The sequence below is a fragment of the Nicotiana tomentosiformis genome, chromosome 8 (assembly GCF_000390325.3).
Source record: "Nicotiana tomentosiformis chromosome 8, ASM39032v3, whole genome shotgun sequence".
NCBI lineage: Eukaryota > Viridiplantae > Streptophyta > Magnoliopsida > Solanales > Solanaceae > Nicotiana > Nicotiana tomentosiformis.
Genome location: NC_090819.1, coordinates 9,257,141 through 9,324,085, shown reverse-complemented (window position 1 = coordinate 9,324,085; position 66,945 = coordinate 9,257,141). Strand labels below are relative to the sequence as shown.

At 38.1% G+C, this 66,945-nt stretch overlaps 3 protein-coding genes across 7 annotated transcripts; 1 reads left to right on the top strand and 2 right to left on the bottom strand.

Annotated features, from left to right (window-relative positions):
• Positions 1-6,541: 6,541 nt before the first annotated feature.
• On the top strand, positions 6,542-11,046 carry LOC104089832 (tRNA (mnm(5)s(2)U34)-methyltransferase, chloroplastic). 5 transcript variants are annotated; one of them, XM_070182037.1, is made up of 7 exons: positions 6,542-6,860; positions 6,937-7,003; positions 7,712-7,904; positions 8,796-8,869; positions 9,090-9,188; positions 9,473-9,601; positions 10,699-11,046. In XM_070182037.1, exons 1-6 carry the CDS (start codon positions 6,638-6,640, stop codon positions 9,594-9,596), a joined length of 780 nt encoding a protein of 259 aa, XP_070038138.1. In that variant the 5' UTR covers positions 6,542-6,637; the 3' UTR covers positions 9,597-9,601; positions 10,699-11,046. The 5 variants fall into 5 exon arrangements, with proteins under 5 accessions (XP_070038138.1, XP_018624192.1, XP_009593122.1 ...); XM_009594827.4 differs by having other exon boundaries at positions 6,544-6,860; positions 9,033-9,188; XM_009594825.4 differs by having other exon boundaries at positions 6,544-6,860; positions 9,033-9,188; positions 10,689-11,046.
• Positions 10,328-12,809, bottom strand: LOC104089831 (transcription factor MYB58). Its single transcript, XM_009594824.4, has 3 exons — positions 12,579-12,809; positions 11,591-11,720; positions 10,328-11,137 (listed from the first exon to the last, which is right to left on the bottom strand). Exons 1-3 carry the CDS (start codon positions 12,715-12,717, stop codon positions 10,501-10,503), a joined length of 906 nt encoding a protein of 301 aa, XP_009593119.1. The 5' UTR covers positions 12,718-12,809; the 3' UTR covers positions 10,328-10,500.
• A 5,950-nt stretch (positions 12,810-18,759) lies between these two features.
• Positions 18,760-23,599, bottom strand: LOC104089834 (ubiquitin-NEDD8-like protein RUB2). The gene is made up of 3 exons (XM_009594831.4): positions 23,288-23,599; positions 20,388-20,647; positions 18,760-19,048 (listed from the first exon to the last, which is right to left on the bottom strand). Exons 1-3 carry the CDS (start codon positions 23,378-23,380, stop codon positions 18,937-18,939), a joined length of 465 nt encoding a protein of 154 aa, XP_009593126.1. The 5' UTR covers positions 23,381-23,599; the 3' UTR covers positions 18,760-18,936.
• Between the last annotated feature and the right edge of the window lie 43,346 nt (positions 23,600-66,945).

Here is a 66,945-nt window from a genome sequence, read left to right as displayed (position 1 = left end):
ATGGTGTTGGCATAAACCTGTATTAGGGTTCTACATTGCTACTGGATTGACTTGCTTGACTCAATTGACTGAGTTGGGGTGCTGTTAAGTGCAGTTCTTCTTCAACGGTTAGCCTTGCATAAGGTATAGATCTGGTCATGCTCCCATCATTGTCTTCATCAATCAATAATATTGGCCTCTTCATTGTCTTACCACCGCCTTTTGGTTGTTTTCCTTTAACAGACTAAAAAAAAAAAAAAAGTACAAGCAATGAATACAGTAAAAAGCAATTAGGTTAAAGTACGATTGTAGTAGAATTAGATTACCTTTTGACATCCCCTTAAACTGTGGCCAGGTTGTTCACATGTAGAACAAGTCACCATCCTTCCTTTTCTATATTGAGACCACTCCCCTTACCTATTAGTTGCCTCATTCTTTTCTCTAGTTCTCTTAATTTTAGACCTACCAGCCATATTCACCATCACTGGTGGCTCCATTGCATGAGCTGGATCTATATTCCAAAACTTCTCTCATCTAATTGGTTGTAACTTATGTGAATAAGTTAATAGAAAAAGCCTCCTTATTGTACTACCAATGAATCTCACTCAAAGGATCTAATTTCTTATAACAGTGCCCTAATAGCATAAGGACATGAGATTCCATTTAGGTCCCATGTCCTGCAAGTGCACCTTTTCAACTCTAGGATCACTCTGTGCTTTTCAGGTCCTTCATCACCTCATAACCAAATTTTCCATTGAAGTTAACAGTACATTTTTGTGCAATCTATAAGAACTGGTTATACAACTTCATTCTTTGAGGACTAAACTCTCCTGCCGATGTCATCACATCACTTTCATGTTCTCTCAACATATTCATCACTGTAACCCTTATGTCTTCAAGCATATATGTAATAGGCTTGTGCCTAGCATTCAATATCTAAGAATTGAAGGACTTTGTTAAGTTATTGTCAACTTGTTGGTTCTTGCATACTGTTTCAAAGTATGATCTACACCGTGACTTGGGAGGATAACTCAACAAGTCTCCAATGACTTTTTTATTCAACTCCCCTAAGTTCTTCAATTGGTCCTTAAAATCTTCATTATAACTGCTCCATGAACACCGCCAAAAGTACTTTTTCAACTCCCAACATCCCATCTTTTGCACTAGTTAGCCTTTATGTACCACACACAGTATCTATGGTATGCATCTGGAAGGATATCTTACATTGCCTCAACCAAGTCCTAGATATTAGTTGATAAAAATAACATTTAAGATATATTTAAAACTGAAAGTAATAATTAACAACAAAATTTATAATTTTGGAAAAAGAAAAATGCAGTACCTTCTGCATGTCTGACTTAAATATGAATCCTTCTCCCAACTTGAGGTCTAAAAAATGCTTCAGTAAGGTCAAGAACCAATCCATGTAACTTTTGTTTCTTTTTTCATAATAGCCCAAGCTATAGGATAAAAATGCTTCATTGAGTCAAGAGCAACAACAACTAAGAGTTGGCCTTTTACTTTTACTTTTACTTTCAACAACAAATTTATAATTCTGAAAAAAAAAATGCAGTACCTTTTGTAGTGAAAGTGTCTCTAAGTCTTCAGAATCATAATCTCACTGGCAACTATCATCTTCACTTTCATTTGAACTACAATCAGTGGCAGCCTGATTATCTACTGTGGATGATTTAGTGTGATCAACAATATTAGGAACATTAACACCAATTTCACTATCTTCAACAACAAACAGATTAATGATGTTGAATTGGTCTGAAACAAAATACTGTAAAGTCCTAATACCCATATCCCCATCCACTTCATAATATTTATCAGAAGGACAACATACTATTAGTTGTTGAACACTAGCATATCCTAACTTGGAAGTATACTCATCTACTATATATATAAAAGACAGGAGGTCAAAATCATATTGTTTCCTTTCAGTTGTGTACCAATTTTCTTGAATATACCACTTTTGGCACCCAAATCTAGTCACATACGTAATGGAATAAAAGGTATACATTAACCATCTCTGGACTTTGCAGAACAAATAATAGAAAATGATAAGGAACAAAAAATAAAAAAAGTACATAAACATAATTAAATAACATTATGGCTGTCAATAAGAGGGGCCACATAATTAAATAACAAATTAAATAGAAAAAGAAAATCATACAACACTCCTTCCAACTAGAAACCAATAGAAAATGATAAGGGCAGACACATGATTCAGACAAAGTAAAATATAAATAAATTAAAAATATTTGTGAAGTCCCACACATTGAAGGAGATAGTTGTCTGATCCTCAATAAAAAAAAAATATGGGGGACCATATTATAAAATTAAGAAATCAGTAATGTCCCACCTTCTTAAAGACACATGCATGCCAAATTAGGGACTATATGCCCTCGTTTCTGCTACAAACAACAATAATAATTAGTGAAATACCATTTTCCCAAAAGATATATAACAAACAACCACTCAAAATCATAAAGTAAGATACTTAAGCTCTAGGACTCGTGAAACCCTAAACCTAAACTAGAAATAATAATCCCACAAACAAGCCCTAACCCACAAACCAGAAACAACAAAAGCTAAAAAACCGATGAGAAGTGGAATGAAGACAAACATGCAAACAAAAAGAATAACAACTGTACTGAACAAAATAACTGGTAGCACCAAAATCAACACAAATATTTACATTCTTAAGACCTAACCAGATAATTGTCAAGATACAAACAAAAACACCTAACAATAGTAACACAAACCCTAGAACATAAATCAAAATAAATACAAGAAATGAATAAAAAATAGAAGAAGAAAACGAAATCAAAGTTTAATAGCAGTAGAAAAGTTGTACCTTTGAAGAATGTTACAGCCAAGTCGGTACTAGAACTTCACGCCCTAAATTGCCTATCCATTTTGCCCTCAAAACAATCGAGAATTATGACAATCTTTCTATAATAATCAAGTTGAGGGTTTATATATAAATGAAGAAAACGGGTATGGGTAACGGGTCACGAGTTATTTAGTAATGGATTGGGTTAATAATTTTTACCGTGTCATTTTAAATAAAGCCTAATTGACACGGTGGGCAGCCGTCCAAAAAAGGGATCATTTAATCAGGTTTGTAAACGGTAGGCCTTTAAGTGGGCTCAGAGAATGACAGGGGACACTTTTAAACTATTAATTGAAGTAGAGGGGTATATCAATACCTTTTCCCTAAAATATTTGAATTTTAAGATACGGAGAATGGTCAAAAATATCCTTCTACTATTAAAAACTATTTATAATTACCCTTTATTATACTATTTGGCTAATTTAGTCCCCACCGTCTTACTGTTAGCCATATATACCCCTCATTTAACAGAAGAGACATGTGGCTAGCTTATATGCCATTTGGAGCATCTGGATCACCCGACCCAATACTCGACCCTAAGAATATATCCTTATTCTACATCCCCTCATCTAAATTTATTTTTCTGTCATGTCACCGGTGAAGTTCACTTGTTAGCATATAATGGAACAATGTATGGTCAGATTGAAAGTAGCTATGTTCAACGCCAACCTTGGATAGTCTGCTCGTGAGATTCCTTTAGATCCTATATCAAACCCAACTAGTGATGCCGATGTTCTTCCCATTCTAACTAGAAAAGCTAGCTTTTTGGGGGGTAGGGGTGATTGGATTTTGCTTAGATGGAGTATTAGAGTCTAGACGTGACCTAGGTAGCTAATACTGCTCATGATACATAGAAAAAAATTGCATGTTACAGAAAATATTGTTATATAGTAGTATTTGATGGGTGGGAAAACTATTTATTTCAATAGGTGCGCCTTCTTCTCCACCATCACCTCCCTTGCCCCTTCGACTCACCTCCATAGCCACCGCAGTGAGAAAGAAACTCACATTTTTCACTCATTACCACTCTAAAAATTTGCCAATAACAATTAGATTTAATCCTTTGCTCTATTGCTCCCTTCTATCATCCCCACTTTTGCTCAGAACCCTTTTATCAAGAACCTACCGAATTTCAAATCAAACTCAGATGTTCATAACTCTACATTTATACTTTTGGTTTAGTAAATGTTGATAGAACAGTGAAAGTATGGATCTTGAAGTGAATGGGCTTAATAGTCGTATTGATTTCTCATTAGAAAATGACAATCGTATTGTTAATTCATCTTCCTTTCTCTCTTCTTGGAGTCTTGAAGATTACCATTCTTCAGGTTCTTGTTTTTTTTTCCTTTTCATTTTTTGTATTTTTTATTGTGATGTTCTTTATTTAGTCTTGAAATTGTGGAATAAAAAATTATTTATTTTTGACAACAATTGACAGAGAGGTGTAGGGGATACAACAATTGAGGGTTTCTTATTTATGGATAGGGTTTCTAATTCGGATATTAAGGGGTTGGGTACGGGGGAAGGGCCGAGTTTAAGTTAAAATAAGGATTGAGTATTTAAATGGCTTCTAAGCTTGCCACATGTCTCCTCTGTTAACTGGGTACATATGGCCGATAGTATGACGATGGGGGCTAAATTAGCCAAATAGTATAACGAAGGGTAATTGTAAACTACATTCAATGGTAGAGGGGTATTTTTGGCCCTTTACCGTTTAAGATATTGTAATTTTTACTATACTCATGTTTTATGTCATTTTCTTAATCATTAAAACTTAATATCTTTCTCATATATCCATGTGATATCTCCCGAGGAAAAATTCTGAAAAAATATTTTTTTTTTGTGAAAATGATATTTAAAAATTAGAGTTGTGTTTGGAAATGAATACAATATGTAGTTTTTTTTTAAAATTTTTGTGAGTAATTTGAAGTGAAATTTTTTATAAAATAGTATTTTGGAGTTTTTTAAAATTTTTGAAAAATTCGGAAATTCAACTTCAAGTGAATTTGAAATTTTCATGGACAAATACTGATTCCGAAAAAAGTAATTTTTTTTTTGAAAAAAGCGAAAAAATTCTTATGGCCAGACGGCCCCTAAAATTTTCAAAGATAATTTATTCGGAACAATATCTTACACCTTATTTCCCTCATCCATGAATTAAATTCTACCTACATATCCGGTAGTTCTTTTAATTTTTTATTATTGTTATTATTTTCTGTTTATATGAATTCTTCTTTTTATATGCTTTTCTTGAGCCGAGAGTCTATCGAAAATAATATTTCTACCTTCACAAGGTATGGGTAAGGTCTGTGTATACACTACTCTTCCTAAATCCCACTTATGTGATCATACCAGATTTTTTATTGTTGTTGTTGTTGTTGTTGTTGTTGTATATCTAGTAATTTTAAATCTCCTATATTTGATTTCTTCACTTACTCAAAACATCCAACATTCGGAAAATAATCCACTCCTAGAAGTGCTAATTCCATCAAATTTAACTTTGAAATAGTATTTAACTTAGTGAAGATGAAAATTTCATTTCTAATAAATTTAGAGGACTAAAAGTGCTTAACAATATATTTAAAGGATGTTTTAAACTTGGGTTTTTAGCCAAAATTGTCTCTTATCTTTGGGAGTCTAACTTTATCCTTTATTTATTGTCCTAAGCACTTATTGTCCTTTAAATTTGCTAAACTTGAGCAGGTTTAGTCCATTTAACAAAAGACCCAAAGGGAGACCTAAAAACTAACAATGATTTCACCGAGTCAACTGTGTAAAGAAACTTTCAGTACTCAAATTTTGTAGAACCGATGCAGTGAACCTAAACCTGTTTAACGGGCCGGGTTGACCCGGTTCCGGACCGGCCTAGACCAGTAGTAAACCGGACCAGCCCGGACTGGTGGAAGGGGGCTGGGTAGGGCTGGGTTTAGGGGGTTGGTCAGTATATATTTTTTTACCGGTCAAACACGGTCAATGAAAATTACTGTTGAACCGGTTAACTGGCCCGATCCAGTTGAGAAAAATAGTGACCGGGCGGTCACCAATCCTGGCCGATTACCGAGTTTTTAAAATCGGGCTTAACGGGTCCGGGCCCATCCGGTGAAAAATTGAACCGGAACGGTTCCGGACCTAAGGGCCCGGCCCGGCCTACCCCTTTGTCACCTTTAAGATTGCAGAAACAAGTGTGACAATTTTAAAAATAAAAAATAAAAAAATAGTCGTTAAACCGGGTCGGTTAATCGGTTCAACAGTAATTTTTATTGACCGGTAAAAAAATATATACGGACCAACCCCAAACCCCCCAAAACCAGCCCTACCTGGCCCACTTCCACCAGTCCAGGCTGGTCCGGTTTACTACTGATCTAGGCTGGTCCGGAACTGAGTCAACCCGGCCTGTTAAGCAGGTTTAGGTTCACTACATCAATTCTACAAAATTTGAGTAGTAAAAGTTTCTTTACCCATTTGACTCAGTGAAATCATTGTTAGGTTTTAGGTCTCCCTTTGAGACAAAATTTGAGTCTTTTGTCTCTCTTTGAGTCTTTTGTTAAGTGCTTAGGGCAATAGATAAACAAAGTTAAACTTAACCCCAAAGATACCCAAAGATAAGGGACAATTTTGGCTAAAAACGCTTTTAAACCTACTCAAAACATAATGGACAATTGTTGTCATAAATGTTGAATGCCAAACGCTGCCTTACCAAGCATGATTTTGAGTTTATCCTTAACGTGACCGGCAACTGCTGTCGATTCGCTGCAAATGAATCTCTTCTACTCATATTCTTCGCTCTTAGGTCGGAGAATGGTGAAATGCGAATGGAACCTAAAACACTATATTTGTCCCTCATTATCTCCATTGAAGACAAATTGTAGAAATATAACAGTATTTGCGAAGTCGTCGGAGTCCAATGGTGCTTCCATTTCAGTAGCTGGAGCTGACGGTTCTTGGTCGAGCTCTGTTTCCCGCGAATCCCCCATTTCAGGTTTTCTTTTTTCTTTTCTTTTCACTGTTGCAGAAATCAAGTAATTTATTTGTGACTTGTGGTTTGATTTTCTCAGGGTCTATGGAGCAAGTAATGGTGGAATATGTATTTGGGAGAAAAAAAGCTACTGAAGTTGCTCACTAGTAGGTACTCCAATCCCTTTTTGATTCAGCTATTTTAGAGCCTACGTTTGTGGTTCAACATTAATTGGGTACATTTTCCTCCTTTCAACGTGCAAAAGAGTTCCTTTTTCTAAGGGGAACTTTATGTCGTTTGATATTCTTGCAGAAAATTTTCTACTTGCAAATTTGGTTGGTCGCAAGTATAATGGAATAATTTGTTTTATGCTGTGAGAAACTGCTCTGCGGGATTAACCCCTTTGTTTTATGCTGTGAGAAACTGCTCTGCGGGATTAACCCTTTGTCATTTGAATAGATTCGAATGAAGTGCCATCAATAATAAGGTTGATAAATTACTTGTAATTGGTTTTTTGATGAGTGTTTCTCTTATATTTTTCAGCTATCAACTTGAATTTTGAACTCTTAAGTTCTGTTTCGGAAGTTCCTTATTCTGTATATTAAACTTTTGACTACTTTAATGTCTCGGTAAGATACATACGGCCAATCTCAACTTTCTAGAGATTGATGCTTAGTTGTTGTTGTTGTTGTAATGTCTCAGTAATTGCTTTGTCTTTGCACTTTTAGAAGTTAAAGAAGTTAAAGTCTGCATTGTCTTGTTTTGAGTTTAATAGCTGTATGACTATAGTAGACCATAAATGGTGGCTTACCTCTTTCTATAATTGGTAATGTCAAGGGTATTATATTATTTAATCAGCGCATAACCCCTGGCAGTGTTTGGAAGCAAGTTGTGCAAAAAGGGGATGCAGTTGTTGATGCCACCTGTGGAAATGGGTACGATACTTTGGCACTATTGAGAATGGTTGCTGATAACGCAGGGAGAGGTCGAGTTTATGGCATGGATGTCCAGAAAATTGCTCTAGAAAGCACTTCATCCCTACTGGACCAGTTTGCTAGTCAAGATGAGGTCGCGTTTATTGCTTCTGCTTATTTTGTATCTCCGGCCCTAATTAATGTTGACATTTTACCGAATGATCCAATAAGTAGATCATCCTGACTATGTAGAAGGAAGCTAGAGAGAATGGTGGTTTGGATACATATTCCCATAAAGCTGAAACTCCATTTGGTTTAAAGCTATCTATACCTTATGATCTAAGCATATAGTTAGCCAAACAGTTGCTTGCTTTATATTGTATAATCTTACTTTACGATATAATGCCAGCCTAAAAGAGTGAAGTTGTCTGTCTCAGGCTCTCAGCCCTCACTTCCACTTTTCCCACCTACAAGAGGCCAGTTGTGGTGTCTTGCCTGGTAACTTACATCCATCTCCAGAATTACTAGAACCAGCCAAAATCACTAATGAAGTAATGTTAGTCTTTTATACTGCAGGGACCACTCCCTCTGCCACCCAAACTCAAGGCTTCCCGTAGCCTTTTTTCAGTCCAAATACAACTGATATAAGATGTAGTATAATTTTTCTCATAAGTGTGCTTATGAACAGCGAAGCTCACATAAGACTTCAATTGGAGAAGTTTGCAAGCTCAATCTCGTTAGTGCTTACCCATGGGTGAATGGATTTAACCATATTAACCAATGTCTTGTGGGGTAGATAAATATTACAATTTCATTCTAGTTCATGAAAATGTGATGAAATGGATTTAGCATCCAGGAGGAGTCAAATGGCAGCTCCTGTTTTCTTTTCTTGACATTCAACTGTTTCTACCTACAAATTGTTATCACATGATCATGCCTCTGACTTTTCTGTAATCATGCTCCTCTCTTCCGAAAATGATAGTTTTTCTTCCACGTCATGAGTTATACATACATTTGAAGCACATCTGTTGTCCTTGTCATGCAGAAAGAACTTGTTGAGCTATTTGTTATGTGTCATAGTCAAATGGAGGACATCGTGCCGAATGATGTAGCTGTAAGGTATTCTTGCTTCTCAAAAGGATTTTAATGGCATACACACTGAGTGTATACATCATCTAGTTTCTGTGAAGTGATCTTAGTGACAGAGCTGCACCTATTCTGTCGTGATCTAAGCATTGCAATGATCACCTGCAGTTCTTTTTTGGCCCAATGCTTGTGTCAGGTTAGTTGCTTTCAACTTGGGTTACCTCCCTGGCGGTGACAAAAAGCTCATTACCAGGTCTGAAACAACTGTGCTTGCATTAGAGGCTGCTAAGAGACTCTTGGCACCTGGCGGACTCATCAGCATTGTAACTTATGTGGGCCATCCCGGTGGAAGGTGAATTCTTGAACCTTATGTTCGTTTTTCAGCTGAAAGTATTCCCATTTCTATTGTTTGAGAGTCTTTGTGTAGCCGCTTGCTGACTATATGTTCAAGCATCTTGACTATGTCAGTTCGATAGCTTTGAGTCAATGGCCTTTCTCATCATCCAAATGATGACCTCTGTATAAGCAACGTAGCTGTATGATTATCATTTGTTTATCATTGCACGTGTAATGGTCTTCTATTTCCAATGGTTCTATACTATGTTACAAAAATACTTACATTTGTTTATCATGTAGGGAGGAGTTTGAGAAGATTGAAGGTTTTGCTTCCGGATTACCGGTTGAGAGTTGGAACTGCTGCAAACTACAACTGTTGAATCGCCCACTAGCTCCCATACTGATATTTTTGTTCAAAAGATAGGACAGGTATTATGTGTTACCGTAATGAGACTTGGTATCATGTTTCTGAGGTTACATGCCTAGTAAGTTGTAAAGGTATATCAGAATGCTCTTTTCATGCATTATCGTAGTAGATAGTGCTGCCTCTGTCGTAGCCTCGTAGGAGTACTACCTATACATCAAACAGCAGCTGTATAAATACTTGTCCTCATTTTTGGCAGTAATGCCGATCTCAATTCTCATTTTAGGGAATGCAGTGAAGTCCCAAAGACCCAACCGTAGAGTTGGTGATATATTATTTTCAATTTTTTTTTGGAAATAGATTTTTTATTTCCAATTCCCATTGTTGTATAAACTTTAGGGAATGCACGCAAAACTATTTTGGGCAGTTAAGGGAACATTCACACTAGTCAATATATTACTGCTAGTTTTTGCATATATATGCTTCATAGATTATCACAAGTTAAATATAATACAAGAGGTAGAGAAATCAACTCTCAAGTCTAAGCGCTTAAATCTCAAAGTATTACACTTAGAAGACCATGAGTGGTGTGATGAGCCTAATTGAACTACTCGATCGTGTCGCTCATGCACCATATGTACCACTATATGTTAAAATCCTCCCTGAACTATATTCGAAGTTGCTACGACATCAAAGGTAAGGTGTGTCGTAGCAATTTCGGGTATAGTTCAGGAGGATTTTATGCATTATCCCCTTTAAATAACAACAAGATGACTGAACTGAGCTGCCAGTAACTAGTGTCCCTTTATTTCTAGGTAAGAAGACAAGCGAGTTTTAGTTCTAGATGCAAAATATTACTACTACTATACAGTCTTTTTATTACTTGGGCTAGCTAATTAGTATAGTAGGAGTAATAGATACTATTGATGTATAAATGGAGGTGAAAAAGGCCTAGCTGTAAAGACTATACTTGCATGGTGTTATTTTGGTCTTGTGAGGTAAAACCGTCGCAACATTCATAATAATTAGCTCCAGTATACGTAGTAGTAGTAGTAGTACTAGTTTGAGTTAGTCCGAGTTCAATTTCCAAGTATCTCAACCACTTTTGGCATTCATCATATTTATCTGACGAGCTTTCATGTGTATAATGAGGCGCCTGCAGCTGAGACTGATCAGAGTGCAGATTGATGTCCAGTACTTTGGAGTAGTCTAAATCAGGACTCAAATCAGTATCCAACATGTCCCAAAAATCAATATCTGCCCCTGCGGAATCTGATGGTATTTCATTAATCACCTGATCTTGGTTGTCGCGAGCCTCTGCTGCGCGAACGTGTTCAGTACTCAAGTTGCAGAGGTTTAATGAGCCATAGGAAGAAGTTGGAGAGCAAGAACCTGCTGCAGATGCTGTGGCTTCCTCAGTTAAACTAGTAGCAACATCTATGTATTGGCCCTTATTGTTGGTTTCAAATGCTTCTTGAGTAGTAGTAGTGATCTTGATTTCTTTCTTCAATATCCCTACTCTTTTCTTTAAATGAGTATTCCATACATTTTTAATCTCGTTATCAGTTCTTCCAGGCAAATAAGATGCAATCTTTGACCACCTGCAGTTATTAATGCATGTGATTAGTGGTGGCAAAATTGATTAAAAAAAGACCGTTATCCATCCATATTATCCACTAAAAAATAGGTTGGATAATGAGTTTTTTAGAAACGGATCAAATATGGATAAAAATCATATTATTCACTTAGAAAATAGATTATCAATAGATAACTATGGGTTTAACTTTTACATTTGTAAAAATTCAAATAGGGGATTACTCAAGCTTAGACGAGGAATTCTTCCAAAAGTGATCATATTTAAAAAGCTATGGATAATATGATTACCTATATTATCCGCCGATTAATTCATTTTCTATTCGTATTAAATATGGATCGGGTTAAATAATTTATTCGTTTTTACATTACCCGTTTTCAATCCGACTCACATGTTTGTAACCCTAGATGTGATAGAATAATTTCAGACCAAAGCAAAGACAAAATTTATTTGTATATACCTGTTCCCCAAAGAGTCATGTAGTTTAATTATGGTGTCTTCTTCTTCTGGAGTGAAATTCCCTCGTTTTACGTCAGGTCTCAAGTAGTTAATCCACCTCAACCGGCAACTCTTTCCACACCTCAGTAACCCTATATTGTGAATCAACAATATTGACATTAATAAAATGAGTTTACCTTCCTAAAAGAATTTTTACACTATCCGGTCACTAAAGATACTTTATGTACACGTCCATAAAAAACGAGAGTAATTATATGATGTTACCTACTACAAGCCTACAACAGGTTAAAAGTACATTGAATGTTATAAACATTCTTTATATTACCGTGTATATAAGTTAAATTCTTTAATTTTGAGATACTATTGGAGGATAATTGGAGGATAATGGACATGCTATGTACGGAACTACTTTCTAGCCCGGTGCACTAAACTCCAGCTATGTGCGGGGTCCGAGTAAGGGTCGGACCACAATGGTCTATTGTACGCAGCCTTACTCTGCATTTCTGCAAGAGGCTATTTTCACGGCTCGAAAGTCGAACCTATGACCTCCTGATTATATGGCAACAACTTTACTAGTCACGCCAAGGCTACGTACGTAGGGGAACTATTCTCTAGACCGGTACACTAAGCTCCCGCTATGCGCGGGTCCGGGGAAGGGCCGGACCACACGAGTCTATTATACACTGTGTCTTACCCTGCATTTTTGCAAGAGGCCGTTTTCACGGCTCGAACCCTTGACCTCCTGATCACATGACAACAACTTTACTAGTCACGCCAAAGCTACGTACGTAGGAGAACTATTTTCTAGCCCGGTACACTAAGCTCCCGCTATGCGCGGGATCCGGGGAAAGGCCGGACCACATATGTCTATTATACACAGTCTTACCCTACATTTTTGCAAGAGGTTATTTTCACGGCTCAAACCCGTAATCACTTAGTCACATGGTACCAACTTTACCGGCCACTCCTAGGGGAACTACAAATCTTACCAGCTTGTTTGGGGAGGGATCGCCAGTTGCCATGGCCATTTTTTTGAATGAATGAAATAAGCTTCAAATCTTCAGCAGGAGTCCATGGCCCTTTCTTCACCTTACTTTTATCACAACAAGGTGCTCTTCCTTTACCCATCGATAATCTTTTTCAGTAGTGTTGCTCTTATAATTAGTCCTAAATTCTCCCGTCTATATATATAACTTGCAATTCACAAATGTTGGTTTTGTTTCTCACCTCTCCTTTCCTTTATATATCTTTTACATATGTCTATATCTCCACGTAGGGGGATAAATGCCAGATATATATAGTCATAAAGATGTCTTAATCTATGACAAAATTATGGAAAATGAAGTGGGGCCCTCTTAAGAATTTCCAGTGTGATAAGTGGACCGGAATATTCACTACTTTTAATTTACTAGTATTTGCAAATTCAAAAATCGAATTTACTAGTATTCCCTTTGTTTTCTAATAAATCGATTCGACTTAAACATTTGTTTTTCAACGTACTACTGTAGTGAGATGGTTAGATAGAATCTATTAGTGCATCCTTAATTCGTTCTAGTGTAATAGACAAGTCTCGTGAGACGAGCTCGAGGCAGAAAGTATGCACGGGGTTTTGAACTTACAACCTTCAATTTGGAAGATCTCCGGCTCAACCAGCTCGACTACAGTTGCTAGCATATCCATCTACTATTAGTAATATCAATTTCAGGGTTCCTTTTGTTTAAATCCATTTTCTTTATTGAAGTAATATTACTTCTTACTATAAGCTAATTAAAACCTGTTAAATTTTACATCATAAAAAACAAAATTGTGCGGCACGAGCAGTTCATTTCCATCCTAACAAAACTCAAAATACATACTGCAACATCATATATAAATGATACTAGTATTATTGCTCTGCCATGGAAAAGTACTTCCACAATTATCGATATAACTTTGATTAAAATTAATTCTTGCGTTAATTAATTGAAGAGAAACGGTCATTAACTGAGGTAGCTCTGTGCTAAACTCGGTTTTACATTAATTTGGTTCAACTAGAATTAATATTTTGTAAATAATGGATGCAACTGATTTCCAAGAACAAAGTTAAAATCTAAAAAGTCGGCGAATATATAATATTTACTTCATTCATATATAATAGTATATATTTAACCACGAATAATCAGTATATAATATATTTATACCAGCTAGGAAAAATACAAGTTTTTTGTGTAAAAATTCCAAAGAAAAACGAGATATTGCAATCCACAAACTCATAAGGATCTCTCCAAATAGGTTAAATTATTTCCTCCTTAATTACAAGTAACAAAAAAACAACACGTCTTATTCTGTTGAGTCGTACTTTTCAAAGATTAGTCTTAGATTATCTTACCTACATTAGACCAAGAGAGGACATCAAATTCTTGAGAAATTATTTGTGTTTCACACAGTGATTGTCACAGTTAGGTTGGTAGGATTTTCTAAAGCGTTGAACGTTTGTACATCAACATATTCCTACTTTTTGTCCTATTTTTAGTGCTCTGCTTAACTTAGGAGATCATGCATCCTGCTCAGTTGCGGAGCTACCGCTTTGGTTACGGGTTTAGTCGAACCCAATTTTGTCTACATACATTTGATATTTGTCTTAAGAAATTCATTGTATATATACAAATTGTTAATTTAGAATTCACTAACTTTAAAAAGATTAAAATCTCCAACTCATAAGCTTCAAATTCTGGTTCTACCTCTGATGCTGCTTTCATATACAAACTGCTTTTGTCTTAATTCCCTGTATTAGTATAAACACTTTTAAATATTCCAAACTTGTTTAGAATTAAAGCATAATAATTATTATTATAAACGGGCCTGGAATAAAAGTTTCTGTCTAATTGAGATTTCACTTTTCATTGGCAAGCGGGCACGAAATTTGCAAGATTTCCAAGTGTTGTGTAGAAATATTTGTATATGCCAAATAATGGTCAAGCTGTATTGTTCTTCTTTTTTCCTATTTTTTTTTTTTAAAATAACTACCGTCAGGTTGGAAGCATATGTAACAAATTGAAGCATATATATATATATATATATATATATATATATCTGTTTAACAGAAAAAAACAAAGATAGGTTAACGAACATTTGAAAAGTTTAGGTGATCCACTATTGGTCATTATATTATACACACTTTAATAATAATAATAATAATAATAATAATAATAATAATAATAATAATAATAATAATAATAATAATAATATAAAGAAGATGCATGGGCCACGCAGTTGCACAATTTTTAAATGATAGAATTAATAAAAACGGATGAGGAAGAAGCAGCATTAATTAATTTAGCTTTGCCTCACTAGTAGCTGAACTATTGCATGCCATTATTTTCAGGTGGTATTTGTACGTCATAACCATGGTAATTACTAATTATTTACTCAAATTATATTCTTATAAGCCGTCTTTTCTTTCCCTAAATGTGGTTTTGAGAATGTAGTTTAGGGTTTAGACTGTAGGAAGCAAAAAGACAAGCGTCCGGACATGGTCATAACTTAACTAGCGCATATATACGTTCGTCATTTCGCATATACTAGTTATCAAATCAAGCAACAAGTAGCAAATAGATTGCCTATGAGGAGAATTCCCTCTTACAAGGGTAGACAAGAGACTTAACTCTTTTCGGGAACACCTTCAACCTTCTAAAACTATTTTTCCTTTCAAATCCACCACCAAACGACTCAAATCTAATCAAACAGTACTCAATAAGGTCAAATAAAATTATATAAATAAATCTCAAATAATAAAGTTTTAATCTTTAATCAAATTTTTACAACCCAAACCCACATAGTCTAACACTCGAATCTAAGGGTAGATCTCGTTGACCGATGAATCCACAAGTCTAGAGCAGCTCCCAAATATGGGTCCGGACTACCAAAGAGAGAAAAAAAACAACTCTTGGTTTTAGAGTCCTTGTTTTTCATAGCCAATTTAGCTGTTAATTAATTGTTTTAATGACGGCATTTTTTGCTTAATTAGATTATGACCACTTGAGGATGTTGTTTAAGGTCTACGTACTTTCTATAATCTCTATGACCACTTGAGGATGTTGTTTAAGGTCTACGTACTTTCTATAATCTCTTCTTTTTTCGTCTTTTATATGAACCTTGGGATTTTAATTCCTATAGAGCTGGATTTGCTACTTTGTACTAGACAAAAAGAAAAGAACAAACATATCATAGGAATTAGCCACTTGTACCAACACTAAAAATGCCACTTTTTAGTATCATCATCATTAATTAGATATTCACTAAATATCTTGTTTAGCTGAGCTGACACGTTTCAGAATGGTTTTCCGTGACCGCAAAACCAACGGCATGATCAGTCTAAACTAGAGGTGGCAGACAGATGGGTGGGGCGAATTCGATCCGTTAATATTTGATACGGATAAAAAATAAGTTAATCGGTGGATAATATATATAAATAGTACAGACTAGATAATTTTCGGATTGATAATTAAAAAATAACCGACGTTTGCAAAGTCATTGAAAAATAATCACTATTTTGCTGAAACACGAAAAGTTTCAGCATAATATGCTGAATTATGGAGCTCATGCATATAAACTTTCAACATATTATGTTGGAACTCTAGCACACAGAAAGTTCCAGCATAATATGCTAGATTATGGAGCTCCTACATATAAACATCCAGCATATTATATATGTTGGAATTCCAACATGTTATTAAATGTGTTTTTGTTCAAATTTTATCTTTACATGAAAAAGTGACTAAATTTCGATTAATTTTAAAACTGTGGCTATTTTCAATTACCAATTGTAAATATGATTATGTGACTATTTCTGATTTTCCCCCGAAGAAATAGAAAGTCATGGGTACCAATTGTAAACCATGGGTACATATTATCCATGGCTTATTGAATGTGATAATTTTTTTTAGAGAATTTCTAGTTTTACAAATTTGAAGAACTTACAATTCGAGTATTTGCTAATGTAAAAATGAAACCTATTGATTATCCATTAAGTATTCATTTTTTAAAAGTTTATTATCTAACCCATTATTCACTGAATAAAATGGATGAATAATTTTTTTTTATAATTTATTTTTTCTTCACTACTCTAAACATATCGGAATTGAGAAATTAAGAATGAACGAAAAGTCATCACTTGGAAACCATCACATTAAATGCCATATCCACCTTGTTGGAAAAAACAAACACTTGGCACGTACTAATAATCTTGAAAAATACTTTTTATCGCTGATTTGCTGTGGTGTTAGTAAACATAAACATACCATTTGACTTCTTTTCCTCTTTTTTTTTCTTCCTAAAAAGAAAGAACGATTATGCATTGCGTGAGCACTATATATTTGGGAGTTAAGTTAATGCGTGGATTTGGTTAGGAGGGTGACCAGTTAAGTGTCTGAAAAAAATGTACGTAAACTTTGACACGCATCAAACTTGTGTTAGTCACATGGATATTGAAACTATTGTACGTAGTTTTATTAAAAATATACTTAAAAACAATGCCAAACTTTCATAAATCTATGTCACTAATGTCTGATTCCGACGCTCATCAACAAAACATATTTTTAATCAATGACTTAAATTTGGTTTCTACTGCCATTCTTCTGCTCGATTTTCCTCACAGTAAAATTTTCTGTCGCAATTAACACCTCTTGGGTGAGGCAAAGAGATTATTTCCAATAGACGTCGGCACGAAAAAATATTTTCTAATAGGTTTGAAAAATAGTCACCATAAACGAATTAAAATTAAACATCCGATCTATCATGCATTGATCTTTGTTAACAAAACAAAGTATAATTAGGCAATTTTGAATTTTGAATTGATGATAACACACTTTTTCTCACTTTGTCAATGGTTCCTTTTTAATAGTTATGACCTTGTTAGCCAGTTTGTTAACACATTTGATCTTTTTATCATACAATAAATATTATTCAAAAGAGCATTGACGAAAATGTGTATTACTCATCCTAATAAATGAGAAACATCGTTTCGTCATATACTTTCCGAAAGTAAAGTTTGAAAACTGTTATATGCAGTAATAAAATAGAAGAATTAACCCAAATAGCTGTCCACCCAATTACTTAAACTAAAAATAGTTACGGATATGCAATATATGTATAATCGAGTATAATTAGTATATAATCTACGTATACGAGCTAAAAAAAAGGTAAACACTAAAATGGACAGGCTATTTGGGTAAAAATTCCAATAAAATATGTCAAACGTATTACCTACATTTGTGGGTTATAAAACTAATGAATGAATTTTCTATGTGATTTTGCAGCTAGTCTTTGAATTTAGAAAGACATCTTTCTTAAAATATTCTAACCCATAACGCTTTAACATCAAGTGAATTTAGTTGTTTGAACTTTTTAAGCACATGAATATTTCTAAGTATTCACACATTGGCAGGTAAAAGAATCCGTGCAGTATTAGGATTACTGTACTTTGATTTGGGTAGTTGGGAGGGGACGGTGAGAAGGGGTTTTTCTACCATTTCTTGGAGAGAGTCAAGTTTTATAATTTATGTTGGTAGGTAGAATCCAAATAGGTGAAAGGACGGCAGAAAAAAATGAGACCATTTTTGACAATTCTTGTTCCAGGATACTGCCCCCAATTCTTTTTGGATGCAGCATTTTTTGACAAGCTAAAGAGTAGTCCATTCCAAATTTCCAATATAATACCAACTATGACAATGATTGGGTAAGGGTAAGGGATGAGGGTTTGCTTACTTGGTCAGCTCCTTTCACAGTTGAAGTGACGAGTTCAAACGTATGAGTAGGTATTGTATCCCCTTCTCCTTCCCCCCCCCCCCCCCCAAACCACCACCACCAACAACATAATACTTTGTGTATTCCCACAAGTAGGGTCTAGGGAGGGTCGTAGCCTTACCCCTACCTGAAGGAGGTAGAGATGTTGTTTCCCGTAGACCCTCAGGCTCCTGGGCACACATAATCAAAGCAGGAAAGAAAAATTGGGCAGTGGTGATGACTCATTGGGTAAAACTTAATAATCTTGTAGCAGCTTCTCCAAGCGAAAGGGAAGAAGGGAGATCAATCTGTCGGTATACATTGTTTCTCTAGGGTGACATGGTTTGCAGCAGAGCGATTATGTGCATATTTAAAAGGGAGTAAACCGCTATCGGTTGCAGCAAGAAATGAAAAAGAACTATAAATAGCAAATTAAGAACGAGTCCAACACAAATAAGGGCAAGTCAATCACAACATATTCAACCACAAGTTTTCAGGTTTATTCCAATAGTAAATCAGCAAAAGATATCCCAAATTCATGGAATAAAGACAGGACATATATGTTTCCACCAAGTTAATTGCTACCTAGAGTCTGCCACCCCTTAGTGCAAGAACAAGGTGAAGAACTGAACCACCTTCGATGTTGTAATCTTTAGCCGTCTTGTCATCTGCCAACTGTTTTCCAGCATAAATAAGCCTGCAATAAAACAGGGGAACAAAAAGTAAAACCACTGTCGTAAACTGCCGAACAGAAATAAAACAACAAATATGAAGAAGGTACTTGTATAACGCGCTGAACGTATAGGTAAAATGACTTGTTCACAAAAATATTGACTTAGGAACAAGTTAGATATCTCTTAGCCACTATTTACTTTCTGCCTATAAGACCAACCGAAATGAAAGTGAAATCAAAGAACAACTCAATCAGGACCATGGAATTCTGCGAACTAAGAAAGTGTATTTCAGTAAAAGCCTACCTAATGTACTAAATAATGACCATTAAAGAATGGAATTATGATTTTTCATATTTTCCGTTATCTCGAACACATAAGATACGAACACACTGACTGAGGGCTTACTCATAAGTTGTCTTTTGACATTCACCGTCCCTTCTAAGAAAGGGAAGAAGCTAAGCAGTCCAAATTACTATAACAAAGTGCATTTTAGTTATACTGTCAATTTGCAAGAAAACCATTTTAAGAAACCAAGACTGTAAGCAATCTTTTTCTCCACAGAAGAGAGATAAGATTGAAATTTAACCAAAAAAGGAAAGAAAAATACATTTGGATGCCCACCATTATTCCGAGGCATGCCAGCAAGAAACTATGAAATTTGGCTAATGAGAGCAAATGCAGACAAAAGATCTATAAGCTTCATCAGACCTGCTGAATTTTCTAGACCATGTCTTAACCAGTGCAGAATGGCAGATGCAAGAGCTGTTAGACCCGTTGAATATTCACAATGCTCTTAAAATATGCCAGCATTGCCAGTTTTATAGAACTTGCATTTTTTACTTATTTTTCAAGTCATTAAGTCTTTAATTGTATGCTTGTCAACTGAACCACACAAAAGTTTAATCGTATTCTCCAAAGAGTGTGGTATGCCTCAAAAACATTTATTACAATATGGACCTAAGGGCTTCACATTCCCTTTATCCTTGAATACACTGCATCTAAGCAACTCATATGTGACATTCAATTGACACAACTATGAATTGTTATAATTATGAAAATGGGCAAAGTAGAAAATTACAATAAATCAAGTCTAGGAGGAGCATTTAATAGTGGTAGTTATTACAGGGAATGACAGAAATACCAGGCAACAGAAACATGACAACCTGCAGAGATTTAAAAGATAAGTCCAAAAAAGATTCATAGGCCAGGCACACAACATCACTCATACAACATTGCCACTCTTTTGGTCACATGGTGAGGGTGAGAGGAGGCAGTATGGTGTGGGGAAACAGGAGCAAAAAAAAGCACTGGAGACCACAAATCTGTGGTATTCAAATTGATCGAAATAAAAGAAATACAAACCTTTGCTGCACAGGAGGTATTCCTTCTTTCTCCTCAACACGTTCCTTAATCCGATCAATGGTATCGTTGGGTTCAATGTCGATCTCAATTTCCTTTCCAGTGAGAGTCTTCACCTTGATCATAGTTCCTCCCCTGAGCCTCAAAACAAGGTGAAGAGTTGATTCTTTCTGAATGTTGTAATCAGCCAGGGTCCGCCCATCTTCCAACTGTTTCCCAGCAAAAATCAGTCTCTGCTGATCAGGAGGTATGCCTTCTTTATCCTGGTAAGCAACACATACAGTATCTTGTCAGCTCTAAGTAAAAAGAAAAGAGCAAATGACTAACTAATGCATGTTAGCATGAATGCCAGCATTTAACAAATACTACAAAAGATAAGTGGACAAAACCAAGGCAGTGCAAGGCAGTGCAGGGCAGACAGGGATAGCAGGAGAAGGGAAATATGAAACAACACCTCACTATCCAACATGCAGCAAATCACATATTACGGCAATTAAAAGTCGATATATGCACAATTGTAATTCAAGGACCTTCATTTAGCTTTGATAGGGAGTCAATGGTTATGAGCTTTTCCTTATGGGTTATGGTGGGCTCTTACATTTTGTGGGTCTTCTTAGAGGTCATATTTTGGGACTGCACGTATTTGATAGTATTAAGGTTGATTTCAAATTCAAATAAACTGGTTACCAAATCAAAGACTAAGTATAATCTTTACCCATATTTGATCAGGTTTCTCGTAGCCCTAAAATAGAAAAATGCCCATGGTTGAGTGAGCAGAGTTCTAGCACCAGCGAAACAACATATCTCTATGCCTACACAAAAAATGGCTACACCTAAGCCAAAAGAACGGAAAGAGCAACTTCAAGGCCTACTTGACAAGGGATTCATTAAACCGAGTGGCTAAACAAGATAAAGGGCTTCAAAACAAGCTCCAAAATAGTGAATATCTGGAAACATCATCCTAAGGTAGTAAGGGATATCATCAAGAGCATGGTAGCACCAATTCCCATGAGGGAACAAGTAGATAAATGAATTAAAAATATCCCATCAAGGTCACCTAAACATACAAGCACATAATGGAGATTTCAGGTGATCCCAATACTATAAAACAACGGTTAAATATCATCTAGTAACGACACCGGTGCCCAGAGGCATTATCTCAAATTTTTATGTTTACGCATCCAAACACAAAGCTGATATTCATATCCACACTGCATAAGCCCTAGAAAACACACATGACAAGTCAGTCATCTTCACGTTGGGCTAACATGGTCCATGCCAGCTACTACTGTTGAGTTATTAAAATCTTGGAACAACAATGGAGGCCCGGTGAGACAGAAGACATGGTGGAGATTGATACATGCTTGCATATGGTGGACAATATGGAAGGAGAGAAACTCAAGAGTGTTTGAAGACATTCAATTCCATTCAGGATGTCAAGATGAACTGTATTTTCTATTTCATTTTTGGTGTAAAGAAAGTCTTGTAGAGGATACAGATTCTTTGACAGACATGATAGGCTCTTTGTAGCTAATATAGATCAAGAATGATCTACTACCCCCTGTACATATTGCGTCGCACTGCTTTAGTGTTTTTCTCAATTAATACAAATCTTACCATTCCCAAGAAAAAAGTCAGTCGTCTTCACGTAATGCACATTCACTCCAACAACATCTTGAGGAGGATTTCAAAAGAGAAACAGGGAGAAAAGAAAACCTTGAAAAGTGCAACAGGGACTTTATTTGTACAGGCAAGGTGATAAATACTCCAGAATGAATATTTATCAAAAAATAAAAATAAAAAGATGATCCGGATAAATAGCAACACATGATTAGTGGGCATGAAACTATTAAGTCTTACTACCAAAAAGAAAAGAACAAATAATAAGATATCTTAACTCCGCAGCCATCAATAACACAAATGACAACTACAACATCCACAATCTACATTCTGGTGTCTTTGTGTCATTGCAGGTTTATCTGTCTGTTTTCTATCCAATTTGGTGAACGTATGCATTTACAATCTTGTACAATTACATCCAGTACATTCAATATATTTAACCACTTGTAGGGATGCAATAGTCAAGTTTTCTTTTTTTGATTAAAAAAATGAGTTGAAAGTGACGTAGGTAACCTAAAAGAGGTTATCACTCATAACTTGGACATCAACTTGAAGTACATATCCCCTTTTTGCACAGTTATGACAATCCACAAGAAGCCATAGGCACATTATGTGTGCCCATAAGCCTGTATCAATTGAGGTTCCAAAACCAGTGCTTTCTGGTACAGTATTTGACATCATATAAGGAATTGACAGGATATAGCATAGGAGGAAAAAATTACAATTTTCATCCGCGGCAATTGAAAGATCAATTGATTTAAACTAAACACAACGGTATGTTAAGAATTAGCAGGGAAGAAAAGAGTTCCCTTTCAACTTCGAATTACCATGTATGCATGACCACCAATTAGATTGTAAGCAGTGCATCTATTAGCAGAATATATAGTCCAAAAGAAACTTAAATCGCAACATAAATTCCCAGAAAACGTTGAGCTATTATAGCACCCAAGGGTGTGGCCTAGTCCAAGCCTTGGTTGAGAGTATTACCCAGTATCTGCGCTGGTGGAAGGTAACAGCCTAACAGGTACCCGTGAAATTAGTTGAGGTGATCGTGAGCCGGCCCAGACACCACGATTATTTTTTTTAAAACGTTGAGCTATTATATGTATCAATCTCCACACAAATTATATACGCAAACAAAAAAGATTGCGCCTTTGATCAGACAAAGAGAAAAACTAAAAACCAGCAATCTTACTATCCAAAACGCCAAAACCCTAATTCATGAAAACAAAACGAAATCCTGAACAATAAAAAGGGGCATAAATTGAAGGGCGGGAATATACCTGAATTTTAGCCTTGACATTGTCAATGGTATCGCTGCTCTCAACTTCGAGAGTTATGGTTTTTCCGGTTAGGGTTTTCACAAAGATCTGCATGATTGATAAATCGATCCTTTTGCTTGCTTTGCTACAGAAACAAAGAAGTCGAAGCTCGTCCCTTTTACGCTAACTTCGGATGAAATAAGAATAAGAAAAAGAATACCGAGCGCTATTTATAGGGTTCCGTTTTGTGGTGTAGTGTACGGTGTACTCCGTCTGTATTCCGAATCTGGCTTTACTTTTTCCATTGGCCCTAAACCAAAGAGATTTCTGAATAATGGACCCCTCAACTATATTCCTTTTCTTTTCTTTTGCTTTGTTTTCTCTCTTTTTTTTCCCCTCCTTATGCTACTAGGACTCGGTTTGTTTATTAATTGCCCGTTTGGACAAAAGATTTTTTTCACATTTTTTTGATAAATTTTTATTTTTTTTTGAAATTAATATTATTTTTAATTTTTACTTGAAGATAAATTTTGAAATTTTTCAAAAATTTAAAAAAAATTCAAAATGCCGTTTTTCAAAATTTTCACTTAGATAATTCACAAAATTTCAAAAACAACCCCAAATTATATTCATGTTCAAATACAACTCTAATTTTCAAATATTATTTTTACTTGAAAAATATTTCACTTTTTTTTTGGAATTTTACAATTCTTATGTCCAAACGCCCACTAAATTGCTTTTGGGTTTGAATTTGGTTTTGATTTTGTTATTGACTTTTGTTTTCCAGAGGTTTTTAGAAGAACGAGTTTTTGGAGGTATCGGGATTAGTTTTTTTTCTTCAATAAAAATAGATATTAGCATATTTGCATAACTGAGATATATGATACTTTATAATTAGGTCTCAAAAGAGTTTATTTGTAAACGCAATTTTGTGGATTATTCTTTTTAAAGTTATCCTTGTAAAGTGCATCACATCCGACTCTTGCTCGGTGTTTCCTTTACAAATTGTCCAAACTCATGTTGTCAATTTTGGCCCTTAAATTGGATTAGAAAGGCAAATTGGGGTTTTACCTTTGGGGTTTCATCGTTACATTTGGGCCGGTATTCAATATTGAAACCAAATCAAGAGATTCATGAGAAATTTTCATAAACCACTATAATTTAGAGTCTAGTAACTATAATTTGTTTAATTATTATCCGTAACTACTATTTTATTGCTACTAATTTATATCACTTATATTCAAACACGCAACGAATATAACAACTGATCAACTATATGTATCAACTGTATAACCAAGGCGAAATACACGGGTGTATACAAAGGATATAATTTGTATCGACTGTATACATGAGTATATAAAACTGTATTTATTCACGCAACGAATACAACTAAGGCGAAATACAGAAAAATAAAATGTTCTTGTTGAGAGTCAAACACAGGACATCTACTGACTAAGCATGCGCTCTAATCAACTGAGATATGAGAGCTTATTGCTCTCATATTTTAGTTCAAAAATAATTAATCTTTTATTTTATGGATTTACTATAAAATTTAACTATAGCTATGAATGGTAAAATTTGCTGAAAGTATAGCTATAAGTGATAAATACACTGTAAATGCTTGATGTGTCGCGTAATTTTTTCGAAATTCATCGGTATTCTCCTTAAGGAAAATGACACTATATAGCCGCTCTCAAAATAATAGTCGAAAAATATATATATATATATATACACACACACATATTTTTCTATGTTATATATAAAAATTATATAAATTATACACATTTTTCGGCTACCGAATGTAAATAATTTTTGGCGCGGTTAAAAATGGTATTTGCCCTCCTCCTTACGTGCTGGTGTTTAATTTTTGGCCATGTTAAAAAAAGTTTATCAAATATAGACATCCATCATAACTTGTACTCCTTCTCCTCCTTCTTCTCCATCTTTTATGGTGTGACCTCGATAGGTTACAAGTTCGAGTCATGTACGCAACTACTAATATTTGTATTAGGGTAGGCTGTTTACATCATACATTTTGAGATATGACCCTTCCCCTACTATGTGTGAATGTGGGATGTTTTATGCACCGCACTCCCCTTTCTTTAAAAAAAATCAATCAATATTCATTTTAACTAGAAAAGAAATCCACAAAGATATTGTTCTACACTTATAGTTATACGTCAAATAGTAAATCCATTGCATCTTTCAAAATTGAAGAATTAACCCAAATAACCGCTCATCCAATAATTTAAACTAAAAATAATCGATTAATGTATAATATATGCATAATTTATGTATTATATGTATAATCGATGTAAAATTTATGTATATGACTAAAAAAAAATAAACAATGAATATAACTGATTATTTGTGTAAAGATCCCTACAAAATTCTTCTACTTCCTATACCCACAGCCACACTTTTGATTAATGACGAAAAGATCTCATTCATTACAGTAGTATACTTGTGGGTGGTCATTAAAATGATTGTTTTTTCGCTCAAAAGTAGAGAGGTATATGTATACAATTGAATATACAAAGTGGGAGAGGTTTCAATTTTTTTTTCTTTTTTTTTCTTTTGACACTAGAAAATTCAAATCCTTTCACTAGGAAACATTAAATGTAGCATTCAAAGAGTTATGACACCAAAGGAAAAGTCGCAGTTTTATGGGAAGTTAATTTAATTTTGAATCATTAATGCCGAAAGTCTTAAGACCCGTTTATTCATACAATTTGTTTTTTTTTTTTTTTTTTTCGAAAGTTATCTTCAGAACATTGTTTGATTAGATATTTAACTGAATTTTTGATTATGAGGTTCAGCAAATTTTGAAAATGAGTTTCAAATTTGAAAAATGGGTTTTATATCTTTTTCAAGTAAATAATATTTTTTTCTCATAAAATTATAATATTTATTCAAATAAATATATGTTCAAACACAATTTCAATTTTTAAATAACTTTTTTCAATTTGACTTCAAAAACTATTTTTTTTTCAAATCTCATATTGTTTATGTCCAAACGCATACTTAAGGACTCTTTTTCTCTTGGAGCTTGAGCCAGAGGGGAATTAGGCACCGTACACCCTATTCATGTCTTTAGCTTTACCTAGCATTTAATTTCTTAATTAATTGAAACAGCAAAAGTGAGGTGAAGTTAATTCCTCACCTGCTGGTGTATTTTTTTGGTTTTCGCCCGATGTCCGGTATTCATATTGGGGCTCGATTAAATTTGGATTCGCGTCGGAAAGTCCACATTGGAGGGTAAAGCGTTTCCTAACAAATGCGACTTAATACCCAGGAACTCGAACGCAAAACCTCTGATAAACATGAAGGAGTACTTACCAATTTACCACAACCCTTGTTGGTTGCTCACGTATTCATGTTAATCCATATCCACACACAAACACATCTAACGTTCTGCCTTTACCCTCATTCCCCTGCCAAAAAGTACAAAAACTTCACTCTTTTCCTCACTGCAATTCTGAACAATGCGAACTCCTAACTTTCTAGCTCGACTTTATAACGATGAAATTATAATATGTCAAGATAATAATAGGATTATTTTGTGAATATATTTTTATTGGTATGTGTTCGGTTCATTAAACTAAATATGAGATATACGAGGTATAATATAAATATGTGTTTGGTGTATCCTAAATAAGTTGAATAAACTTTCATTTTTAATTTCAACCGTTTAATGACTTTGGGGAAAGAGCTTTGGAGAAAGGCATCTATGTTATTTTAGTGTATTTAGAAGACTAACTTTAAAGTATGTGCGTTGCACGTGTTAATAAACTAAAAATTACATACAAAAAGAATAAATTATGTAAAATTAAAATGGGCATTAAAATTGATGTGATACTCATTTAAATGACAACAATAATGTTGTTATATTGACTCATTTATTGAATTTAAAATAATTAAATATATTTTAAACTTGCAACAATGAACAATTTAATTAAGTTAATTATATTAATAATTATAGCTATTTTCTTTATGAGAATGTTGTGTTGATGTTAATAATTATAGATATTTTATTTTAAGATTTGAGAATAAATAGATTGGTCCTATAATTATTTTTTAAAAAGCGAACAGTGACAATATAAAGTCATATATATATATATATATATAAAGAGAGAGAGAGAGAGAGAGAGAGAGAGAGAGAGAGAGAGAGGGGGGGGGGGGGGAGTGAAAATAGAAAGAAAACAAAATTATCACAAACTATTTAAAATACATATCGTCTTCTACTGTTGCATTATATAGTAACTCTTTCAAGGCTGTGTTTCAACGAATTTAACTTGCAATGCTGTATTATAACTTATTTTACTCTATTTTTTGGATATCCTTTACCAGCAGCATTGTGCTTATGGAAATAAATTTATGAACCCTAAGAATCTATGATGAATTTGAAAAAAAAACTAAATTGATTTTTTTGCTAATTATATAAATCAAAGATTTAATTATCTGTTCTAAATAATTTAGTTCTTGTCGATTCAAATTCTTAATATTAGCTCGTATCAATTTTTAATATTTAACTGTAATTATAATTATATCTAATAAAAGTTTAATTATTTTCAAACGATAAAACATAGCACATAAATATTTTCTAAAATACGACAACAAAAATAAAGAGAAGAAGTAATTTTATATATTATGGTAACCCTTTATTGTACTAGTGGTATTTGAAGTCGATCAACATATCCGTTTTTTTTTTAAAAAGAAGTCATATTAACAAAATAAAAAAAAAATATTTGTAACTATTGGATTTGTACAATATGTCAAGCACATAGTATAAATAATTAGTAAAAGCAACTAATGTTAATTCAGTAGTCGAAGAAAATTCAACATCGAGAAACTCGACTCATCACCCAATCAGTCGTTCAATCAAACGAATCAAAAAATTACAATAAATAACTTGTATAAGAATATAAAGACTTCCTCTATTCAATTTAACATGCAGATCTTACAAATAAAAGTTCAAAAGAAGAGGCATGCATGCTAACATAGTTGAAGTACTTATTCTTCTTATATCGAAAGTTAAACATAACCTAGAAAATAATACTACTCTCTCCACATATTTTTCGTGTGCAGATCCAGGTGCACCTTATCAACCGCACTATCAGGGAGTCAGGACAGCTTAGGAGACTTCAAGGTATATCTGCCGCGTCCGCAGACCTCGGAATCCCCTTCTACTCTTTCTCATGTCCATTATCTTATGTATGTTTCCTTGTTAGACTCTGATGTATAGAGACACTAGATTTTTCCTTCTGTAGTTTGTGATTCACGATGTTTCGGGTTTTGGGATTTGTTGTGTATTTTTGAATAGTTGGTTAAATTTATATTTTTATTTTATTATTTCATCAAATATTAGGCTTACCTAGTTGTAGGGACTATGTGTCGTCACGACGTCACACGGGAGGGGAAATTGGGTCGTGATAAAGGCATCTGAGGATTTATGTAGAGAAGGATTTCTTCCTTTATTAAGATAGCTAAATAGATCAATATTTACTAATTTTAAGATCTCACACTTAGAAACTTATATATTCATTGATATGGGATACACACGTGAAACACGTACTATCACGACCCCAAATTCCCTCCGTGGGAGGTCGTGATGGCACCTAGTCCCTAAGACTAGGTAAGCCTATCAATGCGGAATAATAATAGATATCTGAAATAAATAAACTACAATTCAAATAATTACAACTCCCAAAATCCGGTAGAAATAAGTCACAAGCTTCTAAGAATTTATTCTCTATGTCTTTATACATCAGAGTCTAAAGCAAATAAGGAAGACAACATAGTAAGATAGAAGGGGACTCCGGAGTCTGCGGACGCTGGCAGATATACCTCGAAGTCTCCTCGTACAGCTAGTTTACTGATGCCTGGTTTGATAAGATGTACTTGGATCTGCACAAAAATGATATGCAGAAGCATAGTATGAGTACACCACATCGGTAACCAGTAAGTGCCAAGCCTAACCTCGGTAGAGTAGGGACGAGGTCAGGTCAGACCCTACTGAAAAAAATAAATAATGACATGGTAAAATGTTTAACAATATAATAAGAAACAATGACAAGGAAAATGAATCAAGTAGTATGTCACCATTTAATTACACCAAATAATGGCAGTTAATACCTCGTGGAAACAAAAGAGAATTCTTTTCAACTTTAAGAAAATCACAACAATAATCAAAGGCAAATGCGGCCATAAATCAATGTCAACAAGGACACTCCCGAGGTACTACCTCGTAGTCCCAAATCATCAATAAATTCACAATATCTCATTTTCTTATACCACCGCGGGAGCCTTTACAATTAATTTTAAAGAAAATATTTTTTCCAAAATAGCATCTTGCGTTTTAGCCACCCTTATCACACCGCATGACTTCTAGTAGTTTTCCCTACTAGCCACGCGTATCAAGGCACCCTTATCTCACCGCATGTGTTTCAACACCCAAACCTTATACCACCGCATGCGTATCAATATCACAATATATCACAATTTGCACCTCAAGTGGCCAAATATTTCAACTTGCCAAAATAAATTAACAACAATATTTTTTCACAATAAAGAGCTCACTGCTCCATCACAATGAGCACGAAAATCTCACAAAATATTCGGGAATAAATAAGTCAACAAAATAATATTTCAAAATTTTAATACGTTACTTCAATACCAAATATAAAATGTCAAATAATTTATATCAGAAATATTTAATTTAAAGAAAATCACCCTTCAAATAATGTACACAATAAAATAAACCAAGTTTTAACTAAACAAGTAAAACAATTAGCAGGAAAAGGTCAAGCAAATTTAAGTATAAACATTTAAATCAACAATAAAGAATATAACAAGGTAAAATTATTTAATTAATATGCAACAACGATCTACACAATTTAAAGACATAATCTTTCACATTTAGCCCGTGTACACACTCATCACCTCGTGTACATGAGTTTCAATACATTTTAATTTATCACTTCAATACCAATCCTAGAGGAAATTTCTCCCACACAAGGTTAGACAAGTCACTTACCTCGACTTGCTCCAATTTAACCAAGTAGTATGCCTTTCCCTTGACTTTCCGACTCTGATCGACTTGTATCTAGTCATAATTAATTCGATACAGTCAACAAAAATTATAGAATCAAATTCCATAAGAAAATACTATATTTTTCAATAAAATCCGAAATTAACTCAAAAAATGCACGTGGGGCCCATGTCACGGAATTCGATGAAAGTTATAAAATATGAACGCCCATTTAATCACGAGTCTAATCATACCAAAATGAATAAATTCCAATAACAATTCGACCCTCAAATCCTCAAATCTATCCAAGAGGGTTTTCAAAATATTTCCAACTTAAATCACCAACTAACTGATACAAATAGTGATGGATTTGGGTAATCTAACCAAAATTGAGGTAAGAATACTTACCCCGATGTTTTCTCTGAAAATATCCCAAAACTCGCCTCAATCCGAGATCCAAATCGTTAAAAATAAAAAATGGGACGTAGTCCCATTTTCATAACTTAAACTCTCTGCTCAGGCTTTTACTCTTCGCGATCGCGAACATCCACACGTGATCGCGAAGAACAAATTTCCACTGCCCAGATTTAACTCTACGCTATCGTGGATATCCCCACGCGATAGCAAAGCACAGAATTCTCAGCTCTACGCGATCGCAGCCCTCTTCACGCGATCGCACAGAGCAAACGCGTGACCTCCACTCCTGCTCCGTTACTCTACGTAAACGCGACCTTCTTCACGCGTTCGCGAGTCACAAAATATCAAAGCTATGCGATCGCATACCTTCTCACGCGATTGCGTAGAAGGAAACCAGAACCTGCAGAAACAAGAACTTCAGCTATCAAGCCAAGTCCAAAAATGATCCGTTAAGCATCCGAAACTCACCCGAGCCCCTCGGGACCTCAACCAAATATACCAACAAGTCCTAATACATCATACGAACTTAGTCGAGTCCTCAAATCACATCCAACACTAAAAATATGAATCACACATAGATTCAAGCCTAATGAACTTTGAAACTTTCAATTTCTACAAACGACGCCGAAACCTATCAAATCAAGTCCGATTGATCTCAAATTTTGCGCGCAAGTCACAAATGAAATAACGGAGCTATGAAAATTTTCGGAACTGGATTCCGACTCCGGTATCAAAAAGTCAATTCCCCGGTCAAACTTCCAAACTTAAATTTCTATTTTAGCCATTTCAAGCCTAATTTAACTACGGACTTCCAAATAAAATTCCGAACACGCTCCCAAGTCCAAAATCACCATACGGAGCTATTGGAATCATCAAAATTCTATTCTAGGGTCGTTTTCTCAAAATATTGACCGAAGTCAAACTTAGCATTTTTAAGGCCAACTAGAGGAACCAAGTGTTCCGATTTCAACCCGAACACTTCCAAATCCCGAACCAACCATTCCCGCAAGTCATAAATTAATAAAAGCACATACGAGGAGTTTTATTTAGGGGAACGGGGTTCTAAAAGTCAAAATGATCGGTTGGGTCATTACATTCTCCACCTCTTAAACAAATGTTCGTCCTCGAACGGGTTTAGAATTATACCTGGAGTGGTGAAAAGATGAGGATAACAGCTGCGCATATCATGCTCGATCTCCCAAGTCGCCTCCTCGACCGGATGACCCATCCACTGAACCTTCACTGAAGTAATGTTCTTTGACCTTAGCTTTCGAACCTGCCTGTCCAAAATAGCCATTGGTTCCTCAACATAAGATAGATCCTTGTCCAATTGAATTGAACTGAAGTCTAACATATGAGACGGATCGCTGTGATATTTCCGAAGCATAGAAACATGGAATACCGGATAAAACTGCAGAGAGACTTGGTGGTAGTGCAAGTCTGTAAGCCCTCTCTCCAACTCTTTCAAGAATCTCAAAAAGCCCAATATACCTAGGGATCAACTTGCCCTTCTTCCCGAACCTCATCACACCCTTCATAGGCGAAACCCGGAGCAAGACCCGCTCACCAACCATGAATACAACATCACGAACCTTCCGATCCGCATATCTCTTCTGTCTAGATTGGGCTGTACGAAGTCGATCCTGAATCAATTTAACCTTTCCAAGGCATCCTGAACCAAGTCTGTACAAAATAGCCTAGCCTTGCCCAGTTCGAACCAACCTACTGGAGCCTGGCACCGCCTATCATACAAGGCCTCATACGGAGCCATCTGAAAACTCGACTGATAACTGTTGTTGTAAGCAAACTCCGCATGTGGTAAGAACTGATCCCAAGCACCGCCAAAATCTATCACACACGCACGCAACATATCCTCCAATATCTGAATAGTGCGTTCGGACTGTCCGTCTGTCTCAGGGTGAAATGTTGTACTCAACTCCACACGAGTACCCAACTCTCGCTGTACAACCCTCCAAAACCGTGATGTAAACTGTGTACCCTAGTTAGATATAATAGATACTGGTACGCCATAAAGTCTGACAATCTCGCGAATATAGACTTGAGCCAACTGCTCAGAAGAATTGGTAGCCATCACAGGAATGAAATGAGCTGACTTAGTCAGCCTATCCACAATCACCCAAACTACATTAAACTTCCGTTGAGTCCGTGGAAGCCCAAAAACGAAATCCATAGTGATCCGCTCCCATTTCCACTCAGGAATTTCTAACTTCTGAAGACGTCCACCTGGCCGTTGATGCTCATATTTTACCTGCTGACAATTTCGACACCGAGCTACATATTACACTATGTCTTCGTTCATCCGCCTCCACCAATAGTACTGTCTCAAGTCCTGATACATCTTTGCAGCACCCGGATGAATGGAGTACCGCGAATTGTGAGCCTCCTGGAGAATCAACTCACGCAAACCATCTACATTAGGCATACATAGCCTGCCCTGCATCCTTTATACATCGACATCTCCAATAGTGATTTCCTTGGCATCACCGTGCTGACGCTCTCTGATACGATCATAAAGCAAATACTGATAAACCACACAAGCCAAAACTCAGCTCGGTTCGGAAATATCCAACCTGACAAACTGGTTGGCCAAGGCCTGAACATCCAAGGCTAAAGGCCTTTCTGCTACCGGTAAATATGCTAAGCTGCCCAAACTCTCCGCCTTACGACTCAAGGCATTGGCCACTACATTGGCCTTCCCGGGATGATAGAGAATGGTGATATCATAATCCTTAAGCAAATCCAACCATCTTCGCTGTCACGACTCACGACCCAATTTCACTTATAGGTTGTGATGACGCCCAACACTACAACTAGGCAAGTCAACTAATAAATTAAACATATATCGATAACATTTAAATCCAAGAAAAATAATAAGACACCAAATTCTACCAATGTGTGTGCCAAGACCTGGTGTCACAAGTGTATGAGCATCTAGTAGATTATACAAAACTCCAAATACTGTCTGCAATTCAATTTCAATAAATTTTTAATTTATCAAATAGCTTTACAAGCTGCAATAAACTGCCCAAGTATCGTATAATAATTATTATTAAGCACGATTTCTGTCGAGGTCGTACGGCCCGATCCAAAGTGTCGTGTACACTGCGGAGGGACGTGTGACATAATCCATAGATGCATCTATCCTGCCGAGGTATTCGGCCCGCTCCACAAGAAAGGAGGATATTTTCTTATGTACCTCCGGAAGGAGAGTATATTTATTATAAGATAAATTCAGGAGGAAGAACAATTTCTCTTAACAATTAATTAATTTAAATAGAAAATGAAGTATATGAGATTTTCATCCTTTAATATTTTTATCTATATATATATATATATATATATATATATATATATATATTAATTAAACAAAGAATACAATTTACACAAATAATTCATACTTTGAGTGCTAAACTACCCGGAATTTAGCATTAATAGTAGCTACGCACGGACTCTCGTTACCTCGTGCGTACATAGCCCCCATAATTAGCAACAATTATTACTTTAATTACCTATGAGGTAATTTCTCCCTCACAAGATTAGACAAGAGACTTACCTCGTCTTGCTCCAATTTAATCCACTAGTAGACCCTTTCCTCGATTATCCAACTCTGTCTGGCTCGAATCTAGCCAAAATAATTTGATACAATCACTAAAAATTATAGGAATCAATTCCATAAGAAAATACTACATTTTCAATAAAATCCCAAAATTAATTAAAAATTCGTCCGTAGGGCCCACGTCTCGAAATCCGGCAAAAGTTACGAAATCCGATAACCCATTCAATAACGAGTTCAACCATGCCTGTTTCACTCAAATCAGACTCCGAATCGATACCGAAATCTCGAAAATTCGTTTCTATGAGATTTCAAAAAAATTCTAAATTTCAATCTCAAAACACTAATTAAATGGTGAAAACAATAATATATTTGTGTATATAGAGCAAATCCGAGTTAGAATCACTTACCCCAATGTCTTTCCTTGAAAATCTATCAAAAATCGCCTCTGCTCAAGCTCCAATTTGTTAAAAATGGCGAATGAGATGAATGCCCTCTTTTATAAATCTGCCCAGGCAGCCTTTGGAACTGGGCCTCGAACTAGGCCTCGATCGTGGCTTCGATCGTGGCCCTCGAGCCTAGACCTCGATCGTGACTTCGATCACAGGCTCGAGCCTGTACCTCGGTCATGGCCTCGATTATGGCATTGAGCCTGGTCCTTCGATCATGGCATCGAGGCTGGGATTTCGATTAGGGCATCGAGCATGGGCCTTCGATCATGGCCTCAATCATGGCATCGAGCCTGAGCCTTCGATCATGGCCCTCGAGCTGGGCTTGATCCTGAGCCTCATCCCTGGCTTTGACCCTGGCAGTCGACCTTGGACTCAATATCTGGGCTCGATCTTGGGCTCGATCACAGCCTAGAATATTCAGCAGAAGAGAAAAAATTGCAGCAACTTTTTAAGTCCAATTTTTGATCTGTTAACCATACGAAACTCACCCGAGGCCCTCGGGACCTCAACCAAATATACCAACAACTCCTAAAACATCATACGAACTTATTTGAAACCTCAAATCACATAAAACTACGCTAAAATCACGAATCATGTTCCAATTCAAGCTTAATAAAACTTAGAATTTCCAACTTCTACATTCGATGTCGAAACCTATCAAATCAAGTCCGATTGACCTCAAATTTTGCACACAAGTCATAAATGTCATAACGGAGCTATGAAAATTTCAGAACTGGATTCCGACCCCGATATCAAAAAGTCAACTCCCCGGTCAAACTTCCAAACTTAAATTCCTATTTTAGCCATTTCAAGCCTAATTTAACTACGGACTTCCAAATAAAATTCCGAACACAATCCTAAGTCCAAAATCACCATACAGAGCTGTTGGAATCGTCAAAATTCTATTCCGGGGTCATTTTCTCAAAAATGTTGACCAAAGTCAAACTTGACCTTTTAAAGCCAACTTAAGGAACCAAGTGTTCCGATTTCAACCCAAACACTTTCAAATCCCGAACCAACCATCCCCGCAAGTCATAAATCATTAAAAGCACATACGAGAAATTTTATTTTAAGGAACGGGGTTCTAAAAATTAAAATGACCGGTTGGGTCATTACATTCTCCACCTCTTAAACAAATGTTCGTCCTTGAACGGGTTTAGAATAAGACCTGGAGTGCCGAATAAGTGTGGATATTTGCTCTGCATGTTTTCCTCGGCCTCCCAAGTCGCTTCCTCGACTGGTTGGCCCCTCCACTGGACTTTTACTGTAGAAATCTTCTTGGACCTCAACTGGCGAACCTGTTTATCAACAATGGCAACTGGCTCCTCTTCATAATCCAAGCTATTATCTAGCTGAACTGTGCTGAAGTCTAACACATATGATTGGTAAGCATGATACTTCCGGAGCATAGATACATGGAAAATCGGATGAACTCCCGATAGACTGGGTGGCAATGCAAGCTCATAAGCAACCTCCCGAATCTCATGATTCCCTTCATCGGAGAAACCTTCAAGAGAACTTTTTCACCCATCATAAAGGATAAATCACGCGCTTTCTGATTTGCGTAACTCTTCTATCTGGACTACAATGTACAAAGTCGCTCCTGAATTAACTTTACCTTTCCCAAGGCATCCTTCACCAAATCAGTACCATATAACTTAGCCTCACCGGGCTCAAACCACCCGATGGGTGAATGACATCGCCGACCATATAAAGCCTCAAATGGAGCCATCTCGATGCTGGATTGGTAACTGTTATTATAAGCGAACTCGTCCAAACGCAAGAAACGATCCCACTGACCTCCAAAGTCAATCACACATGCCCTGAGCATATCCTCCAAAATCTGAATTGTTCGCTCTGACTGCCCGCCGATCTACGGATTAAAAGTCGTGCTGAGATCTACACGGGTCCCCAATTCACTATGTACTCCTCTCCAGAAATGTGAAGTAAACTGAGGGCCTCTATCTGATATGATAAAAATTGGCACACTGTGCAACCGAACTATCTCCTGGATATATATCTGGGCCAACCTCTCTACATAGTCATAACAGGAATAAAGTGTGCCGACTTAGTCAACCTGTTGACAATGACCCAAACTGCATCAAACTTCCGCAAGGTTCGCGGCAACCCAACTACAAAGTCCATAGTGATACGTTCCCATTTCCACTCTAGTATAGTCATCTGCTAAAGTAGGTCACCTGGCCTTTGGTGCTCATATTTAACTTCCTGACAATTTAGACACCTAGCTACATGCTCAACAATGTCCTTTTTCTTTCGTCGCCACCAATAATGCTGCCTCAGGTCACGATACATCTTCGTAGCACCTGGATGAATAGAATACCGAGAACTGTGTGCCTCCTCTAGGATATTTTTCCTTAGTCCATCCACATTAAGGACACATAGATGATCCTGGAGTCGTAGAACGCCATCCGCTCCAATAGTAACTTCCTTGGCACCACCCCGTAGTACCGTTTCTCGAAGAACCATTAAGTGTGGATCATCATACTGGCAAGCCTTGATCTGTTCAAATAGTAAAGATTGAGCTACAACACATGCAAGAACTTGGCTGGGCTCTGAAATATCCAGCCGCACAAGTCTGTTGGCCAAGGACTGAATATCTTAAGCCAATGGCCTCTCCTTTATTGAAATGAAATTCAAACTACCCATACTCTCCGCCTTTCTACTCAAGGCGTCAACAACCACATTTTCTTTGCCCGGATGATACAGGATAGTAATATCATAATCTTTTAGTAACTCAAACCTTCTGCGTTGTCTCAGATTTAGGTCCCTTTGCTTGAATAAATGTTTCAAACTGCGATGATCAGTGTAAACTTCACAAGACATCCCATAAAGATAATGCCTCCAAATCTTAAGAACGTGAACAATCGCATCTAACTCCAAATCATGTACTGGATAATTCTTCTCGTGGGGCATCAATTGACATGAAGCATATGCAATAAATCGCCCTTCCTGCATCAATACACAACCCAAGCCAACGTGTGAAGCGTCGCAATACACTGTATACATCCCCGAACAGGAAGGCAACACTAACACTGGTGTTGTAGTCAATGCTTTCTTGAGCTTCTGAAAGCTCACCTCACAATCATCGGACCATCGGAACGGATCACCCTTCTGGGTTAATTTGGTCAAAGGTGCTGCAATAGACGAAAAACCCTCCACGAACCGACGATAATAACCTGCTAAACCAAGAAAATTCCTGATCTCAGTCGCCAAAGTAGGACGATGCCAATTTTGAACTACCTCAATCTTTTTGGGATCAACTTTAATGCCCTCGACCGATACAATATGCCCTAAAAATGCTACAGACTCAAGCCAGAACTCACATTTAGAGAACTTAGTATATATTTTTTGTTCCCGCAGTGTATTGAAGCACTATTCTCATATGTTGCTCATGCTCCTCCTTACTGCGCAAGTAGATCAAGATGTCATCAATGAAGACAATGACAAACGAATCAATATATGGCCTGAATACCATGTTCATCAGATCCATAAACGTTGTCGGGGTGTTAGTTAAACCGAAGGACATCACCAGAAACTCATAATGACCATATCTAGTCTGAAAAGCAGTTTTCGGAACATCCGAATCCCGAATCTTCAACTGATGGTACCCCGACCACAAGTCGATCTTAGAGAACACCCTAGCACCCTGCAACTAGTCAAATAGATCATCAATACACGGCAACGGGTACTTGTTCTTAATAGTGACTTTGTTCAATTGGCGATAATAAATACACATCTGCATTGTTCCATCCTTCTTTTTCACAAATAATACCGGTGCACCCCAAGGCGATACACTCGGTCTGACGAACCCTTTGGCTAGTAACTCTTCAAGCTGTTCTTTCAATTCTTTCGGAGCCATGCGATACGGTGGGATAGATATAGGCTGAGTATCTGGAGCCAAGTCAATACAGAAATCAATATCGCGATCAGGTGGCATACCTGGAAGATCTAAAGGGAATACATTGGAGAACTCCCGAACTACAGGCACTGAATCAATAACCGGAGTCTCTGCAATAGTATCCCGAACATAGGCTAGATAAGCCAAACAACTCTTCTCAACTATGTGTTGAGCCTTTATAAAAGAAATAACTCGATTAAATGAACTAACAGACGAACCCTTCCACTCCAGCTTAGGCAATGCTGGAATAGCCAAGGTAACAGTCTTGGCATGACAATCTAGAATAGCATGATATGGAGATAACCAGTACATGCCCAGAATAATTTCAAAATCGGTCATCTCAAGAAATAGGAGATCTGCTCTAGTTTCATAACCACAGAATGTAATAATACAGGACCGGTAGATCCGGTTCACAACAACAAAATTGCCCACGGGAGTGGACATATAAACAGAAGTACTCAAGGACTCACGAGAAACACCCAGGAATAGAGCAAATAGAGATGAAACATATGAATACGTAGATCCTGGATCAAATAATACTGAGGCATCATTGCCGCAAACAGAAATAATACCTGTAATCACGGCATCTGAGGCCTCTGTATCTGGTCTGACCGGAAAAGCATAGAACCGAGCTGGAGCGCTAACTGGCTGACCTCCACCTCTAGGACGACCCCTACCCACCTGTCCTCCACCTTTTGGTGGTCGGACAACTGGTGGAGCAACTGGTCCAATAATCATAGGTTGCTGACCCTGTTACACTAACTTACCCCGAAGCCTGAGGCAAAATCTCCGTATATGACTAGGTTCCCCGCACTCATAACAACTCTTCGGTGCGATGGGCTGCTGACTAAGAGTCTAGCCCTGGGGACTGGATACCCACTGGAAGGACCCTGAATAGCTGGTGGGCGATAAGAACATTCTGGTATAGCAGTGAGATAAGGTCGCACTAGAGCACCTCGAGGAGGCGGTGGTGCTGGATATGGGGGCCTGTTGGACTGCCCTCTCACGAACTGACCTCTGCCCCCAGACGGAGCACCTCTGAACTCTCCAGAATACCTAAACCGCTTATCTCTCATAACCTGCTCTCGGCTCCACGACTAGCTCATAAGAAGTATCCATCTCAACCTCTCGAGCCATAGTGGCCTGAATGCCAGTATGTAAACCCGCAACAAACCTCTGCACTCTCTCTGCCTCAATAGGGAGTATCATAAGTGCATGGCGAGATAACTCAGAAAACCTCGCCTCATAATCGGTCACTGACATCTGACCCTGCTGGAGCTGCTCAAACTGAAACCTCAACTCTTCCCTCTAGGAGGGTGGAATATACATGTCTAGGAAGATACGGGTGAACCTGTCCCAAATTATGGGAGGAGAATCGGCTGGTCTACCAAGAACATAAGACTGCCACCATCTACGGGCTCTGCCCTCTAGCTGAAAAGTAGCAAGGTCTACCCCATAAGACTCCAATATCCTCATGTTGTACAGTCTATCCTTGCACCGATCAATGAAATCCTGGGGATCCTCATGTCGCTCACCCCTAAAGACAGGAGGATGTAGTCTAGTCCATCTGTCCAATAGTCTCTGAGGATCAGCGGCTACAGCTGGTCTGGGCTCTAGTGTAGTTGCTTCCACTGGCTGGGCTCCACCCATGGGTAGTACACCCTGGGTCTGATATACAACAGCTGCCTATCCATGAGCATGTGCAGTTAGAGTCTATGCTCCCCTGCCCTCCTGAGATGTGGCTGGGTCTGCCGAAAATAAATCGGCCTGAGTCATATTGTCCATGAACCGCAGCATACGACCCATGACATCCTGAAATCCTGGTGCAGATGTGAAATCCACCGGAGCTGGCTCTGCCACAGGCACCTCATCATGTTCCTCAACAATGGGGTTCTCTGCTGGACCCATTAGCGTTATAACTGGAACAGTCCTAGGATGTCCTCGCCCTCTACCACGGGCTGGAGCCCTCCCTCGGCCTCTGCCTCGGCCTCTAGCAACTGGGGGAGTAGCTCTTCCCTGGTCTGGAACCTCATTAGAGCGTGTTCTCACCATCTGAGAGAGAATAAGAGAAGGATATTTAGAACTACATCAATTGCACGATGGAATATGAAGAAAGGTAATTTCCTAACACCCTATAGCCTCTCGAAGATAAGTACAGACGTCTCTGTACCGATCCGTAAGACTCTATTAGGTCTGCTCATAACTTGTGAGACCTACGTGAACCTAGTTCTCTAATACCATGTTGTCACGACCCAATTTCACCTATAGGTCGTGATGGCGCCCAATACTATAGCTAGACAAGCCAACTAATAAATTAAACATATATCGATAAAATTTAAATCCAAGAAAAATAATAAGACACCAAATTCTATCAATGTGTATGCCAAGACCTGGTGTCACAAGTGTATGAGCATCTAGTAGATTATACAAAACTCCAAATACTGTCTGAAATGAAAATAGACAGAATTAAAAATACAAAAAGAGGCACTGGTAGCTGCAGGACGACTCAGAAAGACAGCTCACCACTACGCCCCTAGATAACGAGGATGTACGATGATAGGTCAGCCACTAGTACTCGCCTCAGGTCCTGCACCAAAAAGTGTAGCAAGTGTAGTATGAGTACGTAAACAACGTGTAGCCAGTAAGTATCAAGCCTAATCTCGAAATGGTAGAGACGAGATGGCCGACTTTGACACTCACTATGGGTAAATAATAATAATTGAAATAAAACTATAATATTTAAATCATCATAATTCAAAGAATTTATAATAATTTATTGAACCAGTAGAAATAATTAAATTCCTTCAAATGCAACAATTCTCAATATATTAATTAAATTCCTTCAATTCCAATAAAATTTCCAATTTATCAAATAGCTTTACAAGTTGCAATTAAATTTCAATAAATTTCTAATTTATCAAATAGCTTTACAAGCTGCAATAAACTGCCCAAGTATCGTGTAATTATTATTATTATTAAGCACGATTTCTGTCGAGGTCTACGGCCCGATCCAGAGTGTCGTATACACTACCGAGGGACGTGCGACACGATCCATAGATGCATCTATCCTGCCGAGGCGTTCGGCCCACTCCACAAGAAAGGAGGACATTTTCTTATATACCTCCGAAAGGAGAGTATATTTATTACAAGATAAATTCAGGAGGAAGAACAATTTCTCTTAACAATTAATTAATTTAAACAGAAAATCAAGTATATAAGATTTTCATCCTTTAATATTTTTATCTAATAATTCACAATATATATATATATATATATATATATATATATTAAACAAAGAATATAATTTACACAAGTAATTCATGCTTTGAGTCCTAAACTACCCGGACTTTAGCATTAATAGTAGATACGCATGGACTCTCGTCACCTCGTGCGTACGTAGGCCCCACAATTAGCAATAATTATTACTTTAATTACCTATGGGGTAATTTTCTCCTCACAAGATTAGACAAGAGACTTACCTCGTCTTGCTCCAATTTAATCCACTAGTAGACCCTTTCCTCGATTATCCAATATTGTCTGGCTCGAATCTAGCCTAAATAATTCGATACAATTACTAAAAATTATAAGAATCAATTCCATAAGAAAATACTACATTTTCAATAAAATCCCGAAATTAATTAATGATATATTTGTGTATATAGACCAAATCCAAGTTAGAATCACTTACCCCAATGTCTTTCCTTGAAAATCTATCCAAAATCGCGTCTGCTCAAACTCCAATTTGTTAAAAATGGCGAATGGGACGAATGCCCTCTTTTATAAATCTACCGAGGCAGCCTTCGGAACTAGGCCTCGAACTGGGCCTCGATCGTGGCTTCGATCGTGGCCCTCGAGCCTAGACCTCAATCGTGGCTTCGATCACAGGCTCGATCCTGGACCTCGGTCTTTGCCTCGATTATGGCATCGAGCCTGGTCCTTCGATCATGGCATCGAGGCTGGGCCTTCGATTAGGGCATCGAGCCTGGGCCTTCGATCATGGCATCGAGCCTGAGCCTTCAATCATGGCCCTCGAGCTAGGCTCGATCCTGAGTCTCGTCCCTGGCTTCGACCCTGGCAGTCGACCCTGGGCTCGATATCTGGGCTCGATCTTGGGCTCGATCACATCCCAGAATATTCAGCAGAAGAGAAAAAATTGCAGCAGCTTTTTAAGTCTAATTTTTGATCCGTTAACCATCCGAAACTCACCCGAGGCTCTCTGGACCTCAATCAAATATACCAACAAGTCCTAAAATATCATACAAACTTATTTGAAACCTCAAATCACATAAAACGACACTAAAATCACGAATGATGTTCCACGTCAAGCTTAATGAAACTTAGAATTTCTAACTTCTACATTTGATGTTGAAACCTATCAAATCAAGTCTGATTGACCTCAAATTTTGCACACAAGTCATAAATGACATGATGGAGCTATGAAAATTTTCAGAACTGGATTCTGACCTCGATATCAAAAAGTCAACTCCCCGGTCAAACTTCCAAACTTAAATTCTCTGTTTTATCCATTTCAAGTCTAATTTTAACTACGGACTTTCAAATAAAATTCCGAACACGCTCTTAAGTCCAAAATCACCATACGGAGCTGTTGGAATCGTCAAAATTCTATTCTGAGGTCTTTTTCTCAAAAATATTGACCGATGTCAAACTTGGCCTTTTAAAGCCAACTTAAGGAACCAAGTGTTCTGATTTTAACACAAACACTTCCAAATCCCGAACGAACCATCCTCGCAAGTCTTAAATCATTAAAAGCACATACGAAAAATTTTATTTTAAGAAACGGGGTTCTAAAAGTTAAAATGACTGGTTGGGTCATTACATCCGCTGCCGCAAATTAAGATCCTTATGTATAAAATGATGTTGTAGACTCCGGTGATCGGTGTAGACCTCAAAATGGACACCGTACAAATAATGCCGCCAAATATTCAAGGCATGAACAATAACTGCTAACTCAAGGTCATGGACCGGATAATTCTTCTCATATACCTTTAACTGTCTGGACGCGTAGGCAATCACCCTACCGTCTTGCATCAACACTCCGCCGAGACCAATAAGCGACGCATGACAATACACAGTATAAGACCCTGAACCTATAGGTAACACCAATATTGGGGTTGTAGTCAAAGTTGTCTTGAGCTTTTGGAAGGTCTCCTCACATTCCTCTGTCCACATGAACGGAGCACCCTTCTGGGTCAATTTGGTCATAGGTGCAGCAATAGAAGAGAAACCCTCTACAAATCGGCGATAATACCCTGCCAAACTAAGGAAACTCTGGATCTTCGTAGTTGAGGATGGTTTGGACCAACTCTGCATTGCCTCAATCTTCTTCGGATCTACCTTGATCCCCTCGCACGAAACTATATGGCCCAAAAATCCCATTGAATCAAGCCATAATTCACACTTTGAAAATTTTGCATATAACTTCCTTTCTCTCAAAGTCTGAAGCACAGTCCTCAGGTGTTGTTCATGATCTTCCCGACTCTGAGAATACACTAGAATGTCGTCAATAAACACAATGACAAAAGAATCAAGATAGGGCTGAAATACACTATTTATTAAGTACATAAATATTGTTGGGGCGTTGGTTAGCCCGAATGATATTACAAGGAACTCATAATGACCATACCGAGTCCTAAAAGCAGTCTTCGGGATATCTGGCTCCCGAATCTTCAACTGATGATAGCCTGAATGCAAATCGATCTTAGAAAATACTCTGGCACCCTGAAGCTGATCAAATAGGTCATCAATACGTGGTAATGGATACTTGTTCTTCACTGTAACTTTGTTCAGCTGGCAATAATCAATACACATCCGCACATAACCATCCTTCTTCTGAACAAATAAGACAGGAGCACCCCAAGGCGATACACTGGGCCGAATGAAGCCCTTATCAAGCAATTCCTGTAATTGTTCTTTTAATTCTTTCAACTCTGTTGGGGCCATATGATATGGTGGAATAGAAATGGGCTGAGTGCCCGATAACAAATCAATACCAAAATCAATATCTCTGTCGAGTGGCATACCCGGGAGATCCGCTGGAAATACATCAGGAAAATCCCTTACTATAGGAACTGACTCCATGGTAGGAGTATCAACATTAGCATCTCTCATATAGGCGAGATACGCATCATACCCCTTCTCAACCATTCGTTGAGCTTTAAGAAATGAAACAACCCTGCTAGGAACATGATCTGAGGTACCTTTCCACTCTAGCCGCGATAGACCTAGCTTAGCCAACGTCACCGTTTTAGCGTAACAATCAAGAATAATGTGATAGGTCGACAACCAGTCCCTGCCCAAAATAATATCAAAATCCACCATACTGAGAATTAATAAATCAGCTCTGGTCTCAAAACCACTGATAACAATTAAACACGACCAATACATACGGTCCACAATAATAGATTCACCCACGGGTGTAGATACATAAATAGAAGAACTTAAGGAATTACGTGATACGCTCAAATACGAGGCAAAATAAGATGACACATAAGAATAAGTGGAGCCTAGATCAAATAAGACTGATTCATCTCTATGACATACCGGAATAATACCTGTGATAACAGAATCAGATGCAACAACCTCTATCCTAGCAAGAAGGGCATAATATCTGGCTTGGCCTCCCCCTCTAGGGCGACCTCTACCTGTCCGACCTCCACCTCTAGCTGGCTGTGCAGGTGGAGTGGCAACAGGTGCAGTAATCATGGCCTGAGAAGCTTGAGGGCCCTGTGGAATAGGTGGGGCCTGAGAAATATGTGGAGGTGCACCCCTCCTAAATCTGGGGCAATCTCTCATAATATGACGAGTGTCACCACACTCAAAATAAGCCCTCAAAGAACGTGGCTACTGGGGCTGGCTCGGGCCTGATTGACTAGACTGCCCACTGAAAGCACCCCGTACAGGAGGTACAGTAGACACTGGCGGTGCATAATATGGAACCTGAGGTCTGGGAGTAGCCAGAATACCACTGGAAGCTGGAAGTGCTGAATGAATAGGACAGCTCATATAACCTCTACCATGACGGGCTGCAACTGGGGTACGAGAATTATTATATGTGCCAGAATCTTAGGGTCTCTTAGCTTCCCTCTCTTCCCTCTCCCGAGTCCGCATACCTTCCAATATCCTGGAAATTGACACCACATGTTGGTATATGATGTCCATCTCTAGCTCTCAGGCCATACTGAATCTGATACTAAGGTGGAGACCCTCAATAAATCTGCAAATCTGCTCTCGAATAGTAGCAACTAAGGCTGGTGCATGCCTAGCCAACTCACTAAATTGGACCGCATACTCTGACACGGTTATAGAACCCTGGCGCAGCTGCTCAAACTCTGCGTGCCATGCATCCCTAAGACTCTGAGGAACATACTCTCTTAAGAACATATCTGAAAATTGAGTCCAAGTGAGTGAAGATGCCTCAGCGGGACTATCCAACTCATATGCCTGCCACCACTGGTAGGCTGCTCCTCTAAACTGGAATGCCATGAAAGAAACCCCACTGAAATCCACAATACCCATTGTACCAAGGATACAATGACATTCCTCCAGAAAACCCCGAGCATCCTCTGAAGCTAAACCGCTGAAAATGGGAGGGTGGTACTTCTTGTACCTCTCGAGCCTGAGCTGCTCCCTCTCTGAAACTGCTGTCATAATCTCAGGCCGAACTGGGACAACTGGCTGCACTGGTATAACCTTTGGGGCATGGTCAACTTGGGCCCGTGGCTCCGGAGTACGGGCGGCGGGAGTCTGTGCTCCTCCCCCGGCCTGAGATGTGGCAGGAGCAAGTGTAATTAATCATGCTTGAGCTAGAGTGCCAAACATGCTGAAAAACTGGGCAAGAGTCTCCTGAAGTGCAGGAGTAGTTACAAGCGTCTCAGGTGCCTATTCTCCAACTGGAGCTATTGGTGGCTCTGGTGCAGCAGCTCGTGCAGGTGCTCTGGCTGCACCACGTGGTCTTCCTCGGCCGCTGCCCCGACCCTGGCCTCTTGTGGCTCCAACAGGGGGCGGGTGTCTGATCATCGGACCCAATTTTATGTGTCCTCACCATCTATGAGAGAATAGAAAGATAATGGTTTAGAACTTTGAAGTCAACAGTGCGCACGATAAGGAATCAAAGAAGTAAATATTTTTCCTAACAGTTCCATAGCCTCGCGAAGATAAGTACGGATGTCTCCGTATCGATCCGCAAGACTCTACTAAACCTGCTTGTGACTCATAATAATTCATAATATCTCATTTCCTTATACCACCGCGGGAGCCTTCACAATTTATTTTAAAGAAAATATTTTTTCCGAAATAGCATCTCGCGTTTTAGCCATCCTTATCACACCGCATGACTTCTAGTAGTTTTCCCTACTAGCCACGCATATCAAGCCACCCTTATCTCACCGCATGCGTTTCAACACCCAAACCTTATACCACCGCATCCGTATCAATATCACAATATATCACAATTTGTACCTCAAGTACCCAAATATTTTAACTTGCCAAAATAAGTCAACAATAATATTTTTCCACAATAAAGAGCTCACGGCTCCATCACAATGAGCACGAAAAATCTCACAAAATATTCGGAAATAAATAACTCAACAAACCAATATTTCAAAATTTTAAAATGTTGCTTCAATACCAAATTTAAAATGTCAAATAATTTATATCAGAAATATTTAATTTAAAGAAAATCACCCTTCAAATAATGTACAGAATAAAATAAATTAAGTTTCAACTAAACAAGTAAAACAATTAGCAGGAAAAGGTCAAGCAAATTTAAGTATAATTATTTAAATCAACGATGAAGAATATAACAAGGTAAAATTATTTAATTAATATGCAACAGCGATCTACACAATTTAAAGATATAATCTTTCACGTTTAGCTTGTGTACACACTCATCACCTCGTATATACGACTTTCAATACATTTTAATTTATTACTTCAATACCAATCCTAGGGGAAATTTCACCACACAAAGTTAGACAAGTCACTTACCTCGACTTGCTCCAATTTAATCAAGTAGTATGCCTTTTCCTCGACTTTTCGACTCCGATCGACTCGTATCTAGTCATAATTAATTCGATACAGTCAACAAAAATTATAGAATCAAATTCCATAAGAAAATACTATATTTTTTTAATAAAATCCGAAATTAACTCAAAAATTGCACGTGGGGCCCATGTCTCGGAATCCGACGAAAGTTACGAAATATGAACGCTCGTTCAACCACGAGTCTAATCATACTAAAATGACTAAATTTCAATAACAATTCGACCCTCAAATTCTCAAATCTATCCAAGAGTGTTTTCAAAAAAAAATTCAACTTAAATCACCAATTAACTGGTAAACACAGTGATGGATTTGGGTAATCTAACCAAAATTGAGTTAAGAATACTTACCCCGATAGTTTCTCTGAAAATCTCCCAAAACTCGCCTCAATCTGAGCTCCAAATCGTTAAAAATCTCATTTTCAGAACTTAAACTCTCTGCCCAGATTTTTACTCTTCGTGATCGCGAACATCCACACGTGATCGCGAAGCACAAATTTCCACTGTCCAGGTTTAAATCTATGCGATCGCAAAGCGCAGAGTTCTCAGCTCTACGCTATCACAGCTCTCTTCACGCGATCGCATAGAGCAAACGTGTGACCTCCGCTCCCGCTCTGTTACTCTACGCGAACGCGACCTTCTTCACGCGTTCGCGAGTCACAAAATATCAAAGCTACGTGATCGCATCCCACTTCACGCGATCGCGAAGCACAAAATTCCAGCTGCCCAATTAACCCTACGCGATCGCATATCTTCTCACGCGATCGCGTAGAAGGAAACCAGAACGTGCAGAAACCGGGACTTCAGCTATCAAGCCAAGTCCAAAAATGATCTGTTAAGCATCTGGAACTCACCCGAACCCCTCGGGACCTCAACCAAATATACTAACAAGTCCTAATACATCATACGACCTTAGTCGAGTCCTCAAATTACATCCAACAACACTAAAAATACGAATCACATATAGATTCAAGTCTAATGAACTTTGAAGCTTTCAATTTCTACAAACGATGCCGGAACCTAGCAAATCAAGTCCGATTGACCTCAAATTTTGCACGCAAGTCATAAATGACATAACAGAGTTATAAAAATTTTCGGAACTGGATTCTGACTCCGGTATCAAAAAGTCAACTCCCCGGTCAAACTTCAAAATTAAATTTCTATTTTTGACATTTCAAGCCTAATCTAACTACGGATTTTCAAATAAAATTTCGAACACGCTCCTAAGTCCAAAATTACCATACGGAGCTGTTGGAATCATCAAAATTCTATTTCGGGGTCATTTTTGTAAAATATTGACCGAAGTCAAACTTAGCATTTTTAAAGCCAACTAAAGGAACCAAGTGTTTCGATTTCAATCCGAATACTTTCAAATCCCGAACTAACCATCCCCGCAAGTCATAAATTAATAAAAGCACATATGGGGAGCTTTATTTAGGGAAATGGGGTTTTAAAATTCAAAATGACTGGTTGGGTCATTACACGTACCCTATATTAAGCTAGTGTTTGGCCATAGATTTTCAAATTTGTTCTAAAAAATCTGATTTGGGTGAAGTTTGGTTTGAAGATGAAAATGTGTTTGGACATTAGTTTTCAAAACATATTTCCCAAATTTATTTTGAAAAAGCATGAAACATGACTTATACCCACAAGTTCTAAAAACTATCACAAATACCCAACAGTACCATTATCAATAACATTGATTATATTATCGCAAACCATAGTCCTGAACATAAATATATTTGATACAAAATTATCATTTTTATAATGAACTACATGATACACTATCAGGTGACCGAGAAGACGAAGCAACATTGTTACAAAATAATAAATGGTGGGCTCTTTTATAAAATACAAAAGTTTGGGATAATTTTTAAAAAATATAATAGTGATATTTTGTCCCAAAACTAGCAATTGAGCTGGTTTTGGGATTTGAATTTTGCCAAAATGTAGGCAAAATATATGGCCAAACATGTGTTTGCCAAATAAAATCCAAATTTATTTTGGCAAAATCTATGGCCAAACGGGTCCTAAAAGTACAAAGACCCTTAGCAAAATGTCGTTGGCCTTTTATGCCCCTTAAAAATATATTTATATTGAACACAGTAGTAATTTAACTTATTTTCCTACTATAAGAATAGTCATTAATTCTTTTTCTAATACTAAAAATAGCCAGTTAATTATTTGCCCAATGTTTAGGACTATTAGGACTTTAATTTGAAAAATTATAATATTTATTTAATTATTTGCCTAATACTTAGGATTTTGATTTAAAAAATCATATTATTTCTCTCAATTCCTTTTCAAGATTCCTTCACTATCAACTCCATTTAAGTTTAGGAGTATTTTTAGGATCGCGAGTGTTATTTTTTGTTATAAAATTTTTGTTTTTAGAGTTCCTATTTTTCTTTTCTTCTTCAGTTTTAGTTCCTTTTTCTAGGTTATGGGTACTTTTTTGGGTTATGAAATTTTACCTTTAATAGGCCTTATTTTTCTTTTCTTTTTTAGAACTCTTTTTCTTTGTTTATTTTTCTTTTCTTTTTTAGAACTCTTTTTCTTTGTCTATTGAAACTATACATAATTTTACCTAACATAGATTCTTTCCCTTTTTCAATTGCATTGGCAAATATTTCTATAAAAAAAGAAGTATTCCACGGTCTTCATTATCATAGGTTGGCTTTCGTTATTGGGTCTCTAGCTTTGTGAGTTTTCAGGTTTTCTTTATTTGAGAAAAATATTCTATATTTATTTGTGCTTTAATTTTTGGCTTTTTACACTACAATCGGTACCCAGTAAGTGCCAAGCCTAACCTCGATCGAGTAGTGACGAGGTCAGGTTATGGCCCTACTGGTAAATATATAATAAAAATAATATAGAGTGTAATACCGCAATAAAATAAATGCTGAGATTTAACAACAATGAAATCATAGAAGATAATAGCTCAGTACACAGAAACACAATATGGGATCTCCCGAGATACCGTCTCGTAGTCCCAAACGTAAATGTGCAGGGGGATCTCCCGGAATACCGTTCCGTAGTCCCAAAGTAAATATGCAGTACATGGGGATCTCCCGGCATACCGTTCCGTAGTCCCAAAGTAAATATGCAGTACAGGGGGATCTCCCGGAATAACGTTCTGTAGTCCCAAAGTAAATATGTAGTATAGGGGGATCTCCCGGAATACCGTTCCGTAGTCCCAAAGTAAATATGCAGTACATGGGGATCTCCCGGAATACCGTTCCGTAGTCCCAAAGTAAATATGTAGCGCAAAAGATAGAAATACAACTACATAACGAAATTCTTACAATTTAGACTAAATACCAGTCAGGGAAGAAGCATGAAATTACTAAGCATGCTGCAAAGAATTCACATAAACAATTAAGACACGTAGACATGTTGTATAAGACTAAACATGATAGCTATGCATATTGGAATAACTCAATTAAGAATGAAAATAGATTAGTACTCATTAAAATAGTATAACTCAAAATAACAGGAAAACATGTTGCTGCTCTGTGAGAAAATCGGGTTTTACCACAACTAGCCCGTGTACGTACTCGTCACCTCACGTACACGGCGCTCACATATCACAATAGTTCCAAATCTTAAGGGGATTTCCCCCACATAAAGTTAGACAAGCCACTTAGCTCGAACCAAGCTCAATCAATCGGTAAGAATTCCTTTTCCACGAATATCTAACTCCGAATGGCTCGAATCTAGCCAAAAGCAATTACATATCATAAATATAACCATAATTGACTCATCTAATCAATACTTTAACGAAAATTCTGAAATTAACTCAAAAATTGCCCATGGGAACCACGTCTCGGAATCGGGTAAAAGTCACAAAATACGAACACCCATTCACCCATGAGTCTAACCATATAAAAATTACTCAAATCCGACCCCAAACCCCCTTTCAAAACTCGAAATCTTTGCTGAAGAAGTTCTTCTATTTTTCTCCCAATTTCAACCCCAAAATCCGAAATTAAAAAGGTAATTAATGATATATTAGTGAAATATAACCGAAATGGAGTGTAGAATCATTACCCAATCAAAATCTCTGAAACTCTCTCAAAATCTCGTCCAAATCCGAGCTCTTAACTAATGTTTTTGATAAAAGGCAAAACCCCCGTTTTTGGAATGTTTAAGCACTGCCCAGGTATGCACTTCTTCGCGAACGCGGTCAAAGGCTCGCGTTCGCGAAGCAACAGCTTCTTGAAACCAAAATATACTCACCGCGAACGCGATGCACTGGTTGGGAATGGAAGCTCAACTAGTCTGACCCTACGCGAACGCGGGACATCCATCGCGAACGAGTAGGCTATCATGCCTGGAACCCATCTGACCGTTGACTCTACACGAATGCGAGGTCCTTATCGCGAACGCGTAGCCTTAGTGTTACATTTCTTCGTGAATGTGGGAATGAAGTTGCGAACACGAAGAACAACTCAGCTGCCTTTCCCAGATGCTCTACGCGAACACGAGACCTCTCTCGCGAACGCGATGAAGGATTGTCTGCAACAAAAACACCAGAAATCTGCTATCTTTCAAGTCCAAAAACTAGTCCGTTAAGCACCCGAAACTCACCCGAGGCCCCCGGGACCTCGACCAAACATATAAACCAATCCTAAAACACCATACAAACTTAGTCGATCTCTCAAATCACATTAAACAATGCTAAAATCATGAATCACCCTCCAATTCAAACTTAAAGAACTTGAAACTTCAAAATTCTACAACCGATACTGAAACCTATCAAATCATGTCCGATTGAACTCAAATTTTGCGCACAAATCATAATCAACATTACGGACCTACTCCAACTTCCGGAATCGGAATCTGACCCCGATATCAAAAATTCCACTACCGGCCCAAAACTTCAAAAATTTAACTTTCGCCATTTCAAGCTTAATTGAGCTACGGACCTCCAAAACATAATCCGGACATGCCCCTAAACCCAAAATTACCTGACGGAGCTAACGGAACCGACGGAATTCTATTCCGGAGTCGTTTTCACACAGTTCCGACTACACTCCAAATCCTAAGGCTTAAACCTCCATTTAGGGACTAAGTGTCCCAAAACACTCAGAAACCAAAAACAAAACCTCCCGATAAGTTACCTAAGCAGAAAAAGGTATGGGGAAAACAGTAAATAGGGGATCGGGGCTATTACTCTCAAAACGACCGGTCGGGTCGTTACATCCTCCCCCTCTTAAAACAAACATTCGTCCTCGAATGAGCATAGAGACATACCTGAAGTGGTGAAAAGATGGGGATAACGGTTGCGCATATCCTGCTCAGTCTCCCAAGTCGCCTCCTCGACCGGCTGTCCCCTCCAATGAACCTTCATGGAAGCAATATTCTTTGATCTTAGCTTTCTGACCTGCTTGTCTAAAATAGCCACTGGCTCCTCAACATAAGATAGATCCTTGTCCAATTGAACTGAGCTGAAATCCAACACATGGGATGGATCGCCGTGATACTTCCGGAGCATAGAAACATGGAATACCGGATGAACTTCTGCTAGACTGGGAGGCAAGGCAAGCTCATAAGCAACCTCCCCAACTCGATGCAACACCTTAAATAGACCAATGAACCTTGGGCTCAACTTGCCCTTCTTTCCAAACCTCATAACGCCCTTCATAGGCGAAACCCGGAGCAAGTCTCGCTCTCCAACCATGAAAGCCATATCGCGAACCTTCCGGTCCGCATAGCTCTTCTGTCTGGACTGGGTTGTGCGAAGTCTATCCTGAATCACGTTCAATTTTTCCAAGGCATCCTGAACCATGCCCGCACCCAATAATCTGGACTCGCCAGGCTTGAACCAACCACTGGGGACCGACACCGCCTACCATACAGAGCCTCATACGGTGCCATCTGAATGCTCGACTGATAACTGTTGTTCTAAGCAAACTCTGTAAGTGGCAAGAACTGGTCCTAAGCACCCCCAAAATCTATCACACACGCACGAAGCATATCCTCTAATATCTGAATAGTGCGCTCGGACTGCCCGCTCGTCTGAGGGTGAAAAGTTGTGCTCAACTCAACCCGATTACCCAGCTCATGCTGTACAGCTCTCCAGAACCATGATGTAAACTGCGTACCCCAGTCAGAGATAATAGATACTGGTACGCCATGAAGCCTGACGATCTCACGGATGTAGATTCGAGCTAGCTGCTCGAAAGAATAGGTAGTCATCACATGAATGAAATGAGCCGACTTGGTCAGCCTATCCACAATCACCCAAACTGCACCAAACCTCCGCTGAGTCCATGGGAGTCCAACAACGAAATCCATAGTGATCCGCTCCCATTTCCACTCCGGAATCTCTAACTTCTGAAGCAATCCACCTGGTCGCTGATGCTCATATTTTACCTGCTGGCAATTTAGACATCGAGCCATATACTCTAATATGTTCTTCTTCATCCTCCTCCACCAGTAATGTTGTTGCAAGTCTTGATACATCTTTACGGCACCCAGATGAATAGAGTACCGCGGACTGTGAGCCTTCTGGAGAATCAACTCATGCAAACCATCTACATTGGGCACACATAGCCTGCCCTGCATCCTCAATGCACCATCATCTCCAATAGTGACCTCCTTTGCATCATCGTGCTCGACCGTGCCCTTAAGGACAAACATATGAGGGTCATCATACTGACGCTCCCTTATACGATCATAAAGAGAAGACCGAGAGACCACACAAGCCAATACTCGACTCGGCTCAGAAATATCCAATCTCACAAACTGGCTGGCTAAGGCCTGAACATCCAATGCTAATGGCCTCTCTGCTGCTGGTAGATATGCTAAACTCCCCAAACTCTCTGCCCGATGACTCAAAGCATCGGCCACCACATTGGCCTTCCCAGGGTGGTAGAAAATAGTGATATCATAATCCTTAAGCAGCTCCAACCACCTCCGCTGACATAAGTTAAGATCTTTCTTCTTGAACAGATGTTGCAAACTCCGATGATCGGTGTAGATCTCACAAGGAACACCGTACAAATAATGCCGCCATATCTTCAAGGCATGAACAATAGCTGCTAACTCAAGGTCGTGGACAGGATGGTTCTTCTCGTGCACCTTCAGCTGTCTGGACGCGTAGGCAATCACCCTACCATCCTGCATCAACACCGTGCCGAGACCAATCCATGATGCATCACAATATACAGTATAAGAACCCGAACCTGTAGGTAATACCAATACTATGGCTGTAGTCAAAGCTGTCTTGAGCTTCTGAAAGCTCTTCTCACATTCCTCTATCCACTTGAACGGAGCCCCCTTTTGGGTCAGCCTGGTCATAGGTGCTACAATAGAGGAGAAACCCTCTACAAATCGACGTTAATACCCCGCCAAACCAAGAAAACTCCAGATCTCTGTAGCTGAGGACGGTCTGGTCCAACTCTGCACTAATTCAATCTTCTTCGGATCCATCTGGATCCCTTCACTCGATACTATATGACCCAAGAATGCCATTGAGTTTAGCCAGAATTCACACTTTGAATATTTTGTGTATAACTTCTTTTCTCTCAAGGTCTGAAGTGCAGTCCTCAGGTGCTGCTCATGATCCTCCCGACTCCGGGAGTATACCAGAATGTCATCAATAAACACAATGACGAATGAGTCAAGATTGGGCCGGAACACACTGTGCATCAAGTGCATAAAAGCTGTTGGGGCATTGGTTAGCCCAAAAGACATCACAAAAAACTCATAGTGACCATATCTGGTCCTGAAAGCAGTCTTCGGGATATCTGATTCCCGAATCTTTAACTGATGATATCCTAAATATAAGTCAATCTTTTAAAACACTCTGGCACCCTGTAACTAATCAAATAAGTCATCAATACGAGGCAATGGATACATGTTCTTCACTGTGACTTTGTTCAACTGGCGGTAATCAATACACATCCATATAGAACCATCATTCTTCTTCACAAATAAGACAGAAGCACTCCAAGGTGACACACTGAGCCGAATGTAGCCCTTATCAAATAATTCCTGTAACTTCTCTTTCAACTCCTTCAATTCAGGAGGACCCATACGATATCAAGGAAAGGAGATGGGCTGAGTGCCCGGCAACAAATCAATGCCAAAATCAATATCTCTGTCAGGCGGCATGCCCGGAAGATCAGTATGAAACACATCTGGAAAGTCCCTCACTATTGGAATTGACTCAACTGTAGAGGTATAAATACTGACATCTTTCACATAAGCTAGATACGCGTAACACCCCTTCTCAACCATTCGTTGAGCTTTAAGAGATGAAATAACTCTGTTGGGAGTATACTCTAAGGTACCTCTCTACTCTAACCGCGGTAAACCTGGCATATCCAGCGTCACAGTCTTAGCGTGACAATCAAGAATAGCAAAATGGGGCGACAACCAGTCCATGCCCAAGATAACATCAAAATCTACCATGCTGAGCAATAATAAGTCGGCTCTGGTCTCAAAACCACTAAGAGCAATCAAACACGACCGATACACGCCATCCACAACAAGAGAATTTCCCATAGGAGTAGACACATAAATAGGGAAACTCAAAGAATTCCAAGATACGCCTAAATACGGGGCAAAATAAGAGGACACATGAGAATATGTAGTGCTTGGGTCAAATAATACCGATGCATATCTATGACAGACTGGAACAATACCTGTAATGACAAAATCAGAAGCAACTGCCTCTGTACGAGTAGGAAGGGCATAATATCTGGCCTATCCTCCCCCTCTAGGGTGACCTTTAACTCCCCGACCTCCACCTCGGGCTGGCTGAGCGGGTGGGGTGGCAGCTGGTGCTGTAATCATAACATGAGGACCCGGTGAGCACGTTGTGACTGAGAAGTCTGTGGAGGTTCACCCCTCCTAAATCTGGGGCAATCACTCACCATATGGCGAGTGTCGCCACACTCAAAACAAGATCTAGGAGGGCGTGACTGCTGTGACTGGCTGCTAGGAACACCCCGTGGAGGAGGCACACTAGATACTGGCGGTGCATAATAAGGCTCCTGGGGCCTAGAAGGAGCTGGAACACCACCGAAGGCTAGAAGAGCTGAATGAATGGGGAGACTCACATAACCCCTACCATGGCGAGCTGCTGGGACACGAGCTCCAGAATAATAACCAGTCTCTCCAGACATCTTGGCCTCCCTCTCCTCTCTATCCCGCGCAAACATGCCCTCAAATCTCCTGGCAATACTCACAACCTACTGATAAGAAATATCCATCTCCAACTCCCTGGCCATACTACTCCAGATGCTGGGATGGAGTCCCTCAATAAACCGTCGAACCTTCTCTCGAACTGCGGCAACTAAGGCCGGTGCATGTCGGGCCAAATCGCTGAAGCGGACTGCATACTCTAACACAGTCATAGCACCCTGGCGCAGCTGTTCAAACTCCACGTGCCATGAGTCCCTGAGGCTCTGAGGGACATACTCTCTCAAAAACATGTCCGAGAACTGAGTCCATGTAAGTGAAGCTGCCTTAGCTGGACTACTAAACTCATAAGCACGCCATCACTGATAGGCTGCTCCTCTAAGCTGGAGTGTAGTAAAAGAAACCCCGCTCGTCTCTGCTACGCCCATAGTACGGAGAATATGATGACACTCCTCCAGAAAACCCTGAGCATCATCTGTATCCAATCTGCTGAAGGTAGGTGGGTGGTACTTCTTGTACCTCTCAAGTCTGAGCTGCTCCACTTCAGAAGCTGCTGCCCTAACCTCGGGCTGAGCTGGAGCTACCAGCTATATTGGTACAACCTCTGGAACCTGATCGACCTGAACCCGCTGCTCTAGAGTACCGGTGACGGGATTCTGTGCTCCTCCCCCGGCCTAAGATGTGGCAGGAGCAAGTGGAATCAATCCAGCTTGAGCTAAGGTGCTGAACATGCTCAGAAACTGGGCTAGAGTCTCCTGGAGGGCTGGTGCAGGAACATGTGCCTCAGGTGTCTGCCCTCCAGCTGGAGCTACTGGGGGCTCCTCTGTAGCAGCTCGTGCGGGGGCAGAGAATAGAATACAGAAGTTTAGAATCTTTGAAGTCAACAATTTTCGCATGACAAGGAATCAAAGTAGTGAAATTTTCCTAACAGTTCCATAGCCTCCCGAAGATAGGTACAGATGTCTCCGCACCGATCCGCGAGACTCTACTAAACTAGTTTGTGACTCATGACACCTATGTACCAAGAGCTCTGATACCAACTTGTCACGACCCAATTTCCCCTCCGTGTGACGTCGTGACAGTACCTAGTCTCTACAACTAGGTAAGCCTAAAATTTTGCGGAATAATGAAATAAAAATATAAATTTAACCGACTATTCAAAAATACACAACAAATTCTAAAACCCGGAACATCGTGAATCACAAACTATAGAAGGAAAAATCTAGTGTCTCTATACATCAGAGTCTAACAAGGAAAAATATAGAAGATAATGGACATGAGAAAGAGTAGAAGGGGACTCTGAGGTCTGCAGACGCGGCAGATATGCCTTGAAGTCTCCAAAGCTGTCCCGGCTCACTGATAGTACGGCCGATAAGGTGCACCTGGATCTGCACACGAAAAACATGTGGAGAGAGTAGCATGAGTATACCACAATCAGTACCCAGTAAGTGTCAAGCCTAACCTCGGTCGAGTAGTGCGAGGTCAGGTCAGGGCCCTCCTGGTAAATATGTAATAAAAACAATATAGAGTGTAATACCACAATAAAATAAAGGCAGAGATTTAACAACAATGAAATCATAGAAAATAACAGCTCAGTACACAGAAACACAATAGGGGATCTCTCGGAATACCGTTCCGTAGTCTCAAATTAAATGTGCAGGGGGATCTCCCGAAATACCGTTTTGTAGTCCCAAAGTAAATATGCAGTATAGGGGGATCTCCCGGAATACCGTTCCGTAGTCCCAAAGTAAATATACAGTACAGGAAGATCTCCTGGAATACCGTTTCGTAGTCCCAAAGTAAATATGCAGTACATAGGGATCTCCCGGAATATCATTCCGTATTCCCAAAGTAAATATGCAGTACAAGGGATCTCCCAGAATACCGTTCCGTAGTCCCAAAGTAAATATGCAGCGCGAACGATATAAATATAACTACATAATGAAATTCTTACAATTTAGACTAAGTACCAGTCAGGGAAGAAGCAGGAAATTCACTAAGCATGCTGCACAGAATTCACATAAACAATTAAGATACGTAGACATGTTGTATTAGACTAAACATGATAGCTACACATATTGGAATAACTCAATTAAGAATAAAAATAGATTAGTACTCATTAAAATAGTATAACTCAAAATAACAGGAAAACATGTTGCTGCTCAGTAAGAAAATCGAGTTTCACCACAACTAGCCCATGTACGTACTCGTCACCTCACGTACACGCCGCTCACATATCACAATAGTTCCAAATCTAAAGGAGATTTCCCCCACACAAAGTTAGGCAAGCCACTTACCTCGAACCAAGCTCAATCAATCGGTAAGAATTCCTTTTTCACGAATATTCAACTCCGAATGGCTCGAATCTAGCCAAAAGCAATTACATATCATAAATACAACCATAATTGACTCATCTAATTAATGGAATCAATACTTTAACGAAAATCCCGAAATTAACTCAAAAATCACCCGTGGGGCCTATGTCTCGGAATCGGGTAATAGTTACAAAATACGAACACCCATTCACCCACGAGTCTAACCATATAAAAATTACTCAAATCCGACCACAAATCCCCTATCAAAACTCGAAATCTTTGTTGAAGAAATTCTTCCATTTTTCTCCCAATTTCATTCCCAAAATCCGAAATTAAAAAGGAAATTAATGATAGATTAGGGAATATAACCGAAATGGAGTGTAGAATCATTACCCAATCGAAATCTCTGAAACTCCCTCAAAATCTCGTCCAAATCCAAGCTCCCAACTCAAGTTTTTGATAAAAGGCAAAACCCCCATTTTTGAAATGTTTAAGCACTGCCCATGTATGCCCTTCTTCGCGAACGCGGTCAAAGCCTCGCGTTCGCGAAGCAACAGCTGCTTCAGACCAAAATATACTCACCACGAACGCGATGCACTGGTCGGGAACGCAAAGTTCAACTAGTCTGACCCTACGCGAACGCGGGACATCCATCGCGAACGCGTAGGCTATCATGCCTGGAACCCATCTAACCGTTGACTCTACACGAACGTGAGGTCCTTATCGCGAACGCGTAGCCTTAGTGTTAGATATCTTCGTGAACGCGAGAACGAAGTCGCGAACGCGAAGAACAACTCAGTTGCCTTTCCCAGATGCTCTATGCGAACGCGAGACCTCTTTCGCGAACGCGATGAGGGATTGTCTGCAACAATAATACCAGAAATCTGCTATCTTTCAAGTCCAAAAACTAGTCCGTTAAGCACCCAAAACTCGCCCGAGGCCCCCGGGACCTCGACCAAACATACCAACCAATTCTAAAACACCATACGAACTTACACGAGCTCTCAAATTACATCAAACAATGCCAAAATTACGAATCACCCTCCAATTCAAACTTAAAGAACTTGAAATTTCAAAATTCTACAACCGATGCCGAAACATATCAAATTACGTCTCATTGATCTCAAATTTTGCGCACAAGTCATAATCAACATTACAGACCTACTCCAACTTCCGAAATTAGAATCCGACTCCGATATCAAAAATTTCACTACCGGCCCAAAACTCCAAAAATTCAACTTTCGCCATTTCAAGCCTAAATGAGCTATGGACCTCCATAACACAATTCGGACACGCCCCTTAACTCAAAATTACCTGACGGAGCTAACGGAACCGACAAAATTCTATTCCGGAGTCGTCTTCACACAGTTCCGACTACGGTCCAAATCCTAAGGCTTAAACTTCCATTTAGGGACTAAGTGTCCCAAAACACTCCGAAACCAAAAATAAAACCTCCCGGCAAGTCACCTAAGCAGAAAAAAGTGCGGGAAAAATAGTAAATAGGGGATTGAGGCTATTACTCTCAAAATGACCGGTCGGGTCGTTACAACCTTAATACGATTTCTAAAGAAATATAAAAATATCTTATGAAATTTATTGTTATTTTTGTGACCTAATACTAACCGGTATGTGCTTTGCGTGTATTAAGTCGATGAGCAAATACTTTAAAAAAATAAGTCAAAATATGGACTACACTTTTAATGACAAAGAATATATACAGAAAAGTAATTATAGAAAATTGGTCCATATACAATAGTTTATATATCTAATTTGGAAAAAAATATATGTTGAATGAAGTTTAAGATTTCTTTATAAAATTCATATGTGCATGTCCCTAGCGTACGTCTATGAACAATACATAAAATATCATAAACAAATTATTTAATTTAAATAAGGTAATTTAAGGAGTCATTATAGGAGTATTTGGCTTTATATAATACAAATAAAAAAGAATTTAACCAATAAAATCATGTATAACTCAAATATAGAAAAAGAAAAAACAAGTAGCCAACATTATTTGTAGTTTTATTTTTTGTGCTCTAATTCAGTAACCAACTTTATTTGTTGTTGCTTACTGTTTTTTTAAAATAAAATAACTAAATTATGAATGCTTAATTGGTTATAGTACCATAACATAGAAACTCCTAAACCTAGAGCAACAAATGTCAATGACAATAAATTGAATTAATTTCTCAGATTTCGTTTGAAGAATTTTCGTGGGTCCCTCTTTCAAAATAATTATTAATTTACATAATTTAAATAAAACTAATTTATATAAGGTCAAATTTGCATTTATTTTAGGGAAATAATTTAATGCCTTATCCTAAAAAGTAGAAAATTAATTGCATGGATATTCCTAAATAGTAGAGAATTAATTAAATGAATATTTCTAAATATTAGAAAAATAATCAAATGACTATTTTTTCTAGTGTGAACTCTATTTTTAAAGGATAAAAAAGACGAACGGCATTTCGCTAAAGGAGTTCGTGCTTTTAATATAATATAGATAGTACATGATTGAAGGATAAGAGGATATGTTAACGCTAAAGGATATGTTCATCCATAAATAATTAAATTCTCAATTTGTCAATTTGTGTAATATTTAAAAATTATATTTAATAATTAAAATATATATTTAGTTAGGTACCAAATCTCTTACTTTTAGTAATACATCTTATTATAATTATAAGTTCCCCAATATAAGAAGAATGAATGTGAAATATACTTACATTGAAATTGCCGTCGGATATACAAGGAAAAGAAACATAGTATTACTTATATTTCCCAAATAATATCTACTTTAAAGTCCTTAATATTAGCACTTCTTACATAATTTGTTTTTTTCAATTGGGTTTAACTATAATATTTTAAATTCTATTTAGATTTTACCACTTCAATTGCAATAAGCCAATAAAAATATAAAATTGAACACTAACTTAAATAGTTAGACTTACGCAGGTTGCCTTACATATATAAAATCAATTGAAATGATAGAATGACCATTAAATAATACTTACTCCCTTTGTCTCAAATTATCTATCGTATTTCTTTTTTGCACGTCCCTTAAGAAACATTAATTACGAGGGATTTTTAACTATTTTGCCCCTATTTTGAATATTTAATCTATTTATGTGCTATCTTCATTTTCAAGAACAATTACTATTAATGGTAAAATTACAAAAAATATTATTTATTTTGCCTTGAACTTCTAAAATGACAAATAATTTGAGACGATTATTTTTAAAAATTATGACAGATAATATGAAATAGAGGGAGTAACACTTATATGATTAAATAAGGAAATATATATAAATACTGTAGTTATGTATGTAATAAAGGAGTCCTAAAATAAAAGCACACTCATGTACAAATTAAAATAAGGAATTGTCGCATATATATAGGAACATATATATACCGAACAACCATTATTTTAAAGAACTTATTTTTTTTATTTTACTTTTATGATAACTCAAAAAAAAAAAAAACAGTTTAAAATGTATGTAATTTTTTAAATTTTTTTTTATACTCATTAACACAAGGTTTCACAACTAAGACTAGGGTTTGACCTAGCCATAGAGTACGCGCGTTACGCGTGCACTCTATTTTAATAGGTGCTAAAATTTTAAAAATCATAGAAATATTAGTATTTTAAAATATGGTTGAGACATAAAAAAAAGTTTAAGAAAAAATATAAAATTCTAAAATTGGTGAATATTGAATTTTAATTGATAATAATCTCCTATGTCTTTCTTGTATAGAGTATTGCTTTGTCATGGAACCATAAACTCATATAATGAAACCGTAAAATCATATTTAATTTTACGATTATGTTTGTTTCTTAACTGCTATAAGGAATTGCATGCTTCAGTTGGAATTTTGTGTGGAGACAATTAGGAGAATATTGCACGCTTAAATTTCTAATAATGTTTCGATATGGAGGAGCTTCTTTGTCTGTGACATTGAAGGAATTATAGGTATATTACTGTCACAGCCCAAACTAACCCTTGTTGTGATGACGCCTATCGTGGAACTAGGCAAGCCGACTCATTTCCAAAACAAACCGATATTTTCATTTCAAAGATAATTTCAATATTATTTAACATAAAAACCTTCATAAAGGAGTTCCAATCAAAATAAAAATGCGGAAGGAAAAGCCCGACATCGAGGTGCCACTAGTCATGAGCATCTACTACAATCTGTCTAACAATATCAAGACTAACTCAGTCTGAAAAATAGCTAAATACAACTAAAGGAAGATAAGAGGGAGAAGAGCAGGGCTGCGATCGCCAGGCAGCTACCTTGCTATCCCCGGAAAAAATTTGCAATCAGAACAATCAACAACCGCTACCTGTCCAGCTACACCTAGATCTGCACACAAGGTGCAGGGAGTAACATGAGTACGCCAACTCAGTAAGTAACAACAATAAATAAAGACTGAATAGTAGTGACAAGCAATAAAGCATATCAAGTTCATATCACAAAAATTCAGTAAGTACAACATGCTTTAAAAATCAGTGTTTGAATAAAATCATCTCGTTTAAACCCGGCTCTAGTAAAAATCATTTAAAGATATTTTCAACAGTTTTTCAAACAAAGAAAAAATTCAAAGGTGAGCAAAAAATGATGAAATCATAAACAGCCCCTCGGAAAAAACATCACTCATATACAGCCCCTCGGGCAAACGTCACAGTCACTCGTGCCACTCGGGCATACCTCACAATCACTCTTGCCACTCGGGCATACCTCACAATCACTATTGCCACTCGGGCATACCTCACAATCACTCATGCCTCCCAGTCACTCAGCACTCGGCACTCGCACTCAGTAGGTACCTGCACTCACTAGGGATGTGTACAGACTCCGGAGGGGCTCCTACAGCCAAAGCGCTATAATCTGTACGGACAACTCACGTGTTGCACGGACAACTCACGTGCTATAATAATAGAGTATGCTGCAGGCGGGCATCTCCGATCCATACTCATCCTCACAATTATGCCCTCGGCCGATATCAAACATGCTGCGGCGTGCAGCTCGATTTCATAAATATGCAACATGCTGCGACGTGCAGCCCGATCCCATAAATATCCTCACAAATCAGGCCTTCGGCCTCACTGAGTCATAAACCTCTCAAGCCACTAGGGCATTTTAGTAAAACAGGGTACTCAGCCCAAAACAACATTTATATGCATCAAAATAGAGTCATAAAATTGAGTTATGCAGAAAATAAGTATAACCATGACTGAGTATAGATTTTCAATCGAAAACAATGAGAGGATAGTAAGAAAAAGGCCCCTAAGGGTCCAAATAACACTGGCACAAGGCCCAAACATGGCATTCAGCCCAATTTACAGAAACTCTTTCTAAAACATATAAATATCATATAGTCTCAACAAAGTATGCAACTTTACAGTTGCTACGGGACGAACCAAGTCACAATCCCCAATATTGCATGCCCACACGCCCGTCACCTAGCATGTGCATAACTAAAAATAGTAGAATGATACATAATCCGGGGTTTCGTACCCTCAGGACAAGATTTACAATCGTTACTTACCTCGAACCAGTCAAATCTCTACCCCGCAATGCTCTTGCCTCTGGACTCAGCCTCCAAATGCTCCGAATCTATTCACAATCAGTACAATACCATCAATACGCGCTAATGGAATGGATTCCACAAAAAATGCTGCAAAATAGACCAAAACCCGAAATTGGCTCAAACCCGGCCCTCGGGCCCATGTCTCAAAATCCGACAAAATTTACAAAACTAGAAAGCTCATTCACTCACGAGTCTAACCATACCAAATTCATCAAAATCCGACATCGTTTGGTCCTTCAAATCCTTAAATTAAACTCTTAAAATCCCAAGCCCTAACCCCTCATTTTCACTAATTACATGATTAAACAACGAAAAATCACCATATATACGAGTATTAGGGCTCAAGTAACTTACCTCAATGAAAAACCCCTTGATCCCCTCTTCAAATCTCTCCCAAAAGCTCCAAAACCGAATATAAATGGTGAAGAATGCACCAAAATTCGCGAAGTGTTCTATTTATGCTTTCTGCCCAGGTTATCGCACCCGCGGGCTCTTTTTTCGCGCCTGCGGGACCGCACCTGCAGTCAAGGTAACACATCCGCGAACTCCACTTAATTCTCCAGCTTCCGCACCTGCGCTCCAGGCCTCGCACATGCGGGTTCGAAGGTGCGGCCAAATCCTTCGCGCCTGCGCTCCAACCTTGGCCTCACATTTTTCTGCATCTGCGCAACAAATTCTCGCGCCTGCGAAAGCGCACCTGCGCGTTTCCTCCGCTTCTGCGAATCCTGCCCAACATTCCCCTTTTCCGCATCTGCGCCCCAGGTTTCGCACCTGCGGGCTCGCAGATGCGATAGCCTTCTCGCACCTGCGCATTCTGCCTAGCCCAGCATTGCCCGCACCTGCGAACTCCCCACGCGCACCAGCGGCCTCGCACCTGCGACTCTTTCTTCCGCAGGTGCGGAAATAGCAGTAGCAGCAGCTTCAGCTGCATTTTTCAACTTCGACAAATCCGTTAACCACCCGGAATCACCCCGAGGCCCTCGGACCTCAACCAAAAATACCAACAAGTCATATATCAATATACAAACTTAATCGAACCTTCGAATCACTCAAAACAACATCAAATCACCAAATTACTCTCGTATTCAAGCCTAAGAACTTTTAAATTTCTAAATTCGGCAACCGATGCCGAAACTAACCAAACCACGTCCGAATGAACTCAAATTTTGCACACACGTCATAAATGATACTACGAACCTACTCCAACTTTCGGAATTCCATTCCGATCCCGATATCAAATTTTTCACTGCCGACCTAAATCGCCAAATTTTTAATTTCGCCAATTCAAGCCTAATTCTACCACGAACCTCCAAATCATATTTCGGACGCACTCCTAAGTCCAAAATCACCTAACAGAGCTAACGGAACCATCAGAATTCAAATCCGAGATCTCTTACACATAGATCAACATCCGGTTGACTTTTCCAATTTAAGGTTCTAAATAAGGGACTAAGTGTCTCATTCTACTCCGAAACCACTCCGGGCCCGAATCAACTAACCCGGTAGATCATAATATAGCTTAAGAGCATAAAGGAAATATAAATAGGGAAAACATGGTTATAACTCCCGAAACGACCGGCCGGGTCGTTACATCCTCCCCCACTTAAACATACGTTCATCCTCGAACGTGCCGAGAGTTGTTCCAAAATCCAAGACATGGCTATGTATCTTTCCCATGCACATACCCGGGGGTGATCCCACGTCACCCTATCCCATATAGGTGCGATAGCATAACATAACTGAAATTCCTCGATTCAACCTAGCCCACAAGCCTTCGAATCAAATTTCCGACATTCGAAATTTCTTATAAGATTAGAAGTTCGCATCTACATACCGTATAAGTCTGAACAAGTTGTACAAAAAGCCGTAACCATAATTCAAATACTCAAATTCAAATACCGCATAGCTCGAATGCTCGAAGTAATGATTTCAAATCATAGTATCGACTCAAATCAACCAGTGCTGGTAATAAACCTCATATCAGACAAAACCTCATTCTAAAATCTTCGTACACTACCAATGATGAAAAAAACATACCGAATTCATAACCATTCATTAGACGAACAGGTCATGGAGCTCCCGTTCCTTCTACAAGAACTATAGCCAATTTCAAAGCCGACTTCCGATATTATCCTTCCAATTATACCACAATCAAATCTGATAG

What these genes read in the sequence shown, in the direction of transcription:
- LOC104089832 (XM_009594827.4), top strand. Translation starts at nt 6,638, where the DNA reads ATGAATCTCTTCTACTCATATTCTTCGCTCTTAGGTCGGAGAATGGTG. An exon ending in CCGAATGATGTAGCTGTAAG is followed by an intron (nt 8,870 to 9,032) that starts GTATTCTTGCTT and finishes TGCTTGTGTCAG; the next exon opens with GTTAGTTGCTTTCAACTTGG. An exon ending in GTGGGCCATCCCGGTGGAAG is followed by an intron (nt 9,189 to 9,472) that starts GTGAATTCTTGA and finishes TTTATCATGTAG; the next exon opens with GGAGGAGTTTGAGAAGATTG.
- LOC104089834 (XM_009594831.4), bottom strand. Translation starts at nt 23,380, where the DNA reads ATGCAGATCTTTGTGAAAACCCTAACCGGAAAAACCATAACTCTCGAA. An exon ending in ATGTCAAGGCTAAAATTCAG is followed by an intron (nt 20,648 to 23,287) that starts GTATATTCCCGC and finishes GTTGCTTACCAG; the next exon opens with GATAAAGAAGGCATACCTCC. An exon ending in ATACCTCCTGTGCAGCAAAG is followed by an intron (nt 19,049 to 20,387) that starts GTTTGTATTTCT and finishes GTTTTATTGCAG; the next exon opens with GCTTATTTATGCTGGAAAAC.
- LOC104089831 (XM_009594824.4), bottom strand. Translation starts at nt 12,717, where the DNA reads ATGGGTAAAGGAAGAGCACCTTGTTGTGATAAAAGTAAGGTGAAGAAA. An exon ending in ATCCCTCCCCAAACAAGCTG is followed by an intron (nt 11,721 to 12,578) that starts GTAAGATTTGTA and finishes TTCACAATATAG; the next exon opens with GGTTACTGAGGTGTGGAAAG. An exon ending in CATGACTCTTTGGGGAACAG is followed by an intron (nt 11,138 to 11,590) that starts GTATATACAAAT and finishes TAATAACTGCAG; the next exon opens with GTGGTCAAAGATTGCATCTT.